The sequence below is a fragment of the Neopelma chrysocephalum genome, unplaced genomic scaffold (assembly GCF_003984885.1).
Source record: "Neopelma chrysocephalum unplaced genomic scaffold, ASM398488v2 Primary Assembly neopelma1_95701, whole genome shotgun sequence".
Classification (NCBI taxonomy): Eukaryota; Metazoa; Chordata; class Aves; order Passeriformes; family Pipridae; genus Neopelma; species Neopelma chrysocephalum.
Genome location: NW_020924364.1, coordinates 101,901 through 167,265, shown reverse-complemented (window position 1 = coordinate 167,265; position 65,365 = coordinate 101,901). Strand labels below are relative to the sequence as shown.

The window sequence follows — 65,365 nt, the reverse complement described above, 5'->3', positions numbered from 1 at the left end:
GCGTCACCTGCTCTGGCTTAAACGGGGAAAGTGAAATTTACTTTGCAGTGTTTTAGGGTTTTTTGAAAAAAAATTTTTTTTTTAAATCTAAAAGTTGTATGTCTATTACGTGTAAGTAATGTCTGCTCCATTTCACAGAATTGTTAGGGTTGGAAGGGACCCCTGGAGATCATCCAGTCCAACCCCACTGCCAAGGCAGGGTCACCTGGAGCAGATGACACAGGAACACGTCCAGGTAGGTTTTGAATGTTTCCAGAGAGGGAGACTCCACGACCTCCTTGGGCAGCCTGTTCCAGTGCTCTGCCACCCTCAATGTAGAGAAGTTCTTCCTCATGTTGAGGTGAAACTTCCTGTGTTTTAGTTTATGGCCCTTGCTCCCTGTCCTGTTGCTGGGAACCACTGAAAAGAGTCTGGCACCATCCCCTTGGCACCTAGCTTTGAGATATTTATATGCATTAATGAGATCTCCTCTGTCTTCTCTTCTCTAGACCAAACAGGCCCAGCTCCCTCAGCCTCTCCTCATAAAAGAGATGCTCCAGACCTCTCATAATCCTTGTGGCCGTTAGGTGGACCTTCTCCAATAGCTCCTTGTCTTTCTTGCGCGGAGGAGCCCAGAACTGGACATAGCACTTCAGATGTGGCATCATTGGGGCCAACTAGAGGGGGAGGATCACCTCCCTTGAACTGCTGGCCACACTCTTCCTGATTTCTTAGTGGTACTTTTTGTCCTGGTACACATAAAGTGGGACTGGGCTGTTTTCTGCTTAATTTCTTCATCTTGGGCTATGAAGACTGATGCTTTTAATTTTGGAGTGATGTTTCTGCTTCTGGCCAAAATTTCCTGGGGTAAGATGGTGACAGCACAAAAATTGCAAGACTTTGCGGAAACATACATTTTAGGAAAGTTGTAACAATCACAGCAGCTTCATCAGTACTTTAGTCTCTTGATATCTGATCAGCCTTTGCCGTTTTTCAAAGTTACCTGGTAAAAATGATCAGCTAGAGACAGACAGGCTATGTCAGAACACACTGCACATAAATATTAAGAAGGAAGATTCAATCCTTTCCACTCAAAAATTAAGAAAGCAGATTTAATCCTTTCTACCTTTGACTGGTCTAGAATGCCATTATAACCCACTAATGCTCCTTAGCCTTTCTCAGTTTTGTTCCCTCCTGTCTCAGTTTAATGAGACTGAAGTGTTTTGCTTTTTGCTAAGGAGGATGAGTTATGAGGAAGACCAAACTCCTCCCTTTAAGCAATTGGAAATCCAAAATTAAGAGGCTCCAATTGAAGAAGTATGGAGAAAGAAAAAGTAACAGCCCTTTATTAAAGGATATGTGTGTATTGGCAGAACAACAAAAGAACACAAAACCAACCAAACAATAATCCTGTATCCAAAAATCCCTTTCAAAAAGGAAACAGTTCGGTACTTTCCACCTTTTGGCGCAATTCTAGATATGATCAGCAGGGGGCGCTGTTGGATCACTAGAGGAGCAGAGCCTGCAGTGCTCGGCGTTGATCGGCAGGGGGCGCTGTTGGGCTCTAGCGGTCGCCGCGTGGGGCCCCGGTGTGCAGGAGAAGCCAAAAATGGAGATCTTCACCCCCACACCGAGAAGGGGAAGAGGAAAAAGGGGGATAAAGGGGGCTCTTCCCATGAAACTCGTGCTGTCTGCTGCTCACTGTGGCTGGGATTCCCCCCCCTTTGTCGATGGGCACAAGCTACTGCCAACATGGGAGCGGAGGAGGGAAAGGGTGCCCTCCTCCCCAAAAAGTTTGTCTGCAGGTGGGTCAAGCCTCTCTGAAGCAAAGTCCGAGCAGGTCCGGGCTGGGGGCAGAGCAGGGCACAGGCAAGCAGAGGCAAACTGGGGCCAGAAACAGCCAGGTGACCAGGCTGAAAACAAAGTGAACCTCGGACCCCTCCAACATACACCTTGCCTGAGTTAGGGCAATAGTGAAGTATCTGTTTCAGAGGAGAGGAAAAAAGCAACCAACTCATCACCCCTCCCCACAGTCTTTGGAGGGCCATCATCTTGGAATGTGGATCTGCTAGCTAGTTCCTTTGTGTGTGTCAATTACACTAGGCAAACTCCTTCCCCCCTCCCTTGTTCAACATCTTTCTTTTGCAGGGATGCACTGGAAAGAAAAGTTCCCTGCTTGGTGTTTTAGAACAAGTAAACCTATGACACCTCTAGATACAACAAACCCAGTTCCCTGTTCTCTTGAAGCCTCAACTTGGGTAAGACAAATTGCTTCTCATGAACTCAGAATGTGTAACACATACACAGGCCTGTTTATCTTATCAACAAAATAGCACAGAAAATGCAGCAGGAAAAATTCCCAATTCAGGGAAGTACGTATTTGCTACTATATACATTTTCATAATAGGAATTCTCCCCAATTTGTATGCAAGTAGCTATTTCCTAACTTCTGATGTAGTTTACTTCTGAGTCATTAGGTTGTTCAACATGATTAAGCTTTTCAACTGTGTGTAATTTTACAGAAAAATCTGTTGTTCATTTGCCAATTAAAGTATTTTATCAGATTTAGAACTGAGTTTTCTTATTATAATTCACTCCTCTTTGATAAAATAGTATGACCTCGTAGCTTTATCACAGCAGGTCATGACGTGTTCCAGAGCTGCCATATAAGTTACAGATTACCGAGCACTGCTTCTGTATGTCTTACTGCTGGGCAAGGAGGAGTGTAGAAGTTTTTAATGAAAAGGTAGGTGTGTAATTGAATTATAAACAATGACGAGCATAACGAGAAAAAATTTCTCCAAAGTATAGAATTGCACATTGCTAATTTTCATTTTATAACAGCGACATACGTGTCACACTGGGTAAAGGGAGAAAACCATTGTGCTTTTTGATGTCTCTCAAAATCTTTTAAATGCATACACCATTGCCATCATAATTTGAAAAATATTTAAGAAACGTATTAAAGAAATGCTGTTAGCCATTCTGGTGAAGTTAGTATACTATAATAAGACTTTATCGTTTTGGGAGGACTGAGGAGGAATGTTTCCTAAACAGGAAGCCCTGTATTTGTGTTTTGAGGGTATCTGGCCTATTTCTTGTGAGCCAATTAATAATTACAGAATGACAGAATCGTTTGGGTTGGAAAAAAACTCTGAGATCATTGAGTCAAACCTTTAACTGATCATCATCTTGTCAACTAGACCATGGCACTAAGTGCCACACATCCTGTCATTTCTTGAACCCCTCCCACCCAACTTGGTGTTGCCTGTGAATTTACTGAGGGTATACCTGGTTCCCTCATCCAGATCACCAATAAAGTTTAACTGAATAGGACTGGGCCCATTACTGAGCCCTGGGGAAAACCACTAGTGACCAGCTGCCCAACTAGATGTGGCACCATGCACTGCTCTCTGGACCTGGCCATCCAGATAGTTCTTAACCCAGTTCTTAGACATGAAGGTTGCACCTGTCCAAGCCGTGGGCTGCCAACTTTTCCAGGAGAATCATGTGGGAGATGATGTTAAAGGCTTTACTGAAGTGCAGGTAGACAACATCCACAGCCTTCCCCTCATCCACCGAGTGGGTCACCTGATCTTAAAAGATCAAGTTGCTCAGGCACGACCTGCCCTTCCTAAACCCTGCTGATTGGGTCTTATCCCTTAGTTTTCCTGTGTGTGCTGCGTGATCGCACTCAAGATGATGTGTTCCATAACCTTGCCAGGCACTGAGGTCAGGCTGATAGGCCTATAGTTCCCCACATCCTCCTCCTGGCCCTTCTTGTGGATTGGCATCACATTTGCCAACATCCATTTGTCTGGGATGTTCTCATTTAGCAAGGACTGATGATAAATGATGGAGACTTCCATTCCCTCAGTAAAATTACCAAGCTTACAGTAAGTATCATCATTGTCTATCAAAAGTTCACAAAGATACACATATTTGTAAAAAAACCTACTATCCACATGGGTGGTGGACAAAACTTGCAAATCCTTACAAAAATGTTCTTCGTCACTTCACTTGGATGTGAAAAGTTTCTAAATTAGTCATTAAAAAATGGGGGAAATAAAAAAAAATTGGCACAAGTTCATGCCAATACAGATTTTTTTAAAGGAAAAAATGGATAAAGCAAATAGATCTGGCTAGGAAACAAAACTATTAAAATGAGATCTGCTTTTATTTAGATATGTACAAGATCCTAACATCATGCTAGTCATCCAGTCTCCTGATGTCTGCTTTTAGTTCACAAGTTAGCAAGGCTAATTTTGGGGGAAAACATAGGAATTTCACTTTATAGAGAAAAGGGTAGGGTAAAGGCAAACATCTTAGGAAAATTGGTCACTTGGTATTGAACATTCAGTTCATAATTCCTCGAACTTGTTCCTTTTCATCTAAACAGTTTCTTGTGATTAATGGTTATTATTTTGAGTTCTTTATAAAATTTAGAACAGTCAATATTCACTTGCTGTTGCCTCACTTTTCTGGGTGGAATAGGGTAGAAACTAAGTACATTTAGGACTTACAAATGTATTATTTTGGAGAAGTTGTATACCATGACTTTATCCTTCAAAAGAATAAATATAATTTAGGCAACATTCATCTGGGACATATTTGAAAAACAGCTGCACTCTTTTAACCTCAATTTATTAGCTTTCATTACATGAAAGGAATACTACTTAATGAAGTTAACCCATTAAAATAGCTTCAAATAGCCCTTAGTTTAATACTGCACAATGTTTCTGAAATGCATTTTTGGAGAACGGTGCTCTTACTGTAAAAGGGGAAAAAGCTACTAATCAGGCTATTTTCAGTTACAATATATGTGAAAAAACTTGAAATGGAGGAGGTGCTCTTTTAAAAGCTTGATTCTAAATAATGTTTTAATCTCCAATTAGTATAAACAAAGGCATGGCCTCTGAGTTGTTATCCAGTTGTTATCCTGGCTTTTCACTTGTGTCACCAAGATACTGATTCTTTGAGGTAGAAATACCATTATCTTGAATGAGATAAAATGATTAATTTCAATAATGTAGGTCAAATATATACTTATGTGACATTCAAAATTAATGCTCTGGTATTACTTCAAAATATGAAATGTTAACTCAGCTTTATTGAAGCCTGTGAGAAAAATCTCATTTATTGAATTTAGAAAGACGGCAAAAGTTTGCAAAACAAAAGGAATAAAACGAAAAGGAAAAATTACAACACGTGTTGGGTGTCCTAGGCACGCAGGATTCCCAGGAACACCCCCTTCAATTCAAAAGTCCCGCTTTTTAAACATTCTTAAGGTTCAACCCCGTTTACGTCATAGAAGAGGCGTTCCCCTTTTTCTGGTTGGCTGTGTCGTGCTGGGAGGTGGAGTGTCCAGCAGCATGGCAGCTTCCAGGACCAGCCATGTGGTATAAGGGGTTTCCTTACCAATATTCATTTACAGTTCCCTATTCCCGTTCGCATGTTTCCCTGACACCGGTTCCAGGCTGAATCCGGCGTCTTACAGCTCCGCGATACGCCCTATAGGTTAGTAAAGAAAAACTCTTATGTTAGTGATTTGCTAAATTCATTTGCTTGTAATAAAACCGATTCTTTATTTCCCACAGTCAGATTGTTAATTAAGCAAATAATAAAGAAAAATATGGAAACATACTTAATTTCTTACTATTACACATTTTTGTGTCACTGCATGAAGATGTACAAATACTTGAATTTGTACTAAAACCCAGTGTGACCAATATCAATCTGAACCAAAGGATCAGGCAGAAAGCCAAAATCAAAATTTTCATAGAACAGGTTTAAATCTGATTAATACACATTTGATCCAGAAAGCTTCTGATGCAGTGAGCCCAATATTTAAAAACAAAAAAGCAAATGGCTATCTAATGTTAGTAATAAAAACCTAACTCTAATGTTATGTTCTTCTCAACAAAGGAGTATTTGTACAATCAGTTTGCAAACACAGTGAGAATTCCTCAGTACAAGCACAGTTTTAATGAACAGTCCTTATTTCAAAGTCTTAAATATCTTTTGACTGCATGTTCACAATATGAAACAGCAGCCAAATTAAAAGAATGGAAGCATTATACAAAAGTGCATGGCAGCATCTGGTCATTAGCATTTGCAGTAAAACGATGAAAAGTAGTAGAAAGTGTCTGGACTTGTCTATTTTTATGTATTATCCCTTCTATTATGTATTATCCCTTCTAGGAAAGGAAGGTACAATGCCTTTTCCAATTGATTCAGGATTTCAGTGGGTCTGTCTACAGAAATAAGATAACAGGATTTTACTGTATTAAGTAATATGCCATTATTATTTCCACTGTATGATGTATAACCTCTAGTTACTTGATTTTTCAATAATTCGGAGCATCTCTGTGTCCTATGCATTAAACACAGTAAGCAAGTACTGAACAGGTCTGAAAGTTAAAACATAAGTTGACTCTATTTTCTGAAGAACTTTCATATTAAAATTGCCACTGACTTTTAGGGTAGCAAAATTCTAGGCAAAGGCTTGTGGGAAATAAAGAATCGGTTTTATTACAAGCAAATGAATTTAGCAAATCACTAACATAAGAGTTTTTCTTTACTAACCTATAGGGCGTATCGCGGAGCTGTAAGACGCCGGATTCAGCCTGGAACCGGTGTCAGGGAAACATGCGAACGGGAATAGGGAACTGTAAATGAATATTGGTAAGGAAACCCTTTATACCACATGGCTGGTCCTGGAAGCTGCCATGCTGCTGGACACTCCACCTCCCAGCACGACACAGCCAACCAGAAAAAGGGGAACGCCTCTTCTATGACGTAAACGGGGTTGAACCTTAAGAATGTTTAAAAAGCGGGACTTTTGAATTGAAGGGGGTGTTCCTGGGAATCCTGCGTGCCTAGGACACCCAACACGTGTTGTAATTTTTCCTTTTCGTTTTATTCCTTTTGTTTTGCAAACTTTTGCCGTCTTTCTAAATTCAATAAATGAGATTTTTCTCACATGACTATGTACTATAGTCACAAAAGTATCTTGTATTCTACTACTAGAAGAAATGAGAGTCAGCACATTTTAAGTGCCTGCCAAAATACATTTTAAACTTTTGGTCTCTGTGCTGGTTTAAAAGTAAACTAGGGGGAGAAATGAACCCAACTCAAGAGAGCTTACAAGTCAGAGTTAAAATTTACTAAAAAGATTACAATAAATACAATGATACAGAGAAAACTGGTTTTAAACCCCCAAAGACAGCACCCTGGGACAAGAACAGAATGGTGTTCATTAACCCCCATGCTGAGCACCATGTGGCCCCCTGGATGCAAAATAAAAGGAAAAGAAACCTGTTGGCCTCGCTGATGGTCGCAGTTCTGTCAAAGTAAAGATCGCAGTCTGTGACTGAGAGTGGCAGTCACAGTCCTGTTGAAGTTATGGTCCTCCTCTGGATCGGACTAATGATACCAACGTCCCAAAACCCGAAGATTATATGTGCTTGGGTTCAGATGGGAATGCCCAGGGCAGCGAGTTTCACAATGGGTGATTTCACTCTGTGAGTCATGGGATATTTTTGGGATCTTCGATTGTCTAGGTCATTGCAGGTGACTATTATGCCAGTCCAGTATGGCCCATTAGCAGAGATGACCCCTCAGTTTGGGTGTGAAGGTGCTAATGCCTCCCTGGAGGGGAGTTATCAGATCTGAGTCATTGTGTGAAGACAAAGAAAATGCTCCTCGCAGGGTTCTTTGACACCCAGCTTGTAGCCTGAGGTGTCAGGTGTACCCTGGGCAGCTGCTGCAAATGATCCATTATTAACAGTGTGTCAGAAATGTCAGAGAAGGTGTGGAGTATATAGTTTTGGTTATACCCACATAGTGATAAGCTGGTCCTGGCCCCTGTAATTAGGACAGTCTCATAGATCATCCCATTAGGCAAGAAAGGAGAGGTGGTGGCGTGGTTCTGTACATTAGGGAATGTTTCAATTGTATAGAGATCAAGGATAGTGATAAGTTTGAGTGCCTATAGGTAAGAATCAGAGAGAAGGCCAACAAGGCAGATGTCCTGGTGGGATTCTGTTATAGACCACCCAACTAGAATGAAAAGGCAGACAAGGCATTCTACAAGCAGCTGGCAGATGTCTCACGATCACTGGCCCTTGTTCTTGTGGGAGACTTTAACTTGCCAGATGGCTGCTGTAAACTCAACACAGTAGAGAGGAGGCAGTCTAGGAGGTTCCTAGTGTTACCTTCCTAGAAGGTAACATCCTGGCAGAGCAGGTGTGTGAAGCAGCGAGGGAAGATGCCCCACTGGACCTGCTGTTTGTGAACAGAAAAGGACTGGTCGGTGACGTGGTGGTTGGAGGTTGTCTTGGGCATAGTGACCATGAACTGATAGTTTTCAATTCTTGGTGAAAGAAGAAAGGGGGTCAACAAAACCTCCACCATGGACTACCAGAGGACAGACTTTGGCCCCTTCAGGGCGCTGGTTCGGATAGTCCTTTGGGAAAGAGTCCTTAATAAGAAAGGAGTCAAGGAAGGCTGGACATACTTTAAGGAGGAAATATTAAAGGCGTAGGATCAGGCTGTCTCCATGTGGTGAAAGACAGCCAGCAGGGAAAAAGACCAGCCTGTCTGAATAGGGAGCTTTCGCTGGGACTCTGGTTAAAAAAGAGAGGTTTTGACATTTGGAAGAAGTACTCGGGAAGAGTACAAGGGTGTTGTTAGGTCATGTAGAGATAAAATTAGAAAGGCAAAAGCTCTGTTAGAACTCAATCTAGCCACTGCTGTGAAAGATAATTAAAAGAGTTTTTACAAATAAATTAACAACAAAAGGAGGGCCAAGGAAAATCTCCATACTTTATTGGATGCAGAGGGAAACATTGTAATTAGCAAAGCCAGCTGCTTCTGTCGGTTTATCTGCCGATACTTTGTTGTTGGATTAAGTGGTGGTTGTTGGTGCTCTTACCGGCCTCGGACCGCTCCGGCGCCGGAACATACTGCAGCGTCCGTGCCGCGGGCGCCGGTGGGGGCTGCGCCAATATCCGGTGAATTACGGCGGCACCGGGGACTCCCGCGGCGGGGGCGGGGCGGGGCGCGCGCTGGGGATTCCCGGCCCCGCGCAGAACGTTCGGGATCGTTCCCGTGACGTCACGGCGGGTGCGGCCTCGGGAAGCCCCGCCCGCCCCTCCCCCGAGGCTCACGTCGTAGGGGGCGAAGGGTGGGGGTGTTGCGCGGCAGTTCTCGCGAGGTTGGCGCGAGAGCGCGCGCGGGGGGCACTGCCGTGCTGAGGGGCGCCATTTTGAGCGAGCGAGGGGAGCGCGCTGTGCGCGTGCGTGCGCCTGTGCATGTGCGCGCGGCCGGCGAGCCGAGGGGGGAGCGACAGCCGGGGGCGCCCCGGAAGGAGCAACCAGGATTCCCCTCGGATAACCTTCGGATACCACCAGGATACTCCCGGGACGTCCCTGGGATAGGGGCAGAGCAGCCGCGGAGCAGCCAAGCCGCCCCGCTTTGCTCCGGTCCCTCCCCCGCCGCGCCGCCTGGCCCGCCCTCGGCGAGGGCGGAGGGAGCCGCTCCTCGCGGCAGGAGCGGGGCGGCTCTCTGAGGGCGTGGGGCGGCGGGGCCCCAGCGAGAAGCCGTGCCCCGGGAGCGGGGATCTGTGCCCGCGCCCCCACGGGCCGAGAGAGGCGGCCCCGGCCGCGCCGGGGTTCCAGCTGCTCCCGCGGGAGGTGTCCCGGGCCCAGGTCAGCGCTTCCCGCCCGGTGCCTTCTGGACAGCTGTTCACCTTTCCCAATAAAACGAGAAATGACCCTTTCTTTCCCTCTGGATTATTTTTTCTCTGCCCTCCCCAAGCCCACCCTCCCTTTCTCGTCATCCCTCTCCTGCCGTTTTTCTCTCGGGCATGAGAAACAGAAGAAGGGTTTCGCTGATAGGCTGCGCTCTCCGTCAAACATCCCTGCCGCCCTCTCCGGGATGTGAGTGGAGGTGTAACGGAGGCTTCCGCTCTCGGGTTCGGCATCCGTGTTTGCTTTTTAAGGTCCAGGTTTCTGTTTGTTTCTGGTTTTGAGATTCAGGTTTCTGGGGTATTTTTGTTTTGTGTTTGTCTAGCACCAGTCTAGATTTCGTAAAGGAACACTGATTATTCTGGTTCTTTTTACCATAGGCGGCGTGAACGACAGAGTGAATCCTGGATGTTTTACAGCCTTTTCCTTCAGCTGGTAGAGAAGAAAAAAAGGTTCACGCTGACCTGCAGCAGTTGCTTCCTGTGAAAGGGGAGAAATACTGGACACTGTTCTGGGATTATTTGTGCGTGCTGCGTCCTGAAAAGGCTTCTCAAACAATCAGTAGGCATCTGAGAAGAGAATTGAAGAAGTCGTGAGATTTTTTTCTTCAGTCAGTGCCGAGCACATCCCCCTGGGATTCTTTTGTCCTCATGGCATGGATACATTGCTAAATTTATCAAGTTCTGAATACTTCAGCTGCCAAAATAAAGTGCTTTCTTGTTTTTAGGTAGGCTTATTTCTAGGCAGCATTCTGGCTGAGCCATAGGCATAACCAGTTTTGTTAACTGGCTCCAGGTTAAATGTGGCCTTGACTCACTGTGTAGACATTGGTGAAAAGTTTCATGGCAGATATTTTTTCCCCCTTACCTTATTTTTTAGATTTTTTGACATAACCTTCTTCCATTTTGCAGTGAGACCCATTTTCTAAATGAAGAATCTAACAGACGTTTGTTTATCATTTTTTCTTTTATATTTGATGTAGTATTTTTGCTGAAAAATGTTGTTGCCAATAAGCAGTATGGCGGTATCCAGATAGCTGTTGTTTACAAACGCCTCTGTTATCTGAAGCTGGGAAATGTTTTACAGTTCGTATGTGAAATTTGGATTTTTTGCTTCACAGTTTGTGGTGTAAAACGTGTATATATTTTACCTGGAGCTGATGCTTCTTATAGTGATATTTACATGGAATAGACAAGACAAGAAGCTGTCAGAGACAAGAAAAGATTTTTAAAACAGACCGTTGGCAAACTTTGTAAATAGCCTCGTTGAATCTGTAAACAAGAAGGATGGGTAGCTGATTTCTATGAGGTCAAATCTATGTCAGAGTGCTACGAATGTAGTATCAACGGGAACTCGGGATATTACCTCAAGGAAAACAAACTGGAAAAATACAGATCTCACAGTACTAACACCTTGTGTGGTCCTCTTGGATTAGGTAAGTGTTGTAGTGTTCATAAATCCATTTACAGTTGAATAAACCTTTTATCAATAGAACAGTTAAAATCGTAATGTTTATTACCTAGACGTTGTTGTTTGGGGTTTGTTTTGGAGAACCTTGAAATGAGCTTGTTAATTTTTACTTGCTGCTTTTTCTAATTAGTGGAATACTTCTTTATGAATTTGAAGAATACATGTACAAGGAGAAGCGTGTAGATAGGATTTTTATGGGAGATTGAAAAGTAGATACACGTAGACTAAATCCATACAGAACTTAACCTTCATGTTGATATTGTAATCTCAGCAATGAGCTGTTATGCACATCTGAACAAGTCTGCTGGATGGCTTGCATGTCTCAGTCTTCCCATTTGTATTAGATGTTTTTGCAGCATCAAGGTGATACTAATATAGGTGGTTTTTTACTCTTTTTTTTTTCTTTCCACTGTTCTTTGTCACTTGTGAAAGCCAGGTATTTTTTACCAAAAAGTATTTTACTGTCTATGCAGACTAGCTTTTTACTGTGTTGATATTTTACATTTGGGTTCAATGTATTTTCTTATTTTGTAATAGGAATGAATGAGTATGGCTGGTCTGCAAGTATAGCATTACAAAAGCACTCCGTTGTCTTGGAAGAATTCAAAACAAAATCTAGTGGTGAAGTGGCTAATCTTATATGTTATTGTTAGATGTATTGCAGTTCCCTTCCTTGTATAGTGATTAACTATTTCTGTGGATAAACTTTAAATGTTGAAATTAATATGTTTATAATAATTTTTTGTAGGTTTGCATTCAGCTGAGCTACTACTGCCTCAAAGAAAATTAAGATGAACAGAGCAACTTAATTCAAAAGTCAGTGGTAATTTTACTGAAGTTCTTTCTCCTCTATCCCCTCTTGATGATTCATAAAGCTTTAAATAATTAAAGTGTTATTGGGTAGACCTTAAACTAAGAGTCTGGTAAACATGACACGTTTACCCTAGTTGTCAATTTTTAAAAATATTTTTAAGGGCTTCTGCAATACTGGAGTATTAGTAGTAGTGAACTAATGAAAAAAAGAAAGGTTTTCTCTAAAGGCACTGCAAAGATGATTGGGAAGATTGCTTGTATTAAAACCTTGTAGAAAAAATGAAGTTAAGCATGTGAAACTGTATTTAAAGATTACTACAGTGTTTTTTTCCTTCTATAGCTTGTTATTTTGACCACAAATGAAGGACTTGCATTTACATCAGTTTTATAAATTCTTGGGCTCACTAAAGTTATATTCTATGTGTTGTCAGCATCTAAAATTTGAACTAGCTTTGGTTTTCTGCTTTGGATGCTCTTGATGTTTTGTCATTTTAACTTGTATTTCAGTTGTTTTGAAAACATGGAAACTGTGGAGCATGAATAGGAGGCTGTTTCTGTGATCTCTGACTATGGCTTGTGACTCTTCTGGGTTGAGTCTTGGTGTGGCTGGGAATTGACTGGTAACGTGAGCCGTATGTGAAGGACCCAAACCAGTAGAAAAGAATGATCTTCCTCATTCCTGTGCTTGGATCAATGTGTTTTCTTTGAAAGCGTTTGGTAAATGGAGAGTTCAGGTGTGAGCGGCCATTTCATTTGATTGTTGTCTATTTTATGCTCATGATATTAGTCTAGGTGTTCACTTCTTAACTCATAGAAAAAGTGATGTGCCTCTTTTCTTCAAGCTACTTTCAGTGCTGTGAGATACTTTTATCTCTCTTCAAGAGGCTCTCACTGAAATCTAGGAGCTTCTTTCCCCACTTAACTATTTCGGGTGACATCTTTATCTAGATTCTTTCCCTTCTGGAAGTTTTGAAGAGTTTGCTTTTTAGCTTCATGTAATTAACTCTGTCTTTCCACCTCTCTGTATGTTGGTAAGGTAATGCTTTTATTCTTTTCACCATGTTTACGCTTGGGAAGTTGTGACATCCCACACTTGAGAGGAAGGAAGCACCCAAGATTTGTAAATGCTCATTGGTCAAAAGGAACAACAAAAGTCAGAGGGCCCACCAAAAAATCACAAAGTTTTGTTAGTAAATTATACATTTGGCATTGAAACTGGTATGTTAGTCCCTGACCTACTATATAAGCACGTGGCAGTGGCGTTTGGATAAAGGGTGAAAGAGAAAGGAAGAGATGAACCAAAGAGAGGGCAAGAGAGAGAAAGAAAAAGCGATCATTAGCTCTGCATGGCCCCTTCTCCAGTCACATCCCATTCTTTTGGGAGTGTTAGTACTGTGGTGGGGGAAAAAACAGTTTCCCCCCTAAAGTTATAAAATGGTAACCCCACAGGGGGTGGTGACCTTTGGTGTCGAGCCATTGAGTGCTTCTGCAAAATATAAACATATCACCTGTCGCGACGAGGGAAGAGAGAGGCACTCGATACGAGCATCAGCAAACTTCATTTCTTGATCATTGCCAACAGCTTAATATACACTTTATAATTAGCTCATACATATTGCAAAAGCTGAGCTCATTATTGGTGCTTTCTTAAATGTCGGTGCCGCCCTTAACACAGCTGGTTCCCACAACAGTCCTGAGCACCTGCTCTTATCTTTCTCTCATGTTGATGTTTTTCCCAACCACTCTCATTCAAAACAGGTCTCTGTTCTCATGAGACAATGTTCCTGTTCTCATGAGACAGTGTCCTCTGTTCCCAAGCCAATTCCCTACAATCACCCAGACCGGAAAAGAAGGTAGTAGTTGTAGTGGTTGTTGGAGAAGAGGTGGCCATGTTCTAAGCCATGAGGAAGGGGCCCGGAGCCCCACTGGAACATTGGAACAGTGTTAGACTGGGCTAAGTATCTGTAGCTGAGAAGCTGGGAGTTTTTTCCCTCTACTGTGGACAGCAGGAGCAGCAGCGGCAGAACAGCAGTGAACGGAGGCTATGGCTGAAAGCCAAGAGATAAGAACTGAAGGAGCAGCAAAGCTGGCATGCAGCCAAGGAAGACACAGAGATCTCTAATGGAGAGAGAGAGAGCAGGACTAAGCCCTGCAGAGACAGAGTTTGGGGTAAGAACTGAAAATCAAAACTCCCCAAACCCCTCTGAGACCTCCTAGAAAGGAGGAGGAGATGGACTCTTACTTGAGAAGAGTCTTGGAGTGCTACAGCACCGAAAAGAGAGGAGATGAGAAGCTCAGGCTTCCCGGAACTGGACCGGGACGGCCGAAGGAATGCGGAGGAGGGCTTCACCCCCCCCGCTGCTGCTAAGCTAAGCTACCAGCCTGAGATCAGAGCACAGGAGCTCTGTAAGGGAGTTTGAATCCCCTGAGGATAAGGACTGTCACGAAGGCTTCTGCACTTCATTGATATGATGTGGTGAAGCGACCTTTGTCCTGGTGAATGCAGCCCACGGAAGAGAAAGACCCTCGCTTGGAGTTGAAGGGCCGAGACGGGCTTGGAGGCCTCCCTCGTGTGTATTTGGAAAAAGTGATCCAGCTACAGCTGCTGCATGGGAGAGAGAGAGAGAGAGAGAGAAAATGCTGCCCTGGAGAGACTGCTGCTCTGAGAGTGGAAAGGATCTTTTCCTTCTTCCCTCCTGGACTTTTATTTGGAGGAAGCAGAGATTTGATCCATTGTAAATACTGCTTTATCATAGAAAAGATAGTTAAGATTATGTGTGTAATGTATTATATTTATTTGTACAGTCATTGTAATATAATCCCTTCCTCCCATTTTGAGTCCTGTGTGGTGTCTGGAAAACCCATCTCACACTGGATTGAGATGTGGGAGGGGGGCTTGGACTCGGGAATTGGATTTTGGGGCTCTCAAACCGTTACAAGTACCAACAGTCCTTTGTCTGTTATTACCAACAATCGTTGGTTGGCTCCACAGCCATCCAACTGTTGGTGTTTGAGACATATACATTACCCCTTCCGGGATCCTATGAAAGTGTATTTTATGTGTGCATAAGTGTTCTACAAGGATTCAGGCATGTATTACAGCTGTGCCCTGTATCCTAAACAAAATTCATACATGGGTGAGGCCTATTGAGGAGAAAATGCCAAGCTTGCTGGTCAACTTTAATTTCTTCCCCAGGTTTTTATTTTTTAAGTGCTGACAGTCTGTCGAGTGGTTTGCAGACGACTATGAAGATAAGGTTCTTGCTCCCAAGAGCTCATACTTTAAGCCTTGATGTAAACATAGTTTTTGTAGAGGAATAACTGTCAGCAGTTTGTGTCTTTTACTGATGTGTTTATTTTGGTATTATGGTAAAATAAGTACATTTGTTTTGGCCAATTCTTAAGAATGGTGTAGGTTGCTCTGCTGTGTGAAAAAACTATTGGTGGGAACTTTTGAGAATAAGCACCCTTTAATCTTGCAGCAAAGCTGAAGTGGAATTACATCTGTAAAATGATAAAGGCAAATTGTGCAGATATTTAGCTTTGCACAAGTTAATGTACTCTATGCACCTTTCCCACCCCTCCATTCTAATGTGGTTATTCTGTTAAAGACGTGTGGATAAAACAGTGCAATGGTGGCAGTGCATCAATAACTTCTGAGGAAATTCCTTTTACTTATGTTTTTAGTAGTAGGAGTAAATTCTGTCCTGCTAGGTGGAGGAGAGAACAGGAGAAATATTTGGAGACTTTATTATAAATAAACATGATTGACACTTGGCATGCATTTTGTTTTGGGTTTTGTTACTATGTGTGTTTGAGCAGTAATTACTACATGGCAGCTGCTGATGATGCCCTGTGTGGTGCTATCAACTCTTACACAGTCACCTCCTTTCAGATTTTGGGTAAACGTAGTCAGGGAACCACCTGATATAGAGAATTGTTTCTCTGCTCTATATGCTCAGGATATGGCAGAACTTCTACCTTTTTCTACTGCTGCTTCTTCAGATCCTTGTGAAGATTCCAAATTGGAAAATAATTCCTCATTATGTAATGTATGCTGACTGGGGTGGTGATGTTACTGAACTCACTTCAGCTTTTGGACTTTGAACCTTGCAAAAGGGCAAGAGATTAGCATTTCTCAAGCTTTCTGCTACATGATCAGTGCCATTTAGCAGAACCATTAGACACTAAAGTGTGTAGAATTTCAAGCAGAAGAAACCTGGTTATAGTTTGTTTACCTTCAAATATGAAGTTATTTCATGTTATGAAATAATGTTGGGGTTTTTTTATTACTCTACGTTTTGGTACAGTGCCAGAACAAAAACTTTTTTGAATAAGAAATCTTGATAATGTTATTTGAAGAACTTACTAACTTTGTTGTGACATCTATATTTGACCCACAGAAGTAATATAAAGCCTGTTGATTGTGAACTATGAGTATATGATAAAGCGCAGTGGTTGGGATGTCTAGAATACCAGTGTCTCTGCCAGGTCTGCTGACATTCTAGATCCTTATGTAAAACAAAGGGCTTGGGCCCTGAGTACAAATGAAGGTGGATTTTCATTTTTCTTTTTTGTCTGTTTGTTTGTTTTTTGCTAAGTCTCTGTAAAGCTAGGTGTTAGGACTGTGGCTGTACTAGACAATGTGTTGGCTTTAAATGGTTAAAAAACTGTCCATTGCAATTTGTACACTTCTCGTGCCTAGGCACGGCCTAAGACTTTTAGAAGTTGTCAGATTTGACAGAAGACCTTGTTCTTTTCTCAGTGTTCTACAGGAAGCTTTAGTTGCTATATTTCTTTTTAAAACATGAGGCAAGAAGGTAAATTATAAATTGTATGGATATCTTCTTTTGTTCTTCCAGATTGTTCAGTGATAGAATACTCATCAGGTCAGTTCTGTGTTGAATGGTGGGATCAGCAGAACTAAAACTAGAGGTTTTGTTTGGCTCTGCAGTAGCATGGTTGAAAAAGAAGAGGCTTTAGCTGAACTATTTCACAACTTTAAATGTCTCCTGACCCGGTGGGAGAGACCTTTGAAGGTTCTGATCTCTTTTATTGAAGGTGTGAGTCCTTGACAATAAATTTTAGAGAACCAAAAAACCTGAGAGAATTGCCATATGCAAACTTAACCTTTTTGAAAGATGACTTTACATTGAAATGTAGCTGGGGGTGACATAAACGCTCTACCCTTCAGAGTGTTAAAAGCTTGATTGCCAAGATGTGAACTTATTTTGTTGTTGTGGCAGTTCATTTACATGGAGAAAAAAGAAAAGAATCTTTAGTTGAAGTAGTTGTCATGCTTTTGCAGCAATTTGTGATCAGTAGAAATGCCTCCAGTTTCAAAAACTCATAAAGCTTGTGTGAGGGTTTGAATATTATTTTCTGTTTTATTAACATGCAAATTCTGGATAGCAAAATAACTTGAAATTAGCTTATTTTGCTTTGTTAGAACTACATGAATTGCAGAGTAGTAAAGAAGATATCTAATAAAATGTGTCTTTAAAAGGGGAATGAAAATTGAGACTTACAAGGTTTGAACAAAAGTATTGTTTAGCGCATACACTTGGCAACTTCAAATTAGTGCTACTCTTGACTAGAGATAACAGAGAAGGAGAATCTGTTATCATAGGAAGTGATAACAGTGGTGCAAACCACTTAAGGAAGGGGTTTTTTTTGGCAGAAGGTGTGTTTTGTGGCAGAAGAAAAAACTTTTGATGGAGTGGGTTATTTTGAAGGCCTGCTTAGTTTGAGAAAAGTGCTGAATGTTTCTGTGTATGGAGAGAGTGTGTAGTCTGATGGCTGGGACTTGTGCACATAGTTTCTTTGCCTAATTCAGACCAACACTTAGTAGTTTTTCTGTGGCTCATGCTAAATAGCTGAAGTAAACATATGAAGCTGGCCCATGATGGGAGGACTGAAGGGAGAGTTTGTTCTGTTGCTTGGTTATTGTAGAATTGCTCTGTCTTAGTGAGAACTTTGCCTATGATGATGCTTCTTCAGAAAAAAGAAATGACTGTGGCAAATGCCTTTATCTTTTTGTTGTGATGAAATGCAGTACAGTTGGTGTTTGGCATATCTTTGATAGTAAACATTCAGTTTTAATCCTAGAAGACTGCGTGCCTCTTTTCCCTTCTTGTTAGATGGTCAGTCTTTTCTAAGGCGTTATACAGACTGACTTGTTGGACCTTCTGAAATTCAGACATATGCTCCGTTTGCCTTCTGATGAAATAAGAATTTGATACATTTGCTGGAGCTCATTACCAAGAAAGCAAAGCAGCCGCAGCAGTAGCTACAAACTTGAGACACTGAATGTAACCTTTCTCCTCCTCTCATAACACTATAGTATGCTTTAATTCTGATGGTTTATAATCTTCTTTTGCCACATTTATAAAAATTATACTAAAAATTATGATGACAAGATGAGGGTGGGTTGTCAAATGAGTGTGTAGTTAAGGTTCCTACATGTAGTTTATGGTGTGCCGTACTTAATGTAATATATACTTAATGTAATAATAATCTGTGAGGCATTAGGTAAAAGATCATAGGAATTTTAGACTTCCCTGAAAGATATGAATGTGCATATATCTGTGTGCTTTTAACATTTATTCTGTTCATGGTTTTCTCTGTGCAAATCAATAGACTGAACTTCTGAACTGGTCTTCAGGGAGCATCAGGAAATTAAAATTTGTATCTCCTTTCTGACTTTGTGAATTTGTGGCCTGAGGCTTTTTTTTCTTCCCTGTTACTAAATTTGCTATTCCATTCAGAAGCTTCAAGTATGCCTAGCTATTTGAGTTTATATTGCCTTTTATTTTAATGGTCTTCTGGCAATCTCTGAAATACCCACGTGCCATGGAATCCGTTTCCTGTGAAATGATATAGACTCTCCACAGAGAATGAAAGTTTAGAAGCTGAAAATACAGAATTGTTTTTCCTTGTCTTTGGATGATGAATTCAGCTGTCAGGGTTTTTTTTCCCAATTTTTAGCATTATTTTAAAATCTATTTTTCCTACCATATTTTGGTCAGCTCTATTTAAACAGGATATAGTTAGTAATATGGCCAAAAGCACAGAAACTTCTAGTAAATCAAGTTTTTAAAGTGTGTAAGTTTTTTGGCTATTTTACTGTTATACTGCTTAGTCTTGTCCTTATTATAGTGATGTCACTATTTTATCTGTTTCTTCATGCTAGGATATTATGAAAAAAAAGCTGTTTTTATTACAAAGTGTTACCAAATGTGTCTCATGAAACCTGTCTTAAATATTGCAGACACTTTCTGAGCTAGGGAAGTATTTTAATTTTATACACTTGAGGAGACCTCTCTGGAGTTGGATCTATTCAGTATTAGTGAGACTGTCTTTGCCCTCTGATAGACAAGTTAACATGCCCTTAAAATTGGGTGGGGTCAGTCTCTGATCTCACATCCTTGTCCTCTTTAGTTCTGCTGTGATTTTTTCTCCGCTCTCAATGTAGAAAGGATCAGGTTAGAGATCACTTAAATGAAGTAACTTCTAAGTCCATAGGCCTTGACAGGATGCTTCCATGAGTGCAGAAGGATCTGGCTGATGTCATTGCAAGGTCATTATCTTTGAGAGGTCTCATGGTCATTGGAAGGTGTTCTTGAGTATGACAAGAGAGCAAATATTAATCCTGTCATGAGGAAGGGTAAGAAGGAGAATCTAGGGAACCACAGGACAGTCAGTGTCACTTCAGTTCATGGGAAGGTTGTACAACAGCTGATCCTGGAAACTTATTTCCAAACGCGTGAAGGACAGGAAGGTGAGTGGGAGCAGTCACAATGGCTTTATGATGGGGAAATCACACTTAACCAAGCTAATAGCCTTCTGTATGAGGTGACTGGCTTGGTAGGTGAACAGAAAGCAATGGATGGTGTTTATCTTGACTCCAGTAATGATTTTGACATTGTCTTCCATGATATCATCATAGAGAAGCTGACAAGTATGTGTAGAGAAGTGAAGTGTATCCAAAACTGGCTGAATGGTGAGACCCAGCTCGTCAGGGCTGTGATTAGGGCACACAGATCATTTGGAAGCATCTCTTTCTGTGCACCCCAGGGTTCAGTGCTGGAGCCCCTACTATGGAACATCTTCATTGAAGTCCTGCACAGTGGGGTGAAGTTTACCCCCAGCAAGTTTGCAGATGATAAAAAGTGGGGAGAACTGGATGGTACACACAGACACTTGATGTTTCTGCTGCTGTGCAGAGGAACCTGGACAGGTTGGAGAACTGGACAGAGGATCCTTATGAAGAAAAGGGAAAATGCAAAGTTCTGTCTCTGGTGAGTAGTAGCTGCATATGCCAGCTGCAGAGAAGGAACTGGGGGTCCTGTTGGAAAGCAAGCCAACCATGAGTCAGCAAACCATCCTCATGTTGAAACCAACATCTCCTGGCACCAATTTAGGAAGAGTGTTGCCAGCAGGTGGAGGGGAGTTCAATTTGCTCCTCTACAGCCCTGGTGAGGCCTCATGTGGAGGACTGTCACAGTACAGGCTGTGTAACACTGCTACAGGCTCCCTGATAAAAAAAAGATGTGACTTAGTGGAGTGAGTTCAACAAAGGACCACAAAAGTGATAAAGGGACAGCAATATCTTTCCTATAGGCAGAGGCTGATTCTTGAACTTCTAGGGAAGTACGAGATGATCGTTAGTCTTTCAGAATTATCTCTGGATGCTATATTTTAATTTTTCAGAAGGTACTTCCAAAATTTAAAATCAGTAAGCTATTAAACTCATGTTTCTCCTGTAGAATTGTGTGAAGGTGAAAATGATGATGGAGACTTTATTTTTGTAAATGCTACAGACTATTAGGACAATAGTAAGAGAGGTTGCCCTCAGAAGGATGTTGCAAGGTAGCTTTGCTACGAGGTGATGCTTAAAGTTCATAGCCCTGTTTGTCATGAATTAAAGGGCTGCATTGTTAAGAGTTTCCTTCTATAATTTGTGAAGGGTGTGGACTTGGGGGAAAAAAAGGTAGCGTTACATGTTTTTACACTTGATTCTTAGTGGTTGTTAAATTGTTATAGTGTTTATAGTTAAGTATATTAAAAATGTCATGGTAAATGTATTTCTTCTGTTTAGAGCTACTTAAACTGAATAATGAAAATCTCAAAAAAATCACAGCAGTTAAATGTGAGTGCATATTATTTTATATTTCATGGTCCTTTCAGGATTCTGTGTTTTAATAACTAGACCTATTTTTTTTCTTTTTTGACCTGTTTATAGAAAAAACATGGAACTGAAATTGCAAATGCTTTGATTGCATCTGCTTACTCTGCTCTCTGCCCTTCCGATATTCCAGAAGATGATTCCTTTTGCCTCCCTGTGTGTGGGCTTTCACGTCCACTGACATAGACAGTGCGTAGATTGCCTTGAGCTCAGTTCTCATGGGAGTCACTTTTTCATCTCCTGAAGAGTATTGTACCCTTCCAGAGATGCTGTATGGCTATTTTTAGTGTTGTGTAAATATATATAGAGAGAAGATTTTTAATGCTGTAGAGATTTGATGAATATGGTTAAAGCTAAAAGAAATTCTAGGGAAAGGATCATCTTTATAAGAGAGCAGGAGTGACCAGGTGAATTACATTTCTGTAACCAGTTTATTCCATATCTCAATAGCCTTTGTTTCTATGACATGTGTAAGGCCAGATTAAAGACTTTTATAAAGGAATTTGCTATTGTTCCACAGTTAACAGGAGCAGCGCAGAAAACATGATATAAATTTCTACTATATGAATATAGTCTGGTTAGATTGTAATTAATTGCTGCAGAACTTGAGCTGGAGACTTTCTTATTTTATTATTTTTAATGTTATTTGTTTTGATTTTATTATATTTTTTTGCTTGTTTAATATTAATTTTAATTTTATTTATTTTAAAGCTTTGTCTGGGCTAATTTTATAGGTGCCTGGCATAGGGGAAAAAAAAAGTCTAGGTCTTTCTTTGTGCCTTATCCTTTTGCTTCCTAACTTTTGACAGCACAGCTGCTTCCTGGTGTAGTGCTGAAGCTGAGTTATTAAATGCACACTTCGCTGTCTGTAGTGACTCCGCAGTTGCCCTGTCTGTAATGGGTCTGGTATGTCTACAATGTATTCCATTTTTGATGTGCTATGCAGAGATACAAGCTGGAGTAACAGATGTTTGCTGGGGTTCTGCTTTGTGCTTTGCCTACAGTGGTCTCAGGCTTCACTAGTGGTTGGAAAGTACTGTTACGTACAGCCAGTCTGCCGATTTGGTGAAATTGCTCCACAGTGAAGGAGGGTGAAATCTGTAAATGATTGTGGTGGCAGCAGTCCCTAATTTAGCATTATGGAGTGAGAATGAGCAAGCATTTTTTCCCTTTCCCCCCCTTCTCTCTCTTGGTAACTCAGGGGAGGAAAAAAGAAGGGGATTAAAAAAAAAAATTTTTACTGCAAGAAATTATACAACTTTATTAAAATGTGAAAATTGTGTTTGTTAAAACTGAGGTGTATTCCATAACACTGTTTTGGATAGTTTGTTCATCAAGATCTTCTGATCTGTTGTATTTCATTCCTCTTTTTAGTGTGAGAATTACATGGAGGTTTTAGCTTACAAGCGGGTTTTGCAAATGAAACTTAAATGTTAGTAATTTTGGCTGTTCCACTTTTTGTCCCAGCAGTAGTAAGTTAAGGGTTGTAGATAAGGTGAAATTTGTAATATTAAGATGAAGCTTGAAGAAGCACTTTGCTAAGGTAATCTGAAAGTAAGTTCGTGTGAATGTTCATGAATACCACGCTGTTTTCTGCTTTTGTACTGTATTGAATTCTGTCTGTGTTATTACAAGAAAAAAAAGAAGAGGTTGACTTATATTCTGGTTGTAGTGGCGTTCTTCATGTTTAAAAAGTTTGGTTTTTAAATGGTATATCGATTTCAAGTAGCAAGGGAGAGAGGGGAAATAATTGCTGAGGAGACAGTATTCTTACATTGCTACCACTAAAGATGGGGAAAAAGTGGATTAACTATTACAGTGTTATCCTTCTGTACATGCATCATCCGACACATTAAACTTTTTACTTACAATTATTAGTGTCTGACTTAGAAGCGTAATAGAAATCGACAGGTTCAAATATTTCTCTCTAGTCTTGAAGTTGTTTCGAAATCTTGTTCTTCTGATCTTCAGAACATGTGTTCAGCCTCAATCTATGTTCGATATCTTCTTGTGATTCTGATGGTGTTTCAGATTAAGATATTTCCTTTCTTGATGAAATTTACTCCTTAAGATATCCATAACCACTGCTTAAATATATCTCATGTCCTCATTTTCTGAGGCAAAGCAAGCCAAGTAATTTCCTTAATCTTTTCTTGTCGCTGATGGCTGAAATAGTTCATTATTGCGCAAAGAAATTTCTTTTTTCAAAAGAAATCTTGAATTTCTTTGCTGTTACTCAAAGTGTGATTTCACTTGTGTCTCTTTCTATGGTGAATGAAAAATGTAGCAGTGAAGGGAAAATTGACTATACTGTTTAATATTTGATTTTTTCATTTGATTTGGTAAGCACGAGCTAAACTAATGATAGTTGCTTTAGTTTCATTTTTCTTGTTTTGCAGGGTTTGGGAATTGACTCTGGGTATTGTTTCTTAGCCTTTTCACAAAAGTCTTGAGTCCTGATTCATGCAGTGGCTCTGTAATATCCTTTTCTTAGCATGTTACTTCCTTTTCTAAAAGAAAGGCAATATATTAAATTTTCCGAAGTGCTCTTCAGATAACACAAATTTGTTTAGAAAATAGTGTTTCCTGCTGCTTTACAACTGATGAGAAATAGTTTTTGTCGCCTTATCAACTCAACCATAAAAAGCCCTATCCCAAAATTTTTTTGTGTGTTGGTCAAGTGTATTTGGTGCAGTGTTCTTATCTCAGCTGCAGATGTGGCTCCAAGTAGATGACTGAGTAACATTTATGACAAATCTTTTCACTGTACGTCACCTAGAACGAGCTGTTCATTATTCTTTGACAGTCACAACCTTATTATTGAAGATCATACTTCACAAAACTACAGAATTAAATTTTATTTAATTGAATATTGGATTAATTATTTCATGTTACCTGAAACAGAATGCTTTACAGGCTTCTTTCAGATCTGCCCTTCCAAGATGTAAAACTTAAGAACAAGATTTTTTCCTTTGCTGTAAACTATTCTTTTATCCATAACAAAGGAACACATGAATTTTGCCTAACTTTATGGGCTATGAAGACTTTCATTACTGAAGTCAGTACACAGTACTTGAATTGGGTATTGCTGAGGGTGTTACTGAGATGTGACAGTATTTTGATCAGTCTAATTAAAGACATTTGAGTGTTAATAGTATGAGGGTAGCAGTATTTCAGTATCTTTTTCTTACCTTGCTAGAACTGTGCAGCTCTGTTGCAGTAGCAGACAAGCTGAGCCCAGTTTGGTTAAAGAATGGCAGATTTGTGCTAATAGGGATTGGTGGCTGAAACGTTCTGTGATAAATTTTGGGCCTACTCTTCTGTTACTGAGAGAGTTTCTGAAAGCACTGGAGTTGTGTTCAAATCTGTGGTGTTTGTCTCAGTTTACTTCTGATAGCTCTGTTAATGCTGGGACTACATCAGCTGCTTTGTGTTACCAAACAGGAATTGTATGTTGTGTGGTGTGCAAGTAAGAAAACTTTCTAGAAGACATATGGGTTCTTCATGTCAGTATAATTAAAGCAGTGTCATACTCTAGTAATTTTTATTCTGTTCACATACTTCAAATATTGTTGTTTTCATTTAATTTAAAAGTAGCTCTGGACTTCTGCAGTGCAGATTTCAGCCTACTCAGAAGACTGGTTCAGAGGGTACCTTGGGAAACAGCCCTTGAAAACAGAGGGGTCCAGGAGGGATGGTCATGCTTCAAGAAGTAAGTCTTGAACACACAGGAGCAGGCTGTCCCAGTGTGCTGAAAGGTGAGCTGGCAGGGAGGATGTCCAGCCTGGCTGAACAGGGAGATTTTGAAGGAAATTAAGGGAAAAAAGAGAGCCTACTGATTATGGAAAAAAGAGCTGGCTACTCAGGAAGAGTTTAGGAATATAATTAGGTCATGTAGAAAGAAAATCAGAGAGACAAATGCACAATTTGAACTCAATCTAGCCACTTCTGTTAGGGATAACAAGAAGTCCTTCTACAAATACATCAATAGCAAAAGCAGGGGCAAGGAAAACCTCCATTCTTTGTTGGACGTGGTGGGGAACATAGTCAGCAAAGATGAGGAAAAGGCTGAGGTACTTAACACCTTCTTTGCCTCAGTTTTCAACAGTAAGACAGGTTGTCCTCAGGACAACTGGCCTCCAGAGCTGGTAGACAGAGACAGGAAGCCAAATAGCCCCCCTGTAATCCTGGAGGAAACAGTTAGTGACCTGCTGAGCCACCTGGATCCTCACAAGTCCATGGGACCAGATGAGATCCATCCTAGGGTGATGAGGAAGCTGGTGGAAGAGCTCACCAAGCCACTCTCCATCATTTACCAACAGTCCTGGCTCTCTGGGGAGGTCCCAAATGATTGGAAGTTGGCGAATGTCACACCCATCCACAAAAAGGGCTGCAAGGAGGACTTGGGAAACTACAGGCCTGTCAGCCTGACCTCAGTGCCTGGCAAGGTTATGGAGCAGATCATCCTAAGTGCAATCACACAGCACCTACAGGATGGACAAGGGCTCAGACTCAGCCAGCACGGGTTTAGGAGAGGCTGGTCCTGTCTGACCAGCCAGATCTCCTTTTATGATCAGGTGACCCACCTGGTGGATAAGGGGAAGGCTGTGGATGTGGTCTGTCTGGACTTCAACAAAGCCTTTGACACTGTCTCCCATAGCATGCTCCTGAAAAAGCTGGCAGCCCACAGCTTGGACAGGGGCACTCTGTGCTGGGTTAGGAACTGGCTGGAGGGCCAAGCCCAGAGAGTGGTGGTGAACAGTGCTGCATCCAGTTGGCAGCCAGTCACTAGTGGCATCCCCCAGGGATCAGTGCTGGGCTCAGTTCTGTTTAATACCTTCATTGATGATCTGAATGAGGGGATCAAGTGTACCATTAGCAAATTTGCAGATCACCAAGTTAGGGGGGAGTGTTGATCTACTGGAAGGCAGGAGGGCTCTGCAGAGGGACCTGGACAGGCTGGAGAGTTGGGCTGATTCCAACGGGACGAGGTTCAACAAGACCAAGTGTGGGGTCCTGCACTTTGGCCACAACAACCTCATGCGGCGCTACAGGCTGGGCACAGAGTGGCTGGGGAGCAGCCAGGCAGAAAGGGACCTGGGAGTTTGGATTGACAGGAAGCTGAATATGAGCCAGCAGTGTGCCCAGGTGGCCAAGAAGACCAATGGCATCCTGGCCTGGATCAGGAACAGTGTGGCCAGCAGGAGCAGAGAAGTGATTCTTGCCCTTTACTCAGTGCTGGGGAGGCCACACCTTGAGTACTGTGTCCAGTTCTGGGCCCCTCAGTTCAGGAAGGATATTGAGGTGCTGGAGGAGGTCCAGAGAAGAGCAACGAGGCTGGTGAAGGGACTCGAGCCCAGGTCCTGTGAGAAGAGGCTGAGGGAGCTGGGGTTGTTTAGCCTGGAGAAGAGGAGACTCAGGGGAGACCTCATCACTCTCTACAACTCCCTGAAAGGAGGTTGTAACCGGGTGGGGGTTGGCCTCTTCTCCCAGGCAATCAGCAGTAGGACAAGAGGGCACAATCTTAAGCTCTGCCAGGGGAAGTTTAAGTTGGATATTAGGAAGTAATTTTTTACGCAGAGAGTAATCAGACATTGGAATGGGCTGCCCAGGGAGGTGGTAGATTCTCAGTCCCTGGAGGTTTTTAAGGTGAGACTGGTGGCACTTAGTGCCATGGTCTAGTAACCACGGTGGTGTTGGATCAAGGGTTGGACTTGATGATCTCAGAGATCTTTTCCCATGCAGTTGATTCTATGATTCTGTGTTTCTTCAAGGCAGGGGTGTTCTTTGGAAGTAAACTGCTGATCAGTGTTAGCTATGTGCCTTAGTGTCTCCTCAGTCTTTGTAAAGGCAGCTGGAAATATGTTATCAAGCAAATAGCTTAAGAAGTCCCTTCAGTATTTTTATTAATAACTTCAGTCATGAAATAAAGTGTACATTTATTAAATTTGTTGATAATATGAAGCTGAATAAAGGTTGCAAATGCTTTGGAGGACACAAAATGCAGATATGTCTCTGACTTCTTGGGGTAGGTGAGGTAATGGACCTCACCTGAATAACAGGAAAAAAACCCTGGCTCAGAGTTGGTAGAAGGAACTTCTCCAGTGTTCAAATGTGTTGCAGAATAATTTGCTAGACTTGGTTGTTGGTCTAACTCAAGTTGGAAAGCAAGCAAGGAACACACTAGTGTGGGCAACTAAGCTGATCATGAGGGGTTTAAGCATAGTATATCCTCTATGTGAGAGTAGAGCTACCTTACTGACTTCCAATTCTTACAGTTTGTGATCTGTTTACCATTTATCAAAAATTCCTTCCTGAGAAGGAAGAGTATCCAAGAGCTGTCAAAGATGTGTCTGATCATCTAAACAGAGATCATGCTTGTAATGAAATTGTTTTTTATTAAAAGACAGTCTAGAATGAACTTGTTGACAACATCAGAAAGCATCTGTAAGAGTTTTTAATGAAGCTGGTAAAACATGGAACTTTAAGCTGTGTAGGCTATGTACTCTAGAGAAGTTGTAAGAAAATAACTATTCCTGACCTGCTGTTTGTTATTTAATTATGCCTGTGGTGTTTGTGCCTTTTTAGAGTTAGAAAGATTTAATAATGAAAGTACTCTGTGTTCCCATGTCTAATTACCAGACCAATCATATGTACAATTAGATGAAAGAAAGTGTTTTCTTGACTTTGGTGTGGAGGTTAGTATTCACAGGAGTTGTTTTCTTGTTAGTCTTTAACTGTAAATCTGTGAATTTGGTCAGGTAGTGTTCTAGAAAAACATTTGTGCTTTTGTTCTTGAGGTTCTTTATTAAAACTCTTTGGAAGAATTAGTTCTAGGAGAGTTTTTCTTTTATGGGCTTATTGAAATTTACAGATATTCTGCTGCTGGCTTTGTGCTCTGAGTTTGAGTTTTGGCCCAGGCCTCTGTCCTTACCATTTCATTATACTGCTTTTTAGGCAAAGGATTGACTTCTCTGACAGAGCAGCACTATCAAAAACTTTTCTAGAGCTTTTTTAGCTGAAAATGTGAGGAAGACTTCGATCTGCTTCTAGAATAATTGTTGCATGAAGACATAGACACCCAGTGTCAGTGAGCTGTGGGAAAAGCTCATCTAAAAACACCTTTCCAGTCCTTGGATGCTTGGTGATCACCAAATCTTTCCTGAATCCTTGTTATTTTGTGCAAAGGGTAAAAGGTAGGGATGTTAGTGTGTTAATAACGAATGTTTCTCATGGCAGTTCCATAAATAGTGTTAGGAAGCTTGACTAGTTTTCAGAAAAGAGTAAGATCAGTCTGTTAAGAAATCAAATTGTTAGGGCATTTGTTGTCCTGTACCTCATAGCTGAGGCACCAGTAACTTGGTAGTACTTTGTGGAATCTTTGTTATGTTTTTACTTGGTATAAATCTAATCTTACTCATTGTCTTTTGGACTGTAAGTGCCTTGGTCTGAAGATTTTGTTGGTTTTGTGCTGATCTTTTGGTATTGATGCCTGTCTTGATCCTCTCTAAACATTTCCTGATTCTTCTACTTGGAGATGAGAACTGTATCAGAGGGAAGGAGAAGAAAATTTTTTCTTCCTAGAATCTGCTCAGATTTGTTAATTGCTTCATCTGTTTTCTATATTATTGCTGAGTAGGATATATCAGTAAAAGTGAACATGATTCCTGTGAGAAACGGGAGACCCTTCTGTGATGGTTCATTGACTCTAGAATTTCTTCATTTGTTTCTCACTAGTTTGACATAACTGGAATATTTAGAAAATTTCTCTGGATTTTTTGGTGAGGTTAGTTTTGAAGTGAGTGTTAGATGACTTCAGCAGAGTAATTTATAGTGAGTTATTTGGATGAGACATACCTTTATAACCTTGTCTTCTCTGTTTAATGACAGTAATTGTCTATCTTACCTTAAAGTTTAACTCTGGTATCGGAGGTACCTAAAAACCTAAGTATGAGCTCATGTCATCAAAAAGATGCTCAACTAAGTGCAGTTTAACATTAGGTAAAGTCTAACAAATCTGGAACATTCTTGTCTGTCACTGGAAATCTGCAATAGCCTCGTTCAGGCCATATATACAACAATAATTATGGGTTACTGTATACCAGATTCCACAGCTCTTACTCGCATTACAGCACCCGTAGATTAAAGTGAACTACATCTGTGCTTTCTGACTAATAGATTTGCACTCACATTTATTTGGATCTCCCTATGAAATGTGTGTGGGTGCTTACTATGTTTTCACAAATTCATATGAAGTTCTAGTAGTGTGTATCATACTTAAAGTATTTTTGAATCATTGATCATTTTGCAGTGACTAGCTGCAGAGCATGATTCAGTTACCCTCACATAATTCAGGCAGTGTTTCATCCACTTCTTTCCTGTCTATTGTTCAGCTTTGGGTAATAGAGTTCATATTACCTTAGATTCTCTTGCTTATTAAGAAATGTTTTCTTATCTGTGGGAAGAGTGTAGGGTAGAAAAAGTATTCTTGAGTTTTAATTTTAAGCCGTTACTTTCTCTTGCCCATTTTCAAACTGGAGAATTTTACTGGATTTTGACACTTTGCGTGTGTAGACTCTGTTTCCATTGAATCTAGAAACAATGAGGGGTTTGTGGTTGTCCCAAGCATCTAGTTTTTTCATAAGGAACTTTAATATGGCCTCTGAGACTAACTTTTAGGGACTAATTAAAAAATCAGCTTCTAGGAAGCTGAAGAAACAGCTCCTGAAAGCCATTCTAGATAGTACCAGGAAGTATTGTAACAAGCTAATTTTGCCATAGCGTTCTGGGTCAGACCTTACACAAGAAACTTCATCCAATTTATAAGAGGAAATAAAGAAAGGAATGTTACAGTTGTATTTTCATGATTCCTGCGATATATTTGATTTGTGTGACACTTTAGTAATAAAAGCACAAATGTGATACTATAAACAAGATGAGGGTAGTTAGATTCTAAACCAGATCTGTGCGAGAAAATAATACTGGAAAACAGAAGGGAAATACAGATCAAAGCACAACAAGTGTACTCTTATAACATCTGGAAGTACTTATTTCTTGTTCTTCTATTTGCAGGGACTTGCCATGAGGTGCTAAGCCTTTTTCCATTGATTCAATGAGACTGGACCTAAATGGCGCAGCATGACTTTGCTCCAGCCTGGCTTAATTTTCCTACTCCACCATCATCAACAAAGGTATGTTCTGTGTTATTCTTTTGAATAGGCACTCCCATTATTTGGGAAGTCAATGTCATAACCTCATTCACAGTAAAAACCTCTTCATGAAAAGGGTGGTGATAGATGATACCTAGCAAGTTTTGTTGTCGTGATTTAAGTAGTTGTGTCATAGAGTTCTTTGCTTGAGCAGCTGAGTTTGTGGATAGAAGCACATACCTGGCCTTGTCAGAGCTGTGGTTGGGTTAAGATTGCCTTCATCAGGAGTTCAAAGTGAATCACTCTATTCTTTGCTAGGAGTACCAAGGCAGAGGCATGTACTTGATATTCTTGCTTCTGCCTTTTTCATGTGTCCTATAAATTTTGCAGAACTGTTATTCTATCATCCAAGTGATTAAAAAAAAATGCTTTTTTATATCATCTGAAGTGGCTCTGCATGGTGGGATGCTTGTTGCTACTGATGGAGTGTGGCCCTTTCAAACTGTTGTGCATCTTCACTCTGGTTGTTTCATCTGAACTACTGTTACTTTCCATAATGGGACAGTTAATTTGAAAACAGGAAATAACAACCTCTGAATTGCTAGGATTTGTATATATTCTAGGAAATCTTGAGTATATCTGTCCTGGGAATGTTTCTTTTTTCCTGGTCTGTCTTTCTACTCTTTTTTAATTTGTGCAAATGCAAAAGCAGAGTCAGCACTGAGTATTAAAACTCTGTCATCTGTTTCCCTATTTGTGGACCTGTCTTCAATATAATCTCTTGAATGCAATATGGGTTTGCCTTTCTTTAGTGTATTTATATGAAGTTTCATACAGTCTTTCATGTCCATGAAAAATGCTTAGGCTTGAAAAATTTATGGCAATAGGTTTATGGTGTTAAATTCACAGATAGCTGGCAACATTAGCTGTGTTCCTAATGCTTTGCTTATGTATGTCTACACACACTTTACACTCATGCATTTTTTTAATCAGGTTGTTGAATGTCCTTATTTCTTTTGCTCTCTTTATGCACTTCTACTCTGACCTGGCTAGACGGTTAGTTTAGGGTAATCTGTTAGCAACTCAGTTGCTTTTCTGGGAACACCAGGCATATCTGTTCCATGGTGGTTCATGGAGCCTGTTTTCATTCTACATAATTTCTGATGCTTTCAACTCTTTTGATCTGATTTTTCAATTTAATGTGTTGTAAATTGGAAAAGTACTTGGAGCTTTATTTAATATGGTATCACAATTACAAAGCAATCTTCATCACTTATTTCAAGAATCTGCTGGAAGACCTTTACCTGCATGCTTTATGTGTCAATATAGCAGGATAAAAGTAATGTTCAGAACTACTCCGGTACCACTAGAATATATCTGAGTTATGGGTTGTATATGTCACCTCACTCCTGAATTGTGTGAAATTACATTACAAGTATATGTTGTGGATCCTATTCTCTTTCGTGATTCTTTGCCTAAAGGAGTTCAGTTGAACTTCCTTCTCTTCCTAAAACTCCATACTGTATGCTTACTCAGTTGTAGTATTGTGTGTCATTGTTGGGAATGCACCTTATTTCCCTGCATTAACTCCTTCCTCAGTGATATACAGCACATTTGGATAATAAGCACTTGACAGTTATGTTTGTTCTTATATGTAGTAGTTCTTAGTTTACAGCATAAGACTTGTCTTGTCATTCCTCTCTACAAGACAGGTCTCAAATGTTGTGGCCCCCTGTCCGCTCCATTTCCTAAAATAGATTTATTTTCTATATCAACAAAGCAGAAGAGAAGAGCAGATAAGAAGAATGGAGATGAAGAGGAAGGATGGGTTGAGGAAGGCAAGGTGTCTCATACTGCATGCAGAATAGAGCTGGGGCAAGCCTATGATATCAGCAACATTTAAACTTGAGAAGGAGAAAGTGAACTCTTCTCAATCAATTTTTATTTTCCTGAAGAAGCACTTTCAGGAATTGCACCTACAGAAGCTTGGTTTCCCTCCTCAATCCTTGGTACCTGAGACTTTTTTCCTTACGTAGCTTAAGGCTAGCTTATAAAAACCCAATGCCAGGAAGCTGTGATTGTGAAGGAGCTTTCTAATGTGACAATACAGATTACAGCTCGACTGAAATCCATCCTATGTATTGCTGCTGATTGCCTCTTAACAGCAAGCTTTTCTGTCATCTCTTTGCTGACAGAGCAAAATCCACCTAGATAGGTGGGTACCCATCGCTCAGCAGGTTTTGTTTGGGTGTGGAACTACTGTATTTGTGTCGGTGCACTATTGCAGATGGGCAGGTGAAAATTGGAAGGTGTTGTGAAGAGTGAAGCCATCTTGGGATATGGACAAAACTTTGAAAAAAGTATTACTGTAAAGAATGTATGAGGAGATTGCAGACAAACTCCATTTTTGCAAGTTCACTTTTACTTCTTGTTAAGCAGTAAGACTTTTTATGCTTCTAAAAATCTGTGCTCCTTCTTTTCCTTTTTCTTGGCTGGCTGAACCAAGTCAGACAATTTCTTGACTTCCGGAAATTGCCAATAGATTTCTTTTGATTACAAAGCTTACTGTTATCTCTGCCACAAGAGGCTTCCTAGCCTGGTACCTCCATCGTGTGGGGAAAACGCAAACTGCATGATCTTTGCACACATTTTAAAGGCTTCAGATTCATTGTATCATGTACAACTTGAACACTATATATAAAATGCTGTCAGTTATACTTTGTGAAAATGTTGATTGTTCCTTGATGGTACTATGAAAAAACAAAAATTAAACTCCAAAGGCAATATTAGATTGTTGTTTTATGTAAATGTACACACGAGGTTATCTTCTAAAATTTCACCTATGACTGGCAGATCTGGAACTTTCTGAAATTTTTGGCAGCTTATTCAAAATCTGTTTATTTTTTACTTAAATATTTAGATTAATTTAATAATTTTTGAAGTACTTGAATATTTTGATAGTTTCTTGCAGTTTTTTGTTCTTTCTCTCTCCAAGTTTGTCAATTCACTTCTCAGGTCTCAAATTGAGTGGGCAGTCCCTTTACATTTGAATTCTGTTCCATTTGGAAATACATGCTTTGAGTTTTCAACATATCTGCTTATTTGAGTTTAAATTTTAAGAAGTGAATTTTGAACAACACCTTGAGCTCTGCAGGGGCATTGTCAATAGAATTTGGGTATGCTTTTTTTTTGTGTGATTGTCTCTGTGGGGAAGATGGGAAGAAAGAAATAATTTTCTTCAATATGTTTTCCTAAGTGGTGAAGCCTATTACTGTGATTTCCTTTTTTTGTGTGTGTTTTTTTTTCCTGCTCACTTTGATCAGTGGAGTACTTTTAGTACTAATATAGCTTGATTAGATGTTACTGTTGAAATAAACTTGGGGCTTTCATTTTCACCATTACTGTTGTACCTTTTCTCCTGAATGTTGCTGAGGAGAGGGAGTGAGCTTCAGGCAGCGGAGCTGGTACTTTGGGTGCGGCAAAGTCGATACTCCCTGGAATCATAGAGTGATTTAGGTTGGAAGGGACATTAAAGATCATCTAGTTCAAGCCCTCTGTTGGGGCAGGGACACCTTCCACTAGACCAGGTTGCTCAAAGCCCCATCCAACCTGACCTTGAACGCTGAGGGGTGGGGCATCCACAGCTTCTCTGGACAACCTTGTTCAGTCCCTCACTATCCTCACAGCTGTAGCATGCACGTGGCAGGCTGCCTTTATATAATAAAGAAATCATGGCACGCTCTCTGTGAGATGGTAAACAAAGAGGTTTATTCAAACAACGCGCGCCTTTTTATACCTTGATCCCACGTGACTCTTAACCAATAGGAGTGTCTGTCTCTGCGCATGTCCCCTAGCTTCGGTGCCTACCTGTTGCACCTCGGGACATGTTCCCTACATCTCCCCCTTCCTAATTGTATAAGAAGGTCACGAGAACATTACAAAGGCAACGGCGCAAACAATCAGAACAGTACATTATAAACTACCAAGGCTTGCAATGATCCAGCATACTGCTTGCCTTGGCCTCTTATAGTCCTATTGTGAACCTTTTAAAACTTTCTTATATTCCTATAGGGTAGTGCAACTTGGAGAAATAACTTTATTAATCTATAGGCCTTGGCCTAACCGTGCAAACTTATAAGCTTTATTAACCTGAGGGTTTTAAATAACTGGGGAGTACAACTTTATTAAGAAACGGGCTAAGCTTAGCAGAACTAAATTCTCTTAAATGACCCTGTGGCGGAGGTATTGTTATTTGTGAGGTGTTTTAGTGTTCCAATATTTGTCCAGACATACAACACTCATGTTCATTCATTCTCTCATTCGCTTTGATGGCCATCATCTCACGCATCATACACACACATTCATGGGTTTTTATAAACTGTTTTTTGCCACACTGGTCGTCCTTAAAGTAAACCTTAAACATAAACATAACCTTCTTATAACTTCTGCGTCATTCTGGTTCTTGCTGATGTGATTTTGTACCTTGTGGGGTGTAACAGACCTGGAAGGGGTTCATTTTAACTCTTTTTCTTCAGACTCACCAGCGTAGCCTGTATCCCAAATCAGATTTAGTGGTTCCGTCCACTGCCCAGATACCAAATCCCTTACCATGACCGATGTTTTGGGAGAGGTACACTAGCCTGGGATTTGTATTACCTTTCTTACTCACATGTTTCCAGCTTGTCACAATTTGAAAATTAATACGTACTTGGTTTTTCACAGATATTCTTTTAGCTATACAGATTCTCTCCCCCCTTTTTTGTTTAGTTGACACTGTTTTGATGTGTTGTGTGCTCTTTGCATAATTACCTGTGTAATGAGTGAGTGTGGAACACTTGTGACATAAGAATTTTCCTATTTGATAGGAGATATAGCTGCTTTACTGTGAATATTATGGACCAAGAGTTGCTGGGCAACTAAGCCAAAGTGTCTCACACTTTTGGCCTTTTCTGCAGTGGGTGTTGTGTAGGTTACGTGGTGCTGGTATATACCTATTGTTACATGTACATATTATAATATGTCCAATTCAGAGATGTATGTGATATCTGTTTGCTCAATCTCATTTGCAATTAACCATGTGGGGTTAACGCATTCTGAGATGGCATTGTTGTGATTTTTTGACAGTTTGGGCGTGACATGATGGAGTCTTGAGCTGATTGAATGTTATTTGAATTGTCTGTTTAAGGATCTTGCGTTCTGATGGAAAAATGAACTCGACAATTTCGCTTGCTTCAAGACCTTAGATATGATGTTAAATGTTGTTAATTTGTCAGTCACTAAGTTCTTTATCAATTGTTGGCCCTTACCTGTCATTGTGTTACTTTGTATGCATATGTATGAAAATCCAAACCTTCTGTAGTTCACAAGAAACCAAACAGAACGCAGTTCAATTAACAAGTAAATGCTAGGATATCTCAAATGAACAAACCTTCAAGATGGGGCATCGACTTGCAACATAACAGAAATCAGTTACAACATTAAAAGATCGCTTAATAAACTTTCCCAAGACAATACAGACGAGGTCATTTCCAGAACGTGCACAGCCGTGGTTCGTGGTCTGCGTCTGTCCTTCCCTTATTTTGTAGCAGGTCTTTACCTGAGTTATTACAGCCTTTTATGCTGTTCCCAGATGCAGGTGTGAAGGCCCTGAAGCCTTTCACTGGTCCGTGTTGGCATCTGGTCGTGGCTTTTGAAGGTAGATTAGTGATCTTTGCCCACAACCTGTGTTTTGAGAGATGTATTAAAGTTTTACCATGAAAGCTTGCTAAGGCAGCTCGGAACCTTGCGTCCTCAGCTGGCATCCTATCCAAATTGTCCTTCGTAGCTGGCATGTCGATGGTGGTAAAGGCAGGGTCCCCTCCTTCCAGTTGCTGCAGTCCTTCTCTGCCTTGAATGACAAGCTTTGCATACATCTCATTAACAGTCCACACAGTGTTAGATGGTACATGGGGCAAAATTAGCCACTTTAGAAGTTGCAGTGGGTCTTTTTCAGTCTGATCCCACAGTAACAAGGCTGCTAATAGTTGAAACCTGCTGGGAACGAGGGTTAGGCAGATTTGTAGTTCAGGATTTCTCCCTCTGCCTATCCCTCTCTCTATTGCCTTGGTACGAATGTCTAACACTCTTTTGGCTTCCGGTATCAGTAGCCTGTTAGACATTGGACTAGAGTCTCCCTTTGGCAGCTGAAGCAGAGGGTGTAGCTCCTCTGTGGTCAAGCCTAAAATAGGCCTTAACCGGTTTGTGGCCCCTTGAAGCTTTTGCAACTCGTGTAAATATAAAGTGTTTTTTACCTTGAGCTGCAGCAGCTGTGGAGAATCTTTTTGCTGCATGAATTCTTGTCCAAGGAAAGTCCAGGGTAACGATTGCTGCATTTTCTCTGCTGCTGCAAGCTGTAACCCTGCCTTGGACATTTTGGATTAGAGCAGCAAGAGTAAATGGCAGTTCATTTCCTGTGGCCATGCTCATTGGTATGCTACCTGTATGAGGGTGTATCGTGGTTGTCTGATATCTTGCTTGGCTATTTGCATCCCCTGAGGACAGACAGCCCAGCAATATACTTGCACGGGCCATGCACAAGGCCATGATGGGACAGGCAAGCCTTGGAACATTCTCAGGGTGTAGGAAGGTGGTAGAGGAACAAGTCTTTGCATCAGTTACCAATAGCGGCCAACTCGTTGGGAGCACATTGGGTAAAGGCAGTCCATGCTGCTGTGCTCCTACATGCTTTATGACTGCGCTTACTGCTCTATAGTTTGGCAGCATTCTCCACCTGTCACCTTTCTTGGGTGTGCAGTATATAAGGGCATTGTCTAGGCTGTTTGTTGTCACTTTGGGGCCTGCTTTGAGCTGCTTCCTCTCTGGCACATGAAAGCCTGTGGCACAGAAGGCAGCAAGCAGCACGGCAACAAGCAGGACGATGCTGGCAGCAAAGCATCTGTTTTGCCCTCGGCACCCTGGGTGTAACTCAGCCCATTCCTTGCCATTAGAGTATTTTGGGGCATTCCTGCAAAGGGGTCTCCAGATATAATCTCCTTGAGAGCGGTCAGTGCTACTGCACCTGCCACCACTTGCTCTAAGTCTGGCCTCTTTTTGTATTCCTAGCTGGGCTTCTAGGGCCGCAGCTAGAGAGGCAGACCGGTGCTCCTCAGAGCCAAATCCTTGGTAAGGTTGAACCAGCTCAGTGGTGCCGTGTTCAACCCCTCCAGAGAGGGTTTGCAAAGCCTTTTCACAGCTTGGGTTCACCTTATCAGAAGCCAACTGCTTATACAGCATCTCTCTGGCCTCATTGTATTCAATTTGCCTGTGCAAAGCAGTCCGCAGCCGGGTTAAATGTTGTGAGTTTGGTTCAGCACAACTGTGTAACACTCTTGTGCTGGGCAGGTTGCTGTTTTTGTCTGTGGTGAGAAGCCTTCTCATGGCTCTCAGCGCCTGTTTGATTGTTACTTTGTATTTTTCTCGGAAGTGATTTAATTGGGCACCTGCTGTGCTGTGTCTCCCTTCTCCAGTCAATGGATTTACTGTTATACCAGTTGGGGTGTTTGGTGAGTTATTGGCACCATTCTCCCGAAAGTCAGATAAGCAGTGCACATGTTCTGTGTCATGTGAGGTGGAAAAATGGATGGAATTCAATGCCCTCGGATACCCGCAGGCATCATTTAGGGATATGCCACTATCTCTTACCAAATGCCTCAGCCTCTGAATAGCTCCGTGCAGGAGCTCAGGCTGAGGGGCGTGGCTTTGGCTAAATTCATTTGAGTATGCCCAGTTAACCTCCAGGCTGCCCAGTTGAATCGCCTTACCCCTGTTTTGTTCCCACCTGTTGCCCTGTTTGCCTCCTTGCTGCTTCCCGACGGAACTACTGGTAGTCCCTCCTCCTCCTCCCCCCATCCCCCTCTCCCCGTGGCTGCGGCAGCCTCGGTTGCCGGTGGGGGGGTGTGGGCGGGTGTCTGAGGCGGTGAGGGGGCGGGGCTACCTCCCCCCTCGCGCCTATGGGTGGGGCGGGGCGGCTCAGGGACCGGAAGAGACAGTTCAGTACCTGGGCCATTTAATGGGCAAGATGGTGACGCCCATGAGGTACCACGTGGCCGGCAGTCATTCGCGGGACGGGGAGGCGATTCTGCTGGCTTGCCCCCCCGGTCACCGTGACGGAGCCCTCTGCGATGGTCCCATGAGTGGGGATCTCGCATCTCAGCCTCCGTCTCCTCCCAACGGCCCGTGTGCCTTTGGCTCTGGGCTTCTGACTCAGTGCTCAATTCACGAACATCTCCCATTCCCCCCCCCGCCAGACTTTGGGCGTTTGTGTCCCTACGCCTAAAAGTTGGGCGGCTACTGCGGGCAGTGTTATTGAGGGGGTGCTTGTGGGTGTTATGCTCTTGCGTTGTCCGTTCGTGGGCTGTGTGTAGTGTATCTGTGTCTTTTGAAATTGCGGTGGGGAAAAAATTCTCCATTTTACCTTTTCGCGGCGGTTTGGATGCGCGGGGGCGGAAGTTCTTTGTGTAGTTGCTGGCTGCTGGTTCTGGTTGGCTGGTTTCCCGGCTCAGCGGCGGCGGGGCTCGGCGGCTCAGCACGCGGCGCTGGCGGCTCGGGCTGCTGCGGCTGCGGCTGGCGCGGGGGTTGCGGCGGCTCGGCGCGGCGTCGGTCCTTCTCGGCGCGGCTGCGGCGGCGGGGAAGCGGCGGCAAAAGCGGCAACCGGTTCTCCGTGGGTTCGCGGCGGCTTTCGGCGGTTTTTCCTGATTGTAAGGGTTGGCGCGGTCCTTACAGACGGCTGGGGGTCGGTGGGGAGCGGCTCCGGGTGTCCCGCGGTTCGCTAGGTGCCGCGGGGGGGGTTTTCCTCTACGCTGAGGCTTCACGCGGTGGCTACAGGCATGCGTAGGTCGGCAGAAGGTGGTAGCGGGGGCTCGCTAGGCGAGGTGGGTCCGGGGGCTGCGGGCGTTCGGTGTAGCTTCCCCTGTCCCGCGCGGCTTGTGGGGGGGGGGGGGGGGGCGGGAGAAAGGGGCAGCGAACGCTTGCAGGGGCGGCGGGCGGCGTGGGCGGTGGTGAGCGGCGCTGGCTCGGTTCGCCGGGTAGAGCCGGCGCGACCGTTATGGGTCCCTGCGGTGGCGGGCAGGGCGGCCAGCGCACGTGCGTGGTGCTGTTGCTTCCCCGGCAGCTGCAACTGGGGCTTTTTGCCAGGTCGACAGGCACCAAGCGCCGGTCCCGCAGCTGGCGGCAGTCTTAAGAGACGTGCGCGGGGGAGAGGGGTGGGGCAGCGGGGCGGCAGATGTGGTCCTGGGGTCGCCGGGGCTCCGGGGTGGCGGCGCGGGGCGGCTCAGCTGCTACTGCCTGGGTCTCCACTGCTTTTAGCCGTAGAGTTCCCAGCAGCAGCTCGCGAGATAAAGCACCGCAGCTCCGAGCCCCCTTTGGCGGGGGCTGGGGGCTGCAAAGCTAATAACTCACTCAGCTTCGCTGTTTCGCTGTCCGCTCCCGTCTGCTGGTCCCCGACTCCGGTGTCCGGTGCCCGCCGTTAGGTTTCTTTTTCTTCTTTCTTCCTGTTTTTTGTGCACTAATCTATCTTTTTTGAGCTCACTAAACTTCGTTCCTTGGTCTACCCCAAGGCAACGTTTACAGACGTCTATGTTTTTTTCGGTAAAGGACTCCCACTTTATAAAACTAAAGTGATAACCGGAGATCCACCGATAATACCTGGTACAGGTTTAAAATATCTGATCTAATGTAGATTCGGTCCCGTTGGGGCGCCATATGTAGCATGCACGTGGCAGGCTGCCTTTATATAATAAAGAAATCATGGCACGCTCTCTGTGAGATGGTAAACAAAGAGGTTTATTCAAACAACGCGCGCCTTTTTATACCTTGATCCCACGTGACTCTTAACCAATAGGAGTGTCTGTCTCTGCGCATGTCCCCTAGCTTCGGTGCCTACCTGCTGCACCTCGGGACATGTTCCCTACACACAGCAAAGAATTTCTTCCTAATATCTAATTTAAACCTACTCTTTTTCAGTTTGAAGCCATTCTCCCTTGTCCTATCACTACAGTTCCTGTCGAAGAGTCCCTCTACAACTTCCCTGTAGGCCCTCTTCAGATACTGGAAGGTTGCTATGAGGTCTTCACACAACCTTCTCCTCTCCAGGCTGAACAGCCCCAACTTTCTCAGCCTGTCTTCATAAGGGAGGTGCTCCAGTCCCCTTATCAACTTTGTGGACCTCCTCTGGACTTGCTCCAACAATTCCATGCTGGGGACCCCAGAGCTGGATGCAGTACTCCAGGGTGGGGTCTCGTGAGAGCACAGTAGAAGGGTTGAATCACCTCCCTTGACCTGCTGGCCATGCTGCTTTTGATGCAGCCCAGGATTTCATTGGTTTTCTGGGCTGTGAGTGCACACTGCCAACTCTTGTTGAGTTTTTCGTCAATAAGTGTATTTCCACCCAGCAGTGCTTTTATGCAGTTGTACCTCTTGTGGCCCTGGGAGGTGCTGGATCTCTTGTACGTGTGCAGCACGGTAAGTCTGCTGGGAGGGAAGGGGGCTTTAGTTCCTCTGAATCAAAGGTGGCTATGTGTGAGGGAGGTGCTGTGTAGCACAGCCCTCTGCTGTCTGTCACTGGTGAATATCTGTGGACAACAGTTGGGATCAACATTACTTCTGCAGAATGAAATTAGTTTTGAATTTTCAACATGTAGCAGCAAAAGAAATGGTGGAGTGTTAAAAAGGTACAGCCAGACAGAAGTTATAAGGAAAATGGGTTATGTAAGACAAGATGTTTTTTCATTTAATCTCTTTAGTTATGAATTCTAGTTTGGTTGTGGTTTGATTTCTGAGTGCTATTCCTCAAAATAAGGTTTTAGTTTATAAAGTCTTCCTACTGATACATTAAAGATTAATTTTTAAAAAATGTCTTATATGCCTGCTTATAAACTGAAAATTTCAAGTATCTTTGTGAATTTGTACACTTTTCCCTCTAGGTTTTATTTGTACTTCATAACTGGCTGTATTTGCGATATTAAGTTATAATGCCAAGACTAATTAATTTGGCTTCTTTTGGATACAGCTGCTTCTGGTGGAAGTGACGCCTTGCTTTCTATGGAATGCACATGTGTGGTCTCTTACAATCCAAATTGAGATGCCAGACTTTTCATGCCTTTCAAACTGTGATCCTCTGTCGTTTTTTACCTTTTTTTCCTCTGCTACAACACATGTCATTTGTGCTTTGTTCTGCTGCCAAAACAAAATAGCGACTTAGGGTTTTTACCTTCTGTCACAAGCGTAGTCCTCAGTGCTGTTTCAGTGTCCTGGAGCAGAAGATACAGCTTCCACTTTGCCTGCATGAGAGATGGCAACATAGCTCTGAACATGTGCATACTCAAAGACTGCTGCATTGTTTGTCATTCAAAGTTCCTCAAAAAATTGATTGTATACACTGTGAACAATGTGCATGTTACAGCTCTGATGATTCAGTTACGTTATTAAGCAGATCTCAAGTCTGCCACTTGTGCTCCTTTACAGTCATCACTGAATTTTGAGAAACATTCTGAAAATTTTTCATGGACAGAGAATCGTTATGAGGCAAATCGCAGAAGACACAACTCTTCGGAGGGGTTTGATCCTAACATTGGGCGGCCTAATGGAGGTATAATTTATGGAATATTGTGAATACATTTGTCACTGCTTTGTAGCACTCTAGTTAGAAAAGAAGTCTGAGAATGATAGCTCATCTATGCTAAATTCTTTTTCTGCACTAAAATAGAGCTAACAGAAAGACAGATCTTCTGGGAGAGGATGTTGGTTAAAGTAATGTGATTCCAGGTGTGTTTCACTCTTGGGAAGAGTAAGAACTTTGAGTTAGTACACTAGCCAACAGCATTTAAACGAGCAGCCAAAAAAGGAGGTTGACTTGTCTTAATGTTGGCTGACTATCCTCTTTCTCTGGCACTGTTTTGTAAATTCTTCCCTGCTGTTTATGTCAATGAAAATGTGCTATCATATCCCAGAATATGGAGCTGCTGACTTAGCTTCTTCAACAATTATGCGAAAGTAGAAAGTTCTTATAAAATTGTTTGTAATTACATTTCTTTAAAATTTAAACATCTAAGGGCATTTTGGGAGAAAAGAGAGGAATGATTGGCGTTCACAAGTCAGAAATGGTCCAGAAAATATAAACCATCGTGGGGGATACCATGGCGGAAGTTCCTGTACTCGTACCAGCACTTTCCATTGTGGAAAAGGGCAAGGACTGCATGACAATATCAATGTACCTGATAATGAAACCCGCAAAAAGGAAGACAAAGAAGTACCCAACCAGTTTGAGGCTGAGGATTTTGTAAGTTAATTGTAATTATGATAAACAAGGTTACATTTTCTCTGCAATTACCATTTTGCCCATTACAATCTATGTCATGAGATTTAACTGATTTCAGATCATCATATAAGGGTCACCCTTTCCGTAGGTAAGAGGGTGTTAGTCATTTTTCCACTAACATGTTTCTCATTTTGTATCCAGTTTTTATCATTGTTATTACTTGTGTATTTAGGTGAAACTACAGTTGAGTTCCAATTTGCTGTGGTGTGTGTATGTATTAAATCCTACACAGTTACCTTACTGGAAATCTGTGCTGGTTTAAAAGTTAACCAGCAAGGGAAAATGAACTCAATTCAAAAGAGAGATTTATAAGTCAGAATAACAATTTATTAAAATAATGCAATAAGTACAATTATACAGACAGACAATTGGTTTTAACCCACAAAACCTAAATGTATAAACCAGCACCCTGGGGTATGAACAAAAGTGGTGTACCTTGGCCCACCCCCGAGTCTAAAGCAAAGGGAGAGGGAATAAACCTGCTGGTGGGAGAGCTGCTGCAGTCTGGTCAGAAGTGGTGATTGCAGTCCAGTTGAGGGTGGTGGTCTCAGTCTAGTTGAAGGCAGTGGTCTGGAGTCTTCCTCTGGATCCCACGAGAGAGCCTCAAGGCTCTGAAACTCCCAGTTATATACTCTCCAGTTCAGGCGGGAGTGCTCAGTCCCTCCCTCAGAGTAGGGAATTCCATAAAAGGGCATGCGGATGCTCAGTCCCTCTTCCATATAAGGGTATCAGAGCAGGGAATTCCATATAAGGATATCAGAGCAGGGAATTCCATAAAAGGGTACAGGAACATCTTCCCACCTTGCAGGCCTCTACTGACAGCAGTTTTTGGGAAATGGCATGGAGGCTATAGAATACACAGTTTTGGGTTACACCCATCCAGGGATGAATTGGTCCCAGCCGTTCTAACCAGGACAAAATCTGAAGTAATAACAAAGTGATCTTTATGCCAATGGCCTTTTGGGATCCCATGCTTCAACCTAGAATGTAGGATGTAAGGGGGAGGGTGATCTTTCTCTTTGAAGAAACATACATTGTTTTTTGCTTTCTCTGGGCAGTTCGTGTAATGGTATTGGCTGCTGCTTGAGGTATTTGGTTGGAGAAGAGAAACGAGTGAGCATTGACCTGTTTGGATCACAGAGGGATGTGTCTAGTCTGTCTCCATTTAAACATCTTTGTCAGCAGAGGTCATACTGCCGGTGTTACCCTGATTCTGTAATTCATTCATCCCAGAATTCAAGACTTATTTTTTTAACAATGATAAAACTTTCTTTCAGCCATCTTTAAACCCTGAATATGAGAAGGAACCAAACCAGATTAAATCTTTAGCTGCAGGTGTGTGGGGTGAGTATTTTTGATGTTTTTAAGTGCAAAAAGGTAGTGGAGATCTGGAGCAGTTTTATTTGAAACATAGGCCTTTTTTTTTAGAATTATAGAGGTATTGTTTGAAATTGAGAAACCTACATTGTAAAAATATTAGTTATCTTTTTGTGAAAGAGGTAACACTTCTATTTGAGTATCAGTCAGTTGGTCTGTAGAGGCAGCCACAACTAGGATTCTTTCCTAGAACAAGAATACATCTTTTTGTAAAGATGTCAAGAATTTATATGGACATTTATCTTTATTTTCAAGAAGAAATGCAGTGAAGGTGGGTCACCTAAACTAGTGATGTGATTGTTAGTTGAAGGCTTTGTAAAAGAATGCTTCTGCGTGATTAGACGTGTTGGAAGAGTTTGGAGAGAAACCTGGGAAGGCTGGAAGGGTAGGTTAGCTTGCCAAGATTTAAGGTGTCTTTCTGGAAGCAAATGTCTTACGTTGTTGGTTGTGTTTATGAATTATTTGTAACAAATCAAATCCTGGGGATAGGCACTGGACAGAACTGTAGTCTAGAATTGTTTTCTCATCTCTATTTGACCACATTTGTCTATCACTTTACAATTCTATGGGCTCTATGTAGTCAATTGTTTACCCTTAAGAAGGTGTTTAGATTGCAGGGGTTTTAAAATAATAAATGTACTTAAATAAAAACACTTCTCTTTATTTAAAAAAATAATTTTAATTAAACATAAAGGCTATTCCTTAAACTGTTGCTAATACTGAGATTTTAAATGGTATTTTAACTTGCTGATTCTTGTTATCATACTTCCCCAGTATGTTTTGCACTCTTAAGTAACATTAGATGTAGGCCAACCTCTCAATATAAATACCTAATTGCTATGTACCTTTGCAGGATCCTAAACAATTGAACAGCTTTCTGGATTTGTGTGTTTAGCAGCTTTCATGTGAAAATCAATATCTTTCAATGAAAGACCAATGATAACTAAATTCTTTCCTAACCAAGTTGGGAAAAAATATGTAGAAACTTGAGAGAAGGTAGGCTTTCCAGGCTTTTTGGACATCACTCTTCACAAGCAAAGGAAAGAAGAGTTCTGTTAGCCACAAAGAATCATGGAATGGTTTGGTTTGGAAGGGACCTTCAAGGATCATCTAGTCCAGCTTGCAAGCTACTGTTATGCAGTGGCTTATTACAGCTTTTCAGCTCTGCTGTTGAAAACCTTGATTTGTAACTGAAAAACTGGAATTAAGTCTGCTATTATTCCCTTTTAAAGGAAACAATATTCAGGACACAGGAATGTTACAATCCCTTCTAATACCTGCTAAAAATCTATGCTTCTATTAGATTCCATTTTACCATTTGTGTATCTGATGGCAGCATGCAAGTACTGTGAAAAGTCTTATTATTAAAGTCTCACTTTAATGAGAGTGAAGCTTACACTTATGACAAGCGTTCTGTAACATTTACCTACTAAACAAAGCTGAAGTCACATACACTTTTAAGATAAGGGGTTGTTTTTTAAATGAGGGATATAGTAACCCTACCTGTGAGACAGAGTTGCTTGCAGGGAGAGGTGATAATCTTGGAAAAAGCTCTTAACAAAGCACTGGAATGCATGTATTTTTTTCACTTTTTGAAAACTTTAGAACTGTTTTTAATGGGTGTTCCCAAAAAATGCTAAATGTCAGTTTCTCTAGTATGACAGCTGACTGTATGTCCCTTAATTAGTGCTCCACTGAACATGGAAATGTTGTAACCTTCAGATGTCCTGTTATACCCGTCTGAGGCATGAAGCTAGAGAAACTGATCATTGGCATGGTCTGGAGTAGTGCAGGTCTTGTCTCATGCTTTAGAGAGCCTCCATGTGGAGCATTTGGCTCTAAACTGACCTGTTAATAAATATGTAAGTAGTTATTCTTTTAGAAACCTTAGGGAGAATATGAAAGCCAGAATCTCTTTTGAAGTTTGGGTAACTATCAACAATTTGATTTTAGAATTGCTGTGTAGCATTCTGTAGAACTGTGTAGCTGGCTTCTTTGAAGAATGTCTTGACTTTCAAAAAGTGCAGTTCCTGCATTGCCAAATGAAATATTTTACAAATAATGGTTGTAGAAAATGGAACAGAACCTATGTTTGTCCAGTTTTGTACAGTATGTTATTTTTGGAACTAATACTGAATTAAGTTTCTGATTTATGCCTGTTTGCTCTGGACCATAGGGCTATCCAGTACCTTATGAACTAGAAACTAGAAAGACTGTATACACATGCACATACACACACACACACACACACACACACGTCTTTTTTCTTTTTTTCCAGAGTATCCTCTGAATCCTAAATCTAGGTCTCAGAGAATGCTGGTCATTAAAAAGGTCAATACGAAAGAACTGCGTATATCTAGATTCCCAGCAGTGGGAAATCTTCATTCACAGCTAATGAGGAATGGAAGTGGCACAAGTGTTTATAAAGGATTAGTCCCCAAACCTGTCACTCCACCTGCAAAAGTGAGTATTGGATACTGGTGGCATTAAAAACATGCTGAGAAAAATCATGCTGTAATTCTGAATATGCTTACTTCCTCTCTGTTCCTAGATTATTATGCTTTCAATTCTTGCTAAGTGCAGCACACTCTGAAAGTGAATAGAAACAACTTTTTCTCCTTTTTAAACTATATTGTAATTGGATCCCTCTTTTTTTTCTCACCCTTTTTGAGAAGTGCAGGAGCTGTACAAGTGAGAGTGAAAATGATGTTTTTAACTACTAGAATAACAGTGCCTTTTGTATATATGATTGTAACAGACAAAAAAAGAGATACCTAGTGGAGAGGTATAGTCAGCATAATAATACCTTCAGAATTTATCTCAGTTACAGACAGAGATGATGTGGTAACCTATCAGTGTCATTCTGGTCTCTTTCCAATTGCAACTTTCCATGTTCATCTATAATTTTTTGTTTTAGGAATTTTTCTGTACTCTTAAGAGCGTATGATAGACTAGTTCTTAAATCTAACATTCTGAATTTAAAAGGAATACTTTCAGCTGTTGAAGACTTATATTTTCATTTTTAATACCTCAAATATGAAGATCTTAATTGTTTTGAAATTTTAGTCTTTATGTAAATAGTGTAAACAGTATTTGTGAGCAGATGAATTTGCAAAAGAAAACAGATGTTCACACTACATTTAGGTTGTAGTTATGATTTGTGCTTAATCATTTTTTTGAAGATTCCTGAAAAGAATTCTTTTGTAATGAATGACTCTTTAAATTTCTGTTTATATTTCTCTTTAGCCCACACAGTGGAAAAGCCAGGCAAAAGAAAATAAACTTGGGAATGTGTTTCCTCCTGAATCTGCATATGGTGTTGGCAGTTTCAGTCCTTTCAAATCAACTGTCAAGGCATTTGCTGTAACACAAAATTCAGTGAAAGAGGTAAAGCAATATCTGTAGTTCTTATCAAATCTATAAAACATTTAATTTGGCTATATTAGGGTGGTCGGTAAGTTTTATGCAGAATTATATTAAATATGTTGTTTTGAAAGTTAATGTGTGAGAAAGAATGAAGGCACATCACTGGCCTTTAAGTACTGCACAGTTTCCTTTGTGGTTTTAATTTGGAATAACCCCCCTGCCTTAGGACGTATAACCTGCTAGGTTTAAATTTCAAAACTGCTCATGATATTACATGGTCAGAAGGTCCACTATTCATTAGCAGTGCTTTCATAAACCTGTGTCTCAAGGTTTACATGTACAAACAGTGTATACCAAAATACAAATCTCCCTTCTGCTTTCGACTGTGAATATATGTGAAACCTGAAACTACAGGTGCATTTGTTTTTCATTCTAAAAGTTTTCTAAATGAATAAATTCTAACATTCTTTCTTTTTCTGACTTCCTACATTAGTGTGATCGGTCAAATTCTTCATCCCCTGTTGACAAATCTGGTCAGCCTCGTTTAACAAAATTGACAAGAATGCGAAGTGATAAGAAGAGTGAATTTCTGAAGGCATTGAAACAAGATAGAATGAAAGAGGAACATGAAGATGAGAATCATGATGTGCAGAAGGTAGTTTTGTTTGTGCCTATTGTAGATCCAGCCACAGTAGTTTTCAGATGAACCATCAACTACTTTTTATTTTGCTGTAAGCAGCTCCTAAATTGTGGTCTTGGATCTCTAAATGAGGAAAGGGAATTATATTTTGATGGATTTAAATCTTCCTCCAGTGCCGCTTAGTAGTTTCATTTTATCTTTCTGCAGTAACTGTTAATGCATGTTAATGACTTAGGTACTTGTGTGTGTCTTCGTGTGTGTCTTCGTGTGTGTCTTCGTGTGTGTCTTCGTGTGTGTCTTTAGCAACAATAAAAAGAATAAATTAAGCTTAGCAAACGAACCTAATAATAGATTCATTTATGTTGAAAAAGACTTATAATATCATTGAGTCCAACCATTAACCCAGCTCTGCCAAGTCCACCAGTACACCATGTCCCCAAGTGCCACATTTATATGTCTTTTAAATACCTCCAGGGATGGTGACTCATCCACTTCCCTGGGCAGCCAGTTCCAATGCTTGACAACGCTTCCTGTAAAAAAAATTCTTCCTGATGCCCACCCTGAACCTCTGCTGACACAGAGGCCACACAACTTCAGGCCATTTCCTCTTGTCCTATTGTGCATTACTTGGAAAAAGAGGCCGACCCCAGCCTTGCCCCAGTCTCCCTTCAGGTAGTTGTAGAGTGATAAGGTCGCCTCTGAATCTTCTTTTCTCCAGGATAAACAACTCCAGCTCACTCAACCACTCCTTATAAGACTTGTGCTCCAGCCCTTCCCCAGCTCTGCTTCCCTTCTCTAGACTTGTTCCAGCACCTCAACGTCTTTTTTATAGTGAGGGGCCCAGAACTGGATACAGGACTTGAGGTGTGGCCTCACCAGTGGCCAGTCAGGAGGACAATCACTGCCCTCATCCTGCTGGCCACACTATTGCTGATCCAAGCCAGGATGCTGTTGGCCTTCTTGGCCACCTGGTCACACTGCTGGATCATGTTCAGCCACTGTTGACCAGCACCCCCAGGTCCTTTTCCTCTGGGTAGTTTTCTAACCATTCTGCTCCGCTGCCTGAGGTTGTTGTGTTTGTTGTGACCCAAGGTCTGGACTTGACACTTGGCCTTGTTGAACCTTGTACCATTGGCCTTGGCCCGTCGACCCAGCCTGTTCAAATCCCTCTGCAGAACCTTCCTACCCTTCAGGAGATTGACACTCCCACCCAACTTGATGTCATCTGCAAACTGACAGTGCACTCAGTTCCTTTGTCCAGATCCTTACTAAAGACTTTAAACAGGACTGGCCCCAAGACTGAGCGTTGGAGAACCCCACTGGTGACTGGCTGCCGGCTGGGTGTAACTCCATGCAGCTCCACTCTCCAGGCCACCAAGAGAAGAGTGCACCTCTCCCAAGCTGTGGACTGCCAGCTTCTCCAGGAGAATGCTGCGGGAAACCATGTCAAAGGCTTTATTAAAGTCCCAGCAGACAACATCCACAGCCTTTTCTTCATCCACTGTGGCAGTTTGAGCCACATTAGAAATCCAAAATTCAATTTCCAGGCTTCCTCCACCCCTTCCCACAATTTATCCCAACATCGAAGAGAAAACTTTCAGGCCAGAGGCTTCTATAGGGGAAGGGGGAAGCATATATACATTTTATTTACACAAATAAATACTATATGAGCTAAAAGCAACTATATATATATATATATATATATATATATTACACTTCTATCAGTCTCTTTAAGCCTCTCCCTTTAACTTAGTCCAGGAAAAGCCTTTCAAGGCTGATAGGTAACACAGTCTCTCTCTCGTGGGAGTGTTCAGGGAACCTGAAACACTCCCCCACCAACCTCCAGTTGTTTGCTGCAGTCCTTTCTTCTTCATGAAGATAGCTCCGAGTCCTTTCTCTTTGATTCTGTGCCATCTCTGTTGCGTGGTTCTCTCTTTCACTTTCATACCTCGGTTCGCTGCTGCTGTAGTGTAGTCAGTTTATCAAGCATCCTCCAAGTCAGTTTTCAGCTGTCCGCGGTCAAACCTCGGCAGGGCAACTCCCGAGCCTCTCTCTCTCTGGCCTGTCTCCAATTTTGCCTGGGATTCTTCTTCCTGGCACTGAGCTGCTTCATTATCAGCCCGTCCACTTGGCTCTGCTTCAATGCTGAGCCTTGCATCCACTCCCACTTAACAGTGAGAGAGAAAAAGCCCCCTAGCCTTGGTCACAGGCAGCTCGGTCCAGTTATACATTGTCCCAAGCGCCTCACAGCTATGGGGGGGGAAGAGGGCCTAACCTTCTCCCTCTTACCTCAGGTGTTGTGAGTCGTGTCCCTCACAAACACTCACTCCAAATGCTGTCTCTAACCCTGCTGTGGGCCGCAGGGCTGTGGGCCGCAGGGCCTCCCCTCCCCCCTCAGAGGGGGAAGAAGGAGGAGGCCTTGCCACCCCTTTGGCCTTCTACACCTACATGCCACAGCAGACACAGACAGAATTGCCAACAGCTTCCGGTGGTTGTGTACATATGATTTTTCAGTAGAAGTGAACGAGATGAACAGTGATTGGCCCTCCAGGGAACACTGCCCTGGCACCCAATCACCTCTGAGCCCCTGACTGTCAGGGGCGCCAGTCTTAACCCATGACATCCACTAAGCAAGACACCTGGTCCTAGGAGAGTATCAGGTTGGTCAAGCAGGACTACACTGACTGGGCTTTGTGCTCTGGTTGTCCTGTGTGTGCCGCATGACAACACTCACACTGATCTGCTCCATGACCTTCCCTGGTACCAAGGTCAGAGTGACAGGCCTGTGGTTCCCCAGAATCTCCTTCCAAACCCTTCTTGCAGATAGGTGTCATGTTTTCCATTCTCCAGTCAACTGGCACCTCTCTGGTTATCTGGGACTGGTGATAAGTGACGGAAAGTGGCTCAGTGAGCACTTCTGCCAGCTACCTCAGTACTCTTGGGTGGATCCCACCTGGCCCCATAGACTTGTGGAGGACAGTGTTTCGTACCTTGGATGTTAGTTATCCTGCAAAATAGAAAAAACTTGGTTGTGCTTCTCAAACTATTTCCTTTCTAATTAGTGTTTAGAGAGCCAGAAGTTCTCTATTCTTGCTCCTGATCATAGGAGCAATAGCCCAATATATGCATAAATAAAGCACCAGTTTTTACTTTCTAAGTGGGAACTTGGAGGCCTATAATCTCTGTGTATAATATTCATCAGGCTTCCTTCAATCTGAATTGATTGATGCAGTGCTTGACTGACACCAGAGAATATATGTGTCAATGTTACTAGCCACCAACAAGTTATCATACATAGTCCAAGTGAAGATAAATATTTTATTATTCAGAATGAGGTGATTATAAGCATGTTTGCTGTAAATGAGTTATTTAAAAAACCAAAAATCATAAAATACCAATCAGGCAGATAAATGAGTGGTTTTGAGGAATGTTTAATAGGATTCCAAGATATGAAAAAAAGAAACAATGTCAGTGCACATTTCATAAAAGTAAGATTGACTTGTCTGACCCTGATCCTATTTCAGGCAAAATAAAATTTGTTGTAATGGGACTGTACAACTTAGCTATATGTGTGAGTTAAGATAGGTCTGCATCTTTTCATTATGCATTTGGGGGCTGAGCACCCTGAGATGAGTAATGGGGGTAGTGGTGTTCATGTGTTCAAGAAATAGACAAATACTTTGATTTAAGATTAAAGAGATACTGGGAAATACCGTCTACAGATTCAGAATTTTGAAATAATGTGGCAAATCATACTTGGCCGCTGAATCATGCTTAGAAGAAGCTATTATTCCCTATATATTAAAAATGTTTAATATTTTTATGTATTTTTCTTGATAGTATGAGATGCATTCTTCAGGCATATGATGTAACAGCTGAATGTGTGTTTACTGGGATATGTGTCCTTAGCAATTTCTTGCTGAGCATTCTAAAATTTCTGAAAGCAGACAGCACTGTGAGTGGGAAGGAAATGATGATGGTCTTGATTCTGGACTGTGAAGTATGGTTTCTTACAAATGCAGAATTCACTGAATTGCATGATTGTGTCCTGCTGTGGATAATGCTGTTATATGCCCCATTTGGGGATTTTGTTGTTGAAAGAGTGTTAACTGAATAATGATCATACTCTTCTCTTTGCTTTTACAGTTGGTAAGACTTCTGAGGCTATTTGGCTCATTAATAAATAAAAGTTATGTGTTGCTGAATGAGTAGAGAAAAAAAGAGACATTTCTGGTTTATAGGTTGAAGACCTTTTAATCCTTGAGTGAACCTGAACAGTCTGCTTTCTAAAAAAATTTTCTTTAACTCCTGTTTCATGGCTAGTAATTTACAGCTGCTGTTCACAACAGCCCGAGAAGCTGGGGTGAGTGTATGTGTGTAGGGGAAGTTATCTGAATTTGAAGAGCAATATCCAGTCTTTCTGAAATCATGGCAGAGAATGCTGGTGCCATATTGCAGGTGTGACCTGCCCCTTACACTAAGTAAACTTGAGAGTTCTTTTGCTTTCAGACTTCTCCTGACACATATGGCTCTGGTATTTAATTAGGAACATTGTTTTTAAGTTCAACATACAATAGCTTGTTATTTCTGTAAGTATGAAGGGCAACTTAGGCAAGTTTGACTTCTAAGGTATGTTTGAGACTTTGCAGAAAAATGTTTGAGAAAAAGCATGGAAGTTGTTTTCTACATTACTTGATCAGTAGCATACTGTAAGATTTCCATAGTGTGCAGGTATTGCAAATTCTAGTTCTGTATGAACAGAATTACCCCTGAAATAGTTTAGAGTCTCTGTGTTTAAACTTCCTTTAATTTAAATGGAATCACTGAATTGCAGCACTTCTGGATATGTACTTGTGGATGAAATTCGCTTTTAAACTTTGTAATGTTTTATAATTTTTAACAGGATGATGAGTCCTTTAACTTGCGTAACAGCAACAGTCCTCATCATGAGAGAGATATAAACCGAAACTTTGAAAATGAAATTCCACAGGAGAATGGCAATGCTTCAATTACACCTCAACAGATCATTCAGTCTTCAACTTTTCCTCAGGCAAATGTTCTTTCAAGCTCACTTGAGGCAGAGCATAGGTATGTATTTCATTACATAAAGTGTGTTCCTTCATGGTAAGTGAGCATGTTCATAAATTTTTACTAGTTTAGAAGTCAGAATCTGAAAACTGAGAACACAAAATGTTTCATGAGTAATGTCAGATTTATCTTTTAGACGTGTACCAGTTTAACGTGGAATATACTTTGTTTTATTAGACTTGCATAAACTTGCTTTACTAAAAATTTGATGTATTTCTGTATATAAAGAAAAAGGCAAACTGCATAGTGACATCATCCCTCTTATTTTGATCTAATGTGTTTAGGAGGAACAATGCATGTAACTGCCATTTGTATTAATAATACTTTAAATACTTTAAATACTGTAAAGCTCCATTGAGTTTGTTGTCATAAATAAAGTAATTAATTATTTCTGTAGCTGACTAGTTGACACTTAGTGATATCACAAGACAGTGCACTGGAAGGTGAGAAAGTAACTTCACAAAAAGGATTGAAACAAATCTGTTATTAAAGTAGCTGCACTAGTGATTGATAGAGATGAGAATGATGCTGCTGGAAAAAACTCAGTCTGGAGATGAGCTTGTCATGAGCTCTGTCAGCTTCTTATGTTTTTTGGCAACTACAGAATTGCAGTGACTGATTGGACAGATCTTTCTCTTTTTTGTGATAGAGTCTATGTGTACGTTGGACTAAAGAACTCTCCCTTTTGTAGTAACTGTAGAAGAAACTTCCATTTCCTCTTATTCCTCAGGAGTATGAGAAGTGCAATGACCCCTGCTCTGTTTGTTTTTTCCACCATTGGCTATGGAAACAGAAAGCCATGGCTTAGTCCTGTAAATGCAGTATGATCGGCATAAGTGAAACCTGGTGGGATGAGTCCTGTGACTGGGGTGTTATGGATGGTTACAGGCTCTTCAGGAGGCATAGACAGGCAGGTGAGGTGGGGGGAGGGACATGAAGGGGCTGGAACGTATGGAACTGGCAGCTGGCAGTGGAGTGTTTGAGGGCCTCTTAGAGATTAAGGGAAAAACAAAAAAAGCGGATGTCATTGTGGGAGACTGCTATAAGCCACCCAGCCAAGATGGCAACACTGACTATCCTTTAAGGAATCAAGGGACACCTCTAAATCAACTGCCCCTGTCCTAATGGGGGATTTCAACTTCCTAGATGTTAACTGGGAATGCCTTAGACATGGGAAGACTACAGAGATGCTGCTTGCAATTGTAGGGAGGAGATCTGTGTGGGCAAAGCTCAGTTACAGATGGAGCTGGCCCGTACTGTGAGGGACAATTAAAAGGGCTTTTAAAAATGTTAATGGCAAAATGCAGACCAGAAATAACTCGATAAGGATGGGGAAGTTTTCAAGATGCAGCAATCCTGTTGGTATCAAATTTACTATGCAAAGTTTAATTTTTTTACATAGTTCACACTTTTAACCATTCTAGAAGCCTAGTGTCAATTTAAAGTACCAACGGTACGGCTAAGTTTATACAATGTTGCAAAAGTTAATTAGGCCTTGCCCTAAATTTTACTTACGTAGTAAGTAGTAAAGTAAATAGTAAAGTAGTAAAGTAAATAGTCTGTGACTATTTACTTCACCAAATGCAATGTTAACATCTGATCTTGCTTGCAGTAAAATTTTGTCTCAACTAGCTGTCATTGAAACTGGCATTGTGAGTGTTTTCCTGGATAGCTATATAAATGCATGTATTTTCTCAGAATTTTGGATGACTTGCATATTATTTCTACTGCCTCCCGATGATTTAATTGTTCCTGGCTGTTACAGTCTTCAGTTTGGTCCAAATGCTACAGAGGATGCAATTTGCATTTCTTTTATTGTCCTACTGACTTTTTTTTCAAGCAGAGTAGCAGAGTAGTAGTATTCTCCTTCTTCTACAATTTCAGGTTTTTGTTCTGGTTCTAACAACAGTCATTAGTGGCTTTGGTCACCTGCAAGTTTGCCCAATGCACATCCATTGTATTGGGATGTAGAGTTCTTTCCCTGTGGGGAGGGTTATGTTAAAGGGTATTTTTTGCTGATGTTTGGCTGAATGAAGTGCCCAGCACATGACGTCAGCTGTGAGTTTGTCTTACTTCCCTGTTTTAATATATTTACTGTTCTTCAGTTTTAATTGTCTGTTCTGGTGTATATTTTAGAAACCTCTTTATTTTTTGTGAAATAGCTTTAATTTCCCTTAATGTTTAAGGTCAACAGATGCCTGGTTTGCCTGAAGAAGATGCTAATCCTTTTGCCAAAAACTTTGCAGCAAACAAACTTAATATCACCATTGTTAAATGGTGTTAAATGTAATGTTGTCTTCACCCTCAGATAGCCCCTGTTTTCACAGCATCTTCACATGTAAAACCATGTTATTCCTGCTCAGATACTGCTGTCCCTCTTTTGGTACTAGCTAAAATACACTGATTTGGATATCTCAAGCTTAGTTACAAGAGGAATCTTTCTTGTTTTATTTCCTCCCCTCATCCCAAAATTCGATCTTAGTTGTAGTCTGTGCTGAAATATCAGCATGTGCTGTTAGCTGAGACTCAGTTGTAAGGAAGCCTGACACAACTCTTGACATTATTATATAAAAAGAAATTATATGAGACCATTTCGTCCTGAATTGGTACCCTTTGACGGACACCACCAGTGCTCTTCATGACTGCTCTGTTATCCAGAAAAAGCTGTAGATTGCCTCAGTGCGAGTCTTTTGTCTTTTCATACTGTTCTCAAGGGGATACACTGCTGCTCCACTAACAGTTACAAGTTATGCTAAGGAAATACATTCTTGCTTTTCCACCTGACACAGGTGAAAAAGTACCTTAGAATGAATGTACAGTTTTCACCACATGTAGTGATAAAACAAGGCCATTTGTGAGGGACCTGAGAACTCAACTTGTGTCCTTTACATATCTTTTGCAAAGCTTGGAACCTGCTTTTATGTAAGGGTTTGTTTAAAAAAATACTAACTGATTAATCAATGCATTTGTTTCAGGTCTTTAGACATGTATATAGGCAGAGGTTGAATGAGTGTGTGTAGTAAATTACCTAACGTTATCCTTTTTAATTTAAAGGTTGTTAAAGGAGATGGGCTGGCAGGAAGACAGTGAAAATGATGAGACATGTGCCCCACTAACAGAGGATGAGATGAGGGAGTTCCAAGTCATTAGTGAACAGGTAACACCAACTTAATGTTGCGTTGTAAACTTGTGGTTGGCTACCCTAAATGCCTGTCTTTCAGGAGGATATGCAGTAATTTTGATGGTTTGTGATGTTGCTCTTCCAGTATCATTTCAATCCTGTGCTTTTGGAAGTAAAGTTGCTTTAAAAACACAGGGTGCCAGTGCTGACTGTACCTAAGGACTATTCACAAAATATCAAAGGAAGGGTAAGGGAGTGCTTCTGAGTGGTTTCAGCATTGCTAGTAGTAGAATTGCACAGGCTTTCCAGTTCCTCAGCTTAGCCTAAAGAAAAAGAATCTTCTTTCAAAGTTTTTATGCAGTTTCCTTGAGTACTCCAAAATCTTCATTTTCTTTGCTGGGAATCGAGAGACATTTAATTCATTAGTAACAACGTATGAAAGGGCAATGTAGACTGGATTTTTTCTTAATTGTTTTTTTTTTATTAGCAGTGTTGAGTATACCTGGTGGGGTCAGTGAGTAGGACTGGAAAGGAGAATCATGTGTGTTGTTAAACCCAAACATTTGATATTTCCATAAGTCTAGTTACACACATGCTTGTCTTATTACCCACCTTCTGCATTATGTGTGGAAATGCAGTAATTCCTTTCTTGTTGTAGAATCAGTTGTTTACTTTCTCTTCAGTGCCTTTTACTTTCCAATGACATCAGGTAGACAGACTGGAATACTCATCCCTCACTGCTGCTCCTCTTCTGGGCCCCTTCCGTATTGCAGATCCTGCCCTTCTTAGCACAGGTTTTTGCAGCACTGTGGGAGAGGGGACTGCATCGCAGGAGAGACCATTTGAAAGGAGGCATCTCTGGGGCAAGGTGGATGGGGAAGTGGGTGAACTCTTGTTGACTGCAGGAGTTTAGCACAATTGGAAGTACTTGAATACAGGTGGCTGGCCTAGAAGTAAAGGTGCTCAGGGGAGTTCTCCTTTTTGTGTGTATATGAAAAGGTAGTGCTGTGGATCCAGTGTGGCCCAGGAATGAAGATGCAGAGAATGTTGAATTGCAACAGATTGTTATGTTTGGCTTTTTCTTTCTCTAAATATGTAATGTTTTCACATTTCAGTTACAAAAAAATGGCCTTCGGAAAAATGGCATTTTGAAAAATGGCCTCATCTGTAATTTTAAATTTAGCCCCTGGAAAAACAGCACTTTCAAACCTGCTCTGGAGAATGAGGATTCTGAGACAAGCAGCAGTGATACATCAGATGATGATGATGTGTGAAGACTTATGTAACACCTGTAGAAGCCCGTTTTTTTCTCATGGAGACTGGAGATGTGTTATCCAAAAAAAAAAATAATTCTAATTTATGTAATAACATGCCCAATAGAGGATGAATGATGGGACTTTCCTCTGAAGGAAGCTAAGAATGTTTTGTTAGGTGTGTTGAAAATCACTATAATTTTTCTGTAAACAAATGTTGTAGAATGAGACGTTGGGTTGACCCAGCATTGACTTTCATCACTGAAACATTTCTGACTAGCAATGTGACAATGATACAAATCAGACTGTCTCAATTAATAATAAAAGCAAAGAATTGTGTAATGTCTTGCGAAGCTTCTATCTTAAAATGTCTAAGAAAAAAAGGGCAGCTCGACACAGCGTTTTGCTTGCCAACTCATTTTTTTCTTACAGTGGAAATCATTGAGTCCACTTTGTACGCAAAAAGGGTAATGTAGCATGTTGGCTAAAATGAGCAAAGTGCACTAAACCTCTTTTCCTTAACTGAGCTGTTGAACTGTTCTACTTCCACAAATAACTGCTCTTTAGCCATTTGTAATGTTGTCGTTGTTATTAATGGCAAAGGACCCTGATGTTACATCCAAATTTTTAGAATTAACCTTTGAATTGAAAGCTTTAAAGAGTATTGCAAGACCCTTATTCTCACAGTGAAAACATTTCTTATGGGAAAACAGTGTGATTTTACTATTCAACATGCAGAAAAATCATTACTCTGACTGGATTTGTCCACTACATGGGAAATAAACTGATTTACAGAGTATTGTCTCAGTGCTTAGCATCATGGGTATTGTTTTTAAATCTGCTAAGTTTTGTTTTCATTTACATTAAATGTACTCTGGCATCAATGGCTGCCTTTCAGAATGAGGTGAAAATACTTTGATCACAGATCTTGCTTTTATGGCACCAGAATTATATCTGTGCACCTGTTTTGCTTATTTTTTGTCAGACTTTTTATTTATGATTGCACATTTAAAAAACAATATTGTATTATTTATAGTTTTATTTGGTTTATTTTAGCTGTTTAAATATTTTCCACAGTTTAACAGACTGTGCAGCATTAATTCATAAGCACAACTGCTCTCAGTGATGTCATATATGTTTATAACATAGCTTATATATATAGACATTCACCTTCAAGATATTTTTAAATTGTACTATTTCTTATAGGAAATTATTTGCAATTTAAAACTCTAAAGTAAGCAAAAATATTTATAAAGTTGAAATTTTGGCCATATTTCTTTAGGAAACTACTTTTTTTTTATAAGGTGGCATCAATTTTAGGCCAAAGTTGGTATGTTTCTCTTTTTATTTATTATTAATTTAAGTAGACATTTCTATTCAAGAGCTCAGTTTTGTATTAGAATGGGCATGCAAATGTTGATGAAGTTAATTTTAGCATGGTGTATTGAAATAATCCATTTTCTAATCTAAATTTAACAGGATAAAAATGTTTCTTTTTAAAGAGAAAACTGCCATATCAGTAATGAAGTCTTTCCTATCTGTGTGCCCTACACACCTTTCTCCTTTCCCTCTTGCAGGTTTTTTTTACTAACTTTGACACCTTTGTGTAGTTTGTTCACTTTTTGGTTTTCACATACTATCAACAGGATATTCTGCCTATCCTAATTATGTGGTAGTATGTGAATGCGCTACTTTTAATTCTAAGTAAAAACTTTTTTGCCTTGGTGTTTCTCAAAGTGGAATGTAGACTCTTCACCCCCTCTTTATTCAGTTTAGTAACAAATGTCACTTCTGTAATTAACCCTTTGGGAAGATAATGTAATTATATAAGAATTGTGTTATAATTTTATAGACTTGGGAAACTTAGAAGTTGGAACTGAGAAAGTTCTCTTCAGAGAAAGTAGAAATACTAGTTATACTTGGTACTTCTTTTTTGCTAGTTTATATCCTGAAACTGGTAATGGAAGGAATGGTTATAATGAGCTACGAACAGAGGAGGTAATAGGAGTTGGGCCATGGTATTGCTTTGTAGAATGAAACACTTTTACAGCCTTTGTAACTTTTTCGTTAGTGTGTGGCTTCTTCACTGGTGTGTGCTGGTAGTTTTGGATTAATTTCTAGTCCTGTATAGTGGTCTCTTCTCCCAGTTCAGAGACCTGACAGAGGTCTGTGTAGTCTCTAGCTTAAATGGTTATCTGCCTGCTCTGTTATTTCTGTTTTCCCTTCACAGCAGTGTGGAAGTGGGTAAGGTTTGTTATTTCCACCAAGGAATTGGATTGCCTTCTGTGGTATTTACTTATGGCAAAGCTGCGTCTTCATCGTCTTTTGTGTCACTTTAGGAAACTCTTTCTTTAGTCTCTCATTGTGGAACTCTTTTCAGTTTTTTTATTTTCTTGGGAGAGGTCATTTGAAACAATGTTTGGTTTTCATATCTTACTTCCATAAAATGTGTGCAAGTATTTTATTGCACTGTTCCCCTCGCTTTTGTTCAGTGCTTGATGAGATAAAGCAGAATGAAATCTGATTCTCTAGCATTTAACAATGGAACTTTATCCATCTTTGACTTTGTTCCTTTCCCAGGGCAATTTTAGTACTTCATTGGCCTTTTTCTTCTCTCATATGTAAACCATGATCCATTCCCAGGATAAATCCTCTCTTGTTTTTTTGCTTGAGCAAATGTCTGCCTTCAAGGCTTAAGAAGGTGGTGACAAAGCTTGCCCATTGCCATGGTAGGTACCAGTAAGCTTTGAATGGTAAAGAATGTCTGCTGGAGATAGTTTGTCAGTGCTGGGCTGAAAGAGCTTGACTTTATTGATGGTAGTGACTGATTGCTGCATGCAGACATGGCACTGCTGTATGGTTTGCAGTCCCTACCATTTCTCTTCATCATCCTGGCTTTATTGGCAGGGAAGCATCTGTTCCTGGTTCCCTGTTCCAACCCTCTTCAAAAGCGAAGAGGAGTGATAAGTCATGGATTTTTTGTCATCTGCTGTTGATGGGGGATGTGCCCTCTGCCTGCTCCTGGTGTTGAGGGTACCTGTGTATATGGTGGGGAGCTGGGACTCCTTTACTTCATCTAGGATGACTAGAGGCCTCCATCACTGACTTGTGTGGGGTCTTCCTCTCTGTTAAGGAGGAAGAGATGTAGTTATCTTTCCTGAAAAGAGTGTTAACTACAGTTAAGGTGTCCACTGATTCATATTGGATCCAGTCAAAATTCTGAAGAAGATTTTTATGGTCATCCCAGTTCTTTGAGAAATGTGTCTCAGTTTGAAGAGACTGGAATGCTTGCTAAAAAGGATGAGTTATGAGATAGACCAAACTTCACTCTCTCAGCAATTGTAAATTCAAAATTAAGGGGCTTTAATCGAGGAAATGTGGAAAAACAGAAGAGATAACAACCCTTTATTAAAAGATATATGTATGTTAGCAAAAACAGTAACAGAACACAAAAAAACTAGACAGTACTCCTAGGGGGAAAAAAAAAAAAGGTCTGGGTGAATACTTCTCTGTGCTTTAGCGCAGTCCTAATTGTGGCCTGCAGGGGGCGCTGTTGGATAACTGGAGGTGCAGGGCCTGCAGTTCTCTGTTGCAGTCGGCAGGGGGCGCTGTTGGGCTCTGGCGGTCACCACGCGGGGAGAGGGGTCTGGGGGTTGCTCTCGGGTCGCGGGAGGAGCCGAAAAGAAGATGGGGGACCCTACCCCCAATGGAAGGAGGGGCTAAGGAAAACAGTTCACCCCCAACAGGACTCACTACGGTTCTCAGTTGATGGTGCCCCAAAAGTTCCTCCTTCTCTCCCAGCGAGCACAGAGACTCTCCAGTGAAACACAGCAGATCCGGGCTGGGGACAACAGACAGCTCCCAGGCCAAGCTGAAGTCAGCAGTCCGGGCTGACCAGGACGGGCAGTCAGACAAACAGACTTCCAGGCCTTCTCTCCAAATGCTCTGCACACAGACCCCGTCTCCATCCTCCAAAAAGAACCCAGCAAACTGAATCTCTCCCCTCCGAGCAGAGCCAGCAGAGCCAGCCTTCGAATGGGCCATTAGCTAGGAATGTGGCTCCGCTGGCTAAATCTTTTGTGAAGCTAATGACCTCCCCTTCCCCCCTCCCATTCCAACTCTGTTTTTTTCCTTACAGTGAAGCAGGGAAAGGAAAATTCACCTCTCAGAGGTTTAACCTATGACAAAATGTTACCGAATGTGAAGGAAATTAGGGTTTATTCCGCCATGCAGTTGCCTGTGGAGGAAAAAAAATCTGCTTGATTTGTGATGGGGACCTCAACTTTAGTGTTTCTTCTTTAGGGAATATCTGTTCTACAGTAAATACATTTAAACTGGAAGGAATTTAGTCAAGGATGTCTTTGTTTTCCCTTTTTCTCTTTGCTGCTAGGCACCGGTTGAAGTAGTATAGTCAGCTGCAGGGAACTTTTGCTCTGATTAAGAATTATTGCACTTGTGCACCAAGAATTACTGGCTCATTAGGGTAATAAATGTGTTGACTAGCGGGTCAACTTTCCTCATGCTGTTGTTTTTAGTCATCAGTGAGCTTTATTGCAAAATGAATGAGGTCTGTTTCATGCCCTGGATATCTGCAGCCTTCCCTAGAGGTGTGTTCCTTGCATGTCTAGGAAATGCTTTCCCTAAAACAGCACTGGGAGTGATCTGCAAAGCAGTCTGGCTCTGGGTGAGGCGCAGGGCAGTGTCAAAAACTCTTCTGTCTCAGGAGGTTTGCGCTTCCTCAGAGATTTGTAAGCAACTTCTAGGGTCTTCCTCTTAGTGGGTTGCAGTCTGGAAAAGATCTTCAGACAGGCTCAAGAAAAACTGATACCTTAAACCAGTTTGTCAGTAGAGAGTACTGCTGTTTCTGAATGCAATGCCTACCAAAGTCTGTTTTGTTGCAGTCTCTTGTGCGGATCAGATCGTCTGATGGGTGTGTGAGCTCTCACAGGACTTATAGTGGCATGCATTTCTTAAATTCCTTAACTGAGAGTAAGCTTGGTATAGCAAATAGCAGGTCATGACGTGCAGCTCTGATCCTGCTTACACTAGCATGGTGTTTTTGGTATGATGGCTTCCTTAGGATTCTTTTTCCTTCTGTGTGATAGCTTGATGTCTAGGAGCTCTGTGCTATTGTGATCTTTGCATCTCCCATCTCCCATTGTTTCCTGCTGAAGACTGCTGAAGTTCTACCATCTTTATCAAGGCACGGAGCATCCTGTCTGAGCTCAGTGCATCATGGATGGGTGAAAAATGATAGAGCCTTAAGTAATTTAGCATACATGTGCACACACTGTGTTGCATACATGTGCTCTGTTACAATTTGAATGCAATACAAGGGGACATTGTAGAATTGTCAGCAATAATCTATTTTCTGTGCTTGCCATTTGTACCTGTTGGTGTTACTGGTGGTTCTTGTCATGAGTATCACATTCTTTCCTGCCCAGGGTATACAGGACTTAAATTACAGGCAGGCTGAAGGGCCTCGTCCTCAATTATCAGGTTCAGTTTTTTCCCTACAATATTGCTTTAGGTAACAAGGCACACTGTTTGAAAGTATAATGTTGGAAATGAGGTGATCTGTAAGGCATTGACATATACTGTAAGCAGCCAGCTGAATCAAGCCACCGTTCATGCAAAGCTTCATTACCAAAAGCTGAGAAATAGTTCTGTCTGCATTGAAAGGCTGTTTCAGATAGAAGCTCGAGTATGAATGTAAATTACACAGATACTTTACTAAATCCTCACCTGAATATTTTTCTTTGCTTCAATTTCTTAAATTGTCCATCTCCAAAGTGGGCATGCACAAATGATCATAGTTGAGATGAATGAATTAGTTATTCTGAAAATGCAGTTTGGAAGGATCTGAATGTTTCAGTTAGACTATAAATTAGTATTATTTAATTCTTAGTCTTTTATTTTATAAACTGCTAAATAACAAACACAGTATTGCAGGTGAAAGTGGTGATACTGTCTGTGGTTATGGCTACCTTTTGCTTCCAGTGGAAGGATCTGTTCACCATCACTTAACTGCCAAATACGCTATGGAACCAGTTTTCCCTGGCTGACCAAGTCACTTGGGATGCAGCTGCAGGGTGGGAGAGCCCAGCAGATATGTTGAAGGCAGCCATGACTCTGGAGAACTCAATGGCAGAAGAGGGAAAGGAAATTTCAGTGGCAAGGATAAATGGAAGCAAATGGGCTCATAATTCTGAAAAGAAAGGTCTGCAATATGTTTCTGTCCTGATCATGTGGTGAGAGTCTTGTGTTCTGATGCCAGGGAAGTGTTCCTCCCTGCCTCTTAGGGGCTGGTCTTGTGCTAGAAGATTACAGCCCACATTTGGTCCATGTGATGATCCCAAATTATGCAGTTGCATTGTAAGAAAGTCAGCATCTCAGGTGGTTCATGTAGGGGTTTGATGTGGTTCTTTTATTTCTTGTCTGTTGTGAGAAAAATCTCTTTTCCCAATTTATAAAACGGCAAAAAAACCCACTTGCAGGACAAGGAAACTTACAGAAAAGAATCCTTTATTTGCAGCGCTGGGTGCAGTCCCAAGCCACCCGCCTGGAAAAGCACATCCCCCTTAAAAAGCACGCTCCTTTTGTACTCTTCGGCTACCCAATATCTTGAATATTCAGCAGGTAACAGGTATTTTACCTTAAAGGGTAATTTTCAAATCGGCGGGTGGGTGTCACCCTCCCGCCTGATTGGTCCTGCCTGATTGATCCCACCTGATTGGTCCCTTCTGATTGATTGATGACGTACCCCCCTGTACTGTACAGGGGGCCCCCCCTGTACCGATTGATTGATTGATGACATACCCCCCTGTGCCGCACAGTGGGGGTTCTTTTTGCACACAAAGACATGTGGCCGGTGTAAATTTTCCATCTATATATTGTATCCTACCTCAACCGCAATATTCCCTCGGTGTGCAGCCCTGATGGGGCCTTTCACCTTACAATCTTTGCGAGGCACCTAAATATTCCCAAAATTAAATGGGAGGTAAGAAAAAAAAATCCCAACACCCCCTGTTTCCCACTTAAATAAATTTACTTATAATAAAACCGGATTATTTTATTTCTCATAATGTTGGGTTGTTTTTTTTTTTGCTTTAATGTTGAGAGAACAAAAAGCTGGTCAGGACATGCCAGGTTTAACAATGATCAAGCAAGATGTTGATTTTAGTGGATGTTTCTGAAAATTTTTATTTTAACCTTGGTAATTTACTCACTTGAAGAAAATGGACCACACTGTGGGCTAATCACAAGGATACAAAGATAAGGTAATATTGATGGACTCAGTACAGGAGTACAGATGCAGTTAATGAGGAGGGGAGTAGTTCTGTGTTCTGTGCATAGCATGGATGAGGTGTTAAGTAGGTAAAAACAAAATAATGCAAGGCAGGTATCCTGCCAGGTGAATGATATGTGCTTATGCAATTAAAGACTAATAGGTAACACATGCAAGGCCTTGTGGGTTGCACAGGCTTGTGCTTCCTGGCCTTCAGCAAGGTTCTGTATTTCTCGTCTCGACCTTAATTTTCTTTGAATACCTTTCTTGTGCCACTTAACAAAGGCGGTCCTAATGTTAAAATAGTTTCTGGTATGAATGGGAAAATTAAGACTGAAAAAAGAGATTAGAAAAGAGCTAGAGCTTCTGCAAAATCCTAAAGGGATTTTTAGGAGCAGGCACAGTTCTGTGGGTTCTGAGGATGAGAATGCATGCTCCAAGTAACCTGGGGTGTAGAAGTGCCATTACCTAAAGGATGCATCACTGCTAGAGTTGGGGAGAGCAGCTACAGTGCAGACTAAATCTGCATTTTC

At 41.3% G+C, this 65,365-nt stretch overlaps 1 protein-coding gene across 8 annotated transcripts; it reads left to right on the top strand.

Annotated features, from left to right (window-relative positions):
• Window positions 1–9,546: 9,546 nt before the first annotated feature.
• On the top strand, window positions 9,547–58,341 carry GPBP1 (GC-rich promoter binding protein 1). 8 transcript variants are annotated; one of them, XM_027708164.1, is made up of 13 exons: window positions 9,547–9,689; window positions 10,109–11,163; window positions 11,947–12,014; window positions 30,271–30,389; window positions 41,847–41,970; window positions 42,434–42,660; window positions 43,977–44,043; window positions 46,355–46,539; window positions 47,323–47,463; window positions 47,936–48,097; window positions 52,986–53,170; window positions 56,225–56,327; window positions 57,407–58,341. In XM_027708164.1, the coding sequence occupies exons 4-13, from the start codon at window positions 30,327–30,329 to the stop codon at window positions 57,563–57,565; spliced, it is 1,416 nt and encodes a 471-aa protein (XP_027563965.1). In that variant the 5' UTR covers window positions 9,547–9,689; window positions 10,109–11,163; window positions 11,947–12,014; window positions 30,271–30,326; the 3' UTR covers window positions 57,566–58,341. The 8 variants fall into 8 exon arrangements, with proteins under 8 accessions (XP_027563965.1, XP_027563970.1, XP_027563967.1 ...); XM_027708166.1 differs by lacking the exon at window positions 9,547–9,689 and adding an exon at window positions 9,740–9,920; XM_027708162.1 differs by lacking the exon at window positions 9,547–9,689 and adding an exon at window positions 9,740–9,988.
• Window positions 58,342–65,365: the final 7,024 nt, after the last annotated feature.

Coding starts and splice junctions, on each gene's coding strand:
- GPBP1 (XM_027708170.1), top strand. CDS start 30,337: ATGACTTTGCTCCAGCCTGGCTTAATTTTCCTACTCCACCATCATCAA. Junction 30,394..41,822: donor ACCATCATCAACAAAGGTAT/GTTCTGTGTTAT, acceptor GCAGATCTCAAG/TCTGCCACTTGTGCTCCTTT. Junction 47,464..47,935: donor CACAAAATTCAGTGAAAGAG/GTAAAGCAATAT, acceptor TTCCTACATTAG/TGTGATCGGTCAAATTCTTC.